Source organism: Camelus dromedarius, chromosome 3, assembly GCF_036321535.1.
Source record: "Camelus dromedarius isolate mCamDro1 chromosome 3, mCamDro1.pat, whole genome shotgun sequence".
NCBI lineage: Eukaryota > Metazoa > Chordata > Mammalia > Artiodactyla > Camelidae > Camelus > Camelus dromedarius.
The window spans coordinates 71583684-71655772 of record NC_087438.1 but is presented as its reverse complement, the minus strand read 5'-3'; the positions used below and the strand labels follow the sequence as shown (position 1 = coordinate 71655772).

Here is a 72089-nt window from a genome sequence, read left to right as displayed (position 1 = left end):
AAAGAAAAGTTGAACTCATAGACACAGAGTAGAATGGTGGTTGCCAGGGAGTGGTGGGTGATGGAAAGAGGGAGAGATTGGTAAAAGGGTTCAAACCGCAGCTGTAAGTTGAGTAAGGTCTGAGGATCTAATGTATGTCATGGAGACTATGGTTGCTGTCACTGTGTTGTAGAATTGAAATTAGCTGAGACAATAATGAGGACTTAAATGTTCTCACCAAAAAAAAAAAAAAAGGAACAAGTAAGTGAGGTGATGGATGTTCTTTAACCAGATACATATATCAAGTCATCATGTTGTACAATTTAGATATATTAGATTTTTCAATTATACCTCAGTAGAGCTGAATAAAAAAGAAATTTTGCACAAACAGGTATGAAGTGGTGGAGCTGGGTTTCAAACCCAGGCAGCTTGGATCCAGAATCTACGCTTTAAACCACTAATCCTTACTGACAGAAGCTGTTCTCTGAAATTACATCTTAATGGCTTTACAACATATTATGCTTATAGAAGAATGTAAGGGCATTAATTAAATTCCAGGCTGCCGCAGAAACATATAGCTTAGGGACATCCCTTCTTTTGTGGGTTCCAAGCAATGAAAAGATTGTTTGAGCTGCAACTGTTTATAAATACCATGTCATGTGGAACTTTCGGGAGTCAGCTCCCAATATGCTAACGTAAGCTACTATAAATGAGCAATTTAACAAACCTCAATGGAGCAAACTTCATGAGCACCTCACAGACATCTAGCTCTTCATGAGAGCAAAAAGAACAGCGAATTCTTGAAATACTTGATGACTACAAGGCAGGTTTTTTTTTTCTTTTACCCTCTCTGACATAGGGTCCTCCCAAAAGGGATGTGAGTATATCCTTTTCTTAATGCATGAATCTATTTAAAATATATATCACTGATAATTTTGAACATTTAAAGTTATGCAACACGTATTAGGAAAAAAGCAATCAATATTTGAATTGTCCAATAGATAAAGTGTAACAAAGGGAAGGGAGTCACACGGGTATTCCAAGAAGAGAAAAACAGGGAAGCCTGTTGCACAGTGAAGCTAGAGATATTTGAAAAGTTGATTTTTAATTGTATATAATTAGTTGATTGTTAGTTGTCACGGAATTCCAAATGATCAGACTCTGGGGAAAATAATTATGTTATGAAAAGGTTTGGCTATTATAAACTAAATTTCATAACTGTGTTATTTTTTTCTTGCCTCTCTTTTATTTTGGTCATGTTGCCAATTGACGTAAAGTTATTTTATCCTAATAGTAAAATAGATGCTTGAGTAAAGACATGCCAAATGTGTATTTTAGAATGTTCTAACAGGTAGAGAAATAACTCTATAATTCTTTGTTTCATTGTTTTAAATCTTTTTTTTATTATTATTCATACATTTTACAAGTTTAAAGTACTGCCCTTTTATAGTTTCCCTAGTTTAAATTTCCAGACGTTAATGGAAATACTAAAACAAAATATGATGATAAAAATAGTTCTTAAATAATTCCCAAGAGAGCTCCTAAGACTGACTTTATCTATTCCTTGCAGGCACAGCCTTAACATATCATAAGATGTGAACTCTATTTAGCTGACACTTTGGTGGTGTAAGTGTTTTTCACAAGTAATCAGCACCTGAATAATCAAAGGTGTGTACCATCCATCAGCTTTAATGAAGCATTAAAATACTTTAATGGAACTGAGGGTAATTAGAAAGTCTCTTATGCTGTTCATCTACTAACAAGAACATTTTCAGGATTAATAATAGTGGAGTGAATTTTCCAACAAGGAATGGGCCCTTACTTTACTTCAGCAATCTCATTTGTAAAACTAGAATTGTTTTATGTGTTTCAAGGGAATGTTGGGTGTAATTAATGATTAAACTGTGGTAAGGTATTAATAGTTCCTTAGCTGACATTATAAATCTGTTGTTCTTCCTTAAGGATCAGTCATAACAGAGAAAAGGAAAAATACAGGTTTCCAAAGATTCAAAATTGCACGTGAAAGAATATAGAGTGCCTCAGAGAGGATACTCTACCCTACATATATTTGGCATTTGTCTAATAATGCCCTGAAGACAATGGAATAGGATAAAATCAACTGTGAATTAACAGATTATGTAAAATAATTTAATAAAATTAAGTTGTATGATTGACATTCAACATTATTTTTGTAACTACATGAAAATCAACCATTTCTCCAACAAAGAATATTAACTCAACTGAAAAGCAGAATTAGTAAATGAGCTTATTGTTCATCCAGATGTAGTGACAGTATCTCAGCAACTGATTTTCTACTGAATATCTATTCTTTCTTTCTTACTTACAGAACCTCTATTATATTTTGGGTGACAACATACTTATATAAAAAACTAAATTTCCCAACCTGATGTATCCCCAATGAGATGATAGAAATATGTGAAAAATTATTCTAATAGGACTGTGCCCGTGTGCCCTTCTAGCCTGTGTCCCACCTGAGGTTTAGAACCGGTCCTCTGGTGGTCATTCTCCACACTGAGTGGACCTCTGTGTTCCAGGATGGTGGAGCAGAGAGACAGAGGGGGTCTAGGTCTCAAAATAAGCATGGACTTTCTTACAAGCCCTGGACTTAAAGCTGAGTCACCTCAACTGATTTTATGTGAGAGAAATAAATGTCTGTCTTGTTTAAGCAGTTTTAATATTTCTACTGAATATAAATTATGAAATAATATGACTTAAGAAAGTTAAATACATCAAACAGCAGTTTTACAAAAGGAAAGGTAAGTATTTAAATGATGAAATAAGTAAATGAATTTAATAATATATTAAAAAATAAAGATTAAAAAACAACAAAAAAATATAATCTTCAAATCAACATAACACATTGGAAAAAAAAATTTAAGTGCGTATCCTGGATACGGAATCCTGGGTTTTAAACGCAGCTTCACCACTTACTAGCTGTTCAAACTTGGGCAACTTATTTTACCCTCTGCTTCAGTTTCTTCAGTTGTAAAATGAGGATAAACACTGCTAATTTTAATAGCATTGTTGTGGAAGTTAAATTAGATACAAATAAAACACTTAGAAAACTCGCTGGCCCTTAGTAAGCATCCAATGGTAAGCTTTATTTATATAATGAAGTTGAATTGCAAAATTATGTTGTCATGTCTTTATTTTAATTTTTCATTTTAACTCAAAACATTTTCTTGACTTTGTTTGCTTTAGTATTTTATGTTGGGATATTATAATTTTTTTTAATTATTTTTATTCTTGGTTTAAAAATACTAGGCAGGAAACATGTTAAAATAGAAGTCTTCTCCAAAGCAAAGAATAGTTCATTTTCCCTATACAGTTGATCACAAATGATATTTTAAATATGTTTAAATGTATGTTCTTATTGAAATAGTAGCTTGAGTCTTTCTGTTCTTGGTGCATTTGCATTCTTGGGTAGGCATCTAGAAGAAGTGTATGACGGGGAGTCTCAGGGGAAGGTAGGAGCAGGTCTGCACGGGCCTGTAAAGGAAACTCACCAAAGAACTTTGAGGAAATAGGTGATAATTAAGAGCGGATGTGACCCAACTCAACATGTTGCAGGGGAAGTGGCAAGACCTACAGCAGGAGGGGAACATGGAGCCTGTGGCACTGGCCTGTAGATGTGGAGAACGGCACATTCAAGGGACATGCAAGCAGTTAGAAACTGAAGTCTGGGATCTAATGTAGAAGACATTTGGGATTTAATGCCATTGGAATTGGTGAAAGAGAATAGAAAAATGAGAGGATCTAGTCTCCCTAGTGGAGCCCCAAACCGTTCCATATCTAATGATCAAGTTTATGGAATGCTGCTTAAACAATCAATCACGAGAGAAAGTATGTTGTAAAGGAAGCTCAGAAAAGAGAACATTTTAAGAACAATGGAATGGCCAGTGGGGTCAAACTCTCTCTTCTCTTTCTCACTTGCTTCCTCCCCTTCTTCCTCCCCCTCCCTGCCCTCCCGCTCCCCTTTCTTCTCCTCCTTCTCTCTCTCCCCATCCCTCCCTCTCTCTCTCCCCTCCTCCCTCCCTCCCTCCCTCACTCATTAAACTAGTAGGAGTGAAGGTTCTGGTGGATTTGGTAATGTGAGGTCTTTGTGACCTTGGGAAGAACAATTTCATCAATGTCTGGACAGGAAGCTGGGTTAGACTGGTGGAGCGATTTGAAGAGCAAATGGGAGATAAGGTGGTGGATCCACAAAATGCAGACAGTACTTTTGAACAGCTTGCTGTGGAGCGGATGGCAGAGGATGATGGGCAACAACGCAATGTAGTTTACAAATATTAGAGTTAACAGGACATGTTATGCTGATCTGAATGAAAGGAGAGAAAAACTTGAATGAAAAACAGAGGATAAGATAGATGAGGGATAATGGAGTCATAAATTTCCTCACCCTGTACTTTGATGGCTAGAGAGTGCAGCTTCTTTGTCTCTAACTGATCTGATTTTTTTTAAGGTCCTATTGTCCTATGTAGCTGATACACTTTTTTTCCAATTAAAATGTTTTCCCTTTCTTTAAGTTTAAGCAATGTCTTTTCAATTTAAAACTTCTGTCAATTTAAGACTCAAAGTTCTGTCAAAGTTGGTTTAAGCTCCTTTGAATGGCTTAGCATGTCAGTATGTGGCTTAGTGTATTAGTATATATCAGCATTAGTATATTTTGTACTTTTTTCCCCCCACCAGATGCTATCTGAGTAAGAGGAAGAGGGGCAGGCTTACTGTGTTTTCAAGAAGAGGTGAGAGAGGGAACCACTGAGATGTGACTGGTCTTATCACTAGACCAGTTGTCCTGAACGACTTGTCTGGCCTCAGTGTCCCCATCTGTGTCATTTGCTTTTTCCTATTAGCACACAGGTTCATCAGCCAACTTGATATTGGTGTCCATTCACTGCAACACACAGGATACTCATAGTATCCTGAATGAGACATGGAGTCAAAATAGTGCCTTTATCACTTTTCTACCTCTTTCCCACCACTTGTGCTTTTTTATTTCTTCCATATACCCTGGACGTGAAACCAATCCTTTATTTCAAGTTCTCCTAAACTCATATCTTTTCCAAATTAAGCCCAAGGAAGAAAGCCATTAGCTTAAAGCCTTCAGCTCCTCCATATGTGCCCCAGTATATCTAAAGTACTTTTCCCACCTGTCATTATCAGTCTTGCTAATGTCCTCTCTTTTACTTTTTTTCTTCATGCATTCCTTCAGGGAGACAAGGAACAGAATTAAGGATTTTAGTATGCTTTATGTTATATGTACCTACCTTATGTTTGTACAGTTCATGACCCAGATCAGAGAAGGTTTACTTGCTGTTGCCACCCCAGGGACTAGAAGAACTAAACATTTCTTTTTGTAGCCACGTACTCCTTTACTGCTGTTAGGAGTAAACGTGACTGAATACTAACCAAAGGCGTGGGTGTGGAAAACTGCTGGAGCCTTTTACTCAGACAGAAGTGGTTGATGTTATCACCTTCCTTTACTCAGCTTTTTTCATGCTTGGAATGTGGGAAGAAAAAAAAAATGATCACCATGGGGGGAAAGACAGTGAATCATGGATACAAAAATTCCATAATATTTTTGAATTTATTTATGTGAAGAACTCATGCCAACCCTTTCCTACCCACAAACTATATCCACAAACTATTTAGTATCAGAGGGAAAAAAGCCCAAATTTGTACTATTTGGAGTAATTCCGTACTTGTACCCCAAAGTAGTTCTGACTGATGCCCTTCTACCTTTCTGTCTGTGTAAAATTTCTCTCCTCATTCTCACCTGTCCTTAAGACCTCTAGTTTAATATCCTTCCTCAGAGCAGCTGATTAAGTCTCAGTACTATTTCTTAATAACACAATGCTGTGGATTTTGGTGCTAATTCACACAAAAATGGAAATGATAAATAGATTAGTGAACTAGATCTGCTTTATTTGTGTTTGAATTTTTTACTTTAATAATTTTTTTCATCCAAATACTATAAAGTAAGCCATTTTAATCAACAAATATATCAACCTTAACACAATTGTTACCTACCATTGATAGCCATTCATCAAGTTGGGTGTTTGGCAGAGTGATTCTGGCAGGCAGGGCTCAGTATGGCCTGTGAAAGGAGTGAGAGGATGGCAGGCTTAGGGACACTTTGAATCATTGGTAATTTCATTTGATCTATGTATTACGTAGTCATGTTCAGTGTCAAGTTGAGTGAATGAATGTCTCTGTCCCTAGGATGCTAACACCACTTCATGAAGGGCTGCCAAACTGGCTACCTCGTTTTATCACAATAACTCAAGGAGTTTTATAAAAATATGTATTTCTTATCATTGCCAGATAGACTAATTCAGCAGGTCTTCAGTGGGGGTTTAGAATATATATGCTCCTCCTCTCTCTCCCGGCTCTTCTTTCCTCCTCTCCTGCCCTCCCTCTGTTCTGATGGGTAGGCGGGTCTGTAAATTCTTCTCTGAATTACCTCCTAGGTAATGAACCTGGATGTCATTTCAGTATGCTTTACAAAATTGGCTTCAGTTAAAATTGTGATCCATACAGTCCTAAGTGAATTTCTCTAGTGTTAACTGAAAACAAATCTAAGGAAACCGATATTTAAGTAAAAATTAAGTTTGTGCAGATGTGCATTCCACCCATAGGATTTTCAGACGTTGGGAGGACAAGGTCTGCAGCCCACAGTGGCTGTCTCTGTGAACTGTCAAGAGTATAAATACGTCTTAGTTTAGCAGATTATTCTTTTGGGTACATTGTTCAGTAAACAAGCATTTCTTAAGCAGTGCTGTATTATATGCAAAGCATTGTGAATATTTCTCTACTTGAGCTTCTGGAGATTCTTCTTCAACGAGGATGAAAGACTGATTCTGCTTCAGAGATCTGATTCTCAGCTCAGCTGATCTACGCGCGGGATGCTTTGTTCAGGAAAGGCACCTCTCAGGATACTCTGAAGTGCATCTTCAACAACAGGGCTCTAAACAATGCATCTATGCTGTCTTTTAAAGACTGTGGCCCAACTCTGACCCCTGCATTAAATCAGAATTCCTCATGAGGTGCTGCTCTCACTGCAGACCACTTGTGAAGCTGTGAGGTACTCAGCATTTCGGATCAGCATTCTGACCCGAATGTATGCAATATTTTTTTTAACCTATTATTTTTCAACCATGTTGATCAGCTCTGTAAAGAAAGTAAAAGCAAGAAGAAAAATTCCCTTATCGTATTATATTTATATCTTTATAGTGAGGATAGATGGTAATGAAATAAGCATTTATTTACTTTTTGAGATAATTGAAGAAATTCTATGAAGATAATAGATTTGGATTCTCAAGAATTCTGAATTTTTGAGAACATGATAAATAAGCTGATCTCTGGGAAGTCATGTGACAATGTGGGCAATGAGGGCATTTTGCCCGCTCTGGAGTATCCCCAGTTGCAGAAAAAGCAGTTCAGAAAATCTCTCTCTAAGGCCTTCTGGTCACATTCTCACATCATTGGCTTCAAACCATGTTTTACTTCTGGAAGTTCCTATTAAAGTGTATGAGGCCTTCTTCATGACTGCTCACCATCTAAGGCTCTTCTACCTTAATCATTTTGGAAACTCATTCTAGTTGTTAGCGACTTGTTTTTCGTTTTGTTTTGTTTATTTGAAAAGTTCTCAATATCATGCTTTACTTTGGTAACAAAGGGATTTTTCTCAGAGGGGAAACAATTACATAACATTTGGGTGGGATGGATCCCTCTCCACAAGTCAGAGATACGGGAAGGAGACCTGGGCCCTGAATACAATACTCGAGGTAATTGGTTCATTTGGTGATTGGCTCAGTGTTGGGCCCATGATCCAACACATTCCCACCATGACTTGCCATGAAGACTTTTTTCTGGAGTTTAAGAATAGGCTTTTTCTAGCAGGTTCAAAGCTGGAAGCATAGGGGTCAGGATGTGTGTTTCCTGCCACAGGGAATCTCACTGTCTAATCAAAAAAGAAAGAAGATTCCTGTGGATTCCTATTTAGATCAGTAAACAAATTCCCTTTTAAAATGTTACATAAGCTGATTTGATACGTTTCTATCATCTGCACAAAAAAGCAATCTTAATACACTTATTTTTTCAAAGCCAAATCACATAAAATGAACCAATTGATTTTTTTATAAATGTATTTCCCATATTGAAGATTTCAGACACTATATCATTTGACAGAATAATATTACATAGAAAATACTTTTTTTCATTTTATTTCACATCCCCTCTTGCCCTAGTTTAGTAAGGCTATCGAGCAGAGAGTGCTAAAAACTTACTTCACAATAATACTGGGTTTGGGTTACAGTTCACCTAATAAATATGGCAAGTCTTGGATTCTAACCTGTGAATCAAAGTTTATATAAATAAAATATGCATACTTTTCTATTAAATTATTATTTTGTATGTGTTTATATTTAAGCTTCTATGAAATTTCTCTCTATATTTCAAGAAAACATTCAGTTGTTTATTCTTGTTTTGCCAGTTCACTGTGTGCTCCATCATTTAAATAATTCACTAAAATGTTGAATCAGACTTTCCCAAAACTTATTCATCTTTGTTTCTTATCTCTGAGCTGGTTTTCTATCCATGAAAAGTCAGTCACCTTCAATTTCACAGTTCCTATAAGTTTTTCTGTACCTTTAGGTATAAAAACTTCTTCAAGGCATTTTAAAAGTTTAAAGAGGTTGTATTCTCTATTTTCCTCATTATCCAAGAATATTTATCCTGCAAAGAATGCCAATAGATGCGTCAGGCACAATTTTCTCTTGATGGGAGCCATGCTGTTATTATCGACTGAGGCATTTGAAATTCTTGCTGAGGTTTCTGCAATTATTTGAAAAAGCGTATGTATTCCTGTACCATAAGTTTCATAATATATTTAATAATTTGATAGCAACATTTCAACATAACTGAGTTCCTTTGGAATCTTAAAAGTTTTTGCATTTGGAAACGTTAATTTGAAGAGTCTGTAGGCTTAACCAGACTTTAGGAGGTACCCTTGGTACTGAAAGTTAACAGTGCCTACCATGAGGCTTCATAGGCTACAGTAAAGCCTTAGACTTTTACCCAGAGGGAAAAGGGGGGACCTGTGAGAAAGGGTAATAAGGTTTCATGTAACTTTTTTAAAGGATCACTTTGACTACCATGTTGTGAAAGTATCACTGGAGAGGCAAGTATGTAGTAGTTAAGAGACGATGGTGCCCAGAACAGTATGGTAACGGTGCAGATGGTAAGGAAAGGTCAGATTCTGGTTATATTTTGAAATTTGAGCCAACAGGATTTCATGATGGAAGGTATATAGACTCAGCAAAAGTAGATTTCTCCTGTTGTTGTCAGTGTGTATGTTTGTTTAGCTGATTGATGATTGATTGATTGATTGGTTGGTTGGTTGGTTGATTGATTTGGTGATAATCCAGTAGGTATTTTTATGATGTGGAAAGTGAGGGAAGAATTGCTAGGAGTTCCTGAGTACGTAAGAGGGATGCACTATGACATGTAATAAGAAGCCTGGTTTTCCATAGTAGCGTGGATAGTCCTCTCTGTGTATAGAAGTTAAACTGGAGTTAACTTATTTTGCAGCTCCTATTTCTCAATTCTTGAACTTCCAATTCTCCAAACTAATTTATAACCCTCCAAAGATACAAAGCAGAGGTAAATGTATTACTCAATAATAGGAGAAAATAATTGACACAAGCAAAGACATGAAGAATACTATGAAAAAATTTTTCATTGTGTAAATATAAGCTCAAAATTCCTTTTTAATAAAAGCAAACCAACCCAGTTTTAGCACCTTGCTTATGCAAAACATTGCGCTATATGCTGTGAATAAGGTATGGTCTTTGCTTCCAAGAACCTGTATTATTTGAGAGAAAATTATATATACTTGTGGGACATCAAATATTAATAAAATATCCATATAACCATTTATGGAAATAAAGGAGATATTGATATAAGAAATAAATTACTAATAAATCACAATAATAAATCATAATGATAAATTTTTAGATAAATCACAAGTGCTGTCGGAGCTGTCAGGAAGACGTCATTTTATACAATAAAAGTGAGAGAACTGTTGGATCTTCTGCTAATGTGTCCCAGTCAGGATATTGAGACAGTAAGATAGAAAACAGGCCTGCAGATAATCCCTGGACATATAAACTTACGCAGTTACTAAATGAAGTTACCAAAAGGAGCTAATGAAAAATTTTCTTCTCTATACCAGATGGACGTGGCAGTTTTGACTTGCAAATTTGTGTTGCTGCTCAGTTTTGGTCACTGTTAAGTCACTTTTGCTAAGTAACAAAATAGCTAAGTCTTTAATATTGACGTGTAAAAAGAAAGAACAGTGTTAGCATTTTAAAGGTTTTTAACTTTGTGGAGGATTATTTTACTACTATTGAAAAAAATTTACCCCATATAAAAAAGATGCAAACTCACAGTACTTTCTTAAGGATGCTATAACAAGTGACCACAAACTTGCTAGCTTAAAACAGCAAATTTATTTTCTGATATTTCTGGAGACCAGAAGTTCAAAGTTAAGGTGTTGACATGGTCAGGGAGAATTCACTCCACAACTCTCTCCTAGCTTCTGGTGAATGCTGGCAGTTCTCAGCATTCCTTGGCTTGTAGCCACATCACTCCAATCTCTACCTCTGTCTCCACATCACCTTCCCTCCTCTGTGTACAAGGGTTCAAATTTTGCCACAATCTTGCTACAACGCTTGCTGTCTCCTTTGTGTTTTTAATAACAGCCATCCTAACTGGTATGACTGTGATTTTGGTTTGCGTTTCCCTCGTGATTAGTGATGTGAGCATCTTTCCGTATACTAGTTGGCCATTTGTAGGTCTACTTAAAGAAATGTTTATTCAAATCCTTAGCCCATATTTAAACCAAGGTTATTATTATTACTTTACTTTTGAGTTGTAGGAGTTCCTTATATATTTTGTAAATGACCACCTTATCAGATACATGGTTTGCAAATATTTTGTTTCATTCTGTAGATTACCTTTTCACTGTTTTCATTGTTTCCTTTGCAGTGTAGAAGCTTTTTAGTTTTATGTAGTCTCACTTGTCCATTTTTGCTTTTGTTGCCTGTGCTTTGGGTGTCATATCCATGAAATCATTGCCAAGACCAATGCCATGGAGCTTTTCCCCTACTTTTTCTTCAGAAATTGTACAGTTTCAGGTCTTACGGTCTATAACTTTAAGTCTTCTGGACTTTAATTCATTTGAGTTGATTTTGGCATATGGTGAAAGATAAGGGTCCAGTTTCATTTTTTCTCATATGGATCTCCAAATTTCCCAGCACAGTTTGTTAAAGAGTCTATCCTTCCCCCATTGTGTATGCTTGGTACCCTTATCAAAGATCAGTTGACCATATATGTGTGGAGTTATTTCCGTGTTTTCTACTCTATTCCATTTGTCTATATATCTATCTTTATGCCAATACTATACCATTTTAGTTACTACAGCTTTCTAATATATTTTGAAATCTGGAAGTGAGATACCTCAAGCTTAGTTCTTTTTTTCAAGATTGGTTTATCTAGAGATCTTTTCTGGTTCCATAAGAAATTTACAATTCTTTTTTCTGCTTTCATAAAAAATACAGTTGGGATTTTGATAGAGATTGCATTGAATCTGCCAGACCACTTTTGGGTAGTATGGACATTTTAACGATATTATGTCTTCCAGTCTATGAACACAGAATATCCTCCCATTTGTGTTTTCTTTAATTTATTTCACCAGTGTTTTATAGTTTTCTTTGTACAAGTCCTTCACTCTCTTAGTTCATTCCTCAGTATTTTATTTTTTGATTCTATCATAAGTAAGATCGTTGTCCTAATTTCCTTTATAATAGTTTGTTGTTAATATATATATTTGTATATAATATATATAGTATATTATATGTAGTAAATATGTTATATATAATATAGTGTGTATATTGAATATATATTATATGCATATTGTATACATATGTAATATATATATATATCAGTGCATATGTACTAGTGTGTGTGTGCCCTCCCAAGAGACTAGTGTATGCTGGGCCCCATTAGCTCTATGAGACAGGTAAAATAGAACCTGGTACTTCCGGTAGTACTCAGACAAATGCATGAGATATGTAGTCCAACACCTTTGCTGTTCAGAGAGAAGCTGGGAGCTGAGGGTTCCCTTCCAATCACTTGTGACTGTGCCAGGGTGTGGATTTTGGTGAGCGGGAGTCCCCACTTTTCCTGCCCTTCCTGACGTCGCTGGCTTCACACTCTCCTGGAGTACAGGAACCTCTTGGGTAGTTTCTGCCTGTCTCACAAAGGGACTTCATCTGTGTGCTGCTTTTGAATTGGTGTGTCGGTGGGTGTGTGGGAGGGGAGAGTCTAGGGCTTCCTGTTCCAGAGTGCTGGTTATTATCACTCTTCTGCAAATTTAAGTAACGTGGTCAGGGCACATCCCACCACGGTGACCTTTGAGTAGACACCTGAATTTGCATGTTCAAGTATGCAAATAAAATAGCATTCTCTTCAAGATATAATGCCAGGAATTACATATTCAGTGTACGTGGGAAAACATGCGGTTTTCTCCCCAAACACCATTTTTAGCTACATTCAATTTTTATAAATATGTTAGTTTCCTACAATTGATAAATGCAGTTAGGGAATGTATATTTCATTGATATTATTGTGATTTCATTTAACTACAGCAGCTCTTTGCTCTTGAGATAATGATCACTTAATATATAGAACCATTCTTAAGACTTTTCATGCCATAAGCTACTTTAGGGATTTAAGTGCCCTCTTAAAACCTGTAAACTACAATTCAGTGAAAGACTCTGGTGCCAAGCAAAAACCACTTTAACTTCAGTGATGGACTCTCATGAACTTTCTTTCCCCAACTACAGTTGCAAGAATGGAAAGATTATAAAGTTAAAATTAGTCAGTGCTGGAATGGACTTTTTAACTCTTTTATATTCTTTCAAATAATGTTTTTCAAACACCTGGGGCACTTCATGCTCAAAAGTCACAATGGTTCAATAAATACAAAGGCAAATACTAATTCACACACAAAAAAAAAAGGAAGAAAAAAGTTGTATTTTAGATGTGGTGCAAACATTGCCCAACACATTTATGTTCTGTGTTACATGGTTTTATTTCCATCAACATCTACAAACATTTTTATGTAGATCTGTTTTTAGATAAAGATAAAACAGTTCCCTCTAAGGAGAAGGAAAGGAAATTAGAAAGTGAAAGAAGACAGAAAACCTTCAGTTACAGTGTTCTGCTCCATATAGAGAGCAATGTCTTTAATTACCAATCAGTGTTTTTGAATTAAATCTTATCAAGTGAAACCAAATCTAAACTACATCTCATCGGAAATTAGTACACTCTTAACGAGAAGTGCAATTTAATAATTACAATTCAACCAATCGTGGAAGTTAATTGCAAAAAAAAAAAAGCTATCTAATTGAGATCCTAAGAACTTAAAATAGCATATAGTGTAATACTGAGGGCCTTAAGTGCTGATACTCACGGTAAAATTTTTAATAGATTAGGTCCAATGGTGTGATGAAATGTAATACTTGCATGCAACTTTAACATAATACTTGCATATAATAATTTTTTGCTCACCAAAAAATATACATCTATCTTTTTCTCTGTTTTTATACATTAATTGTTAATCTGGTACATGACCAAGATTTATATAGATTTTATTGAAATATCATTAAGTTCTTAATGATATAGTGAAAAATTTAGTCCCTCTGCATGTTAACCTTGCATTAATCTATTACTCGAGAGACCATTAATGTCATTTTATTGGCAAATAAACTTATCCCTGCTTTCAGAAGTAAAAGTAGATTCTACAGTGCCTAACAAGAAAGAACATAAAAATCAAAATATATCTTGTAAACTTTACCATGTTGTTCAGCAACCAACAGAATATCAGTTTAGAGAAATTACCCATTAAATACTTGCTGATTGGTTGATTCTGCATGTTCAGAGAGCCTGAGGGATGTAGAAAAGAAATTTAAACTACTGTAACTTGAATCAAATCAATAAAAGTCTGGTAATGTTATGATTGTATCTTTCACAGTCGCTTTCTATGATATTAAAATAATTATTCTATGTAGATCTAGATACAAAATATAGATACCTAAATACATGTATCACATTATTCTAGTGTTAAAATATTCGATTATTGTAAATATTTATAAGGTCAGAAGAAGTACAAATATAGATCTGTCAAGTTTTAGTTTCCAGATCCTTGAGAATGCTATAGCTAGATTTCTCAATAATTGAATCTTAAATCTGCCTCCTCCTTTCCCTTGGCTTTACTTTCTCCAGTATGTCTTCATCTTAAAAAGCATAATGGTCAGTGTCATATATGAAGATACAAATACCATCTAGAGATAGGTACACCTTGCTAGGTACTTGAGAACAAGAAAATAAAGCATCTCTCTTTTTTGGTACTCAGAAACTGCATGACAGAAAGTATCACCTTGTTTATTTGGCAAATCAGAAAACAAAGTACAATACAACATGGATACCAAAAGGTTATTATTTTTAACCATTTTAAATAGAACTATTTCAATATAAACATTTGAACTGTCTTAAAGTAAATACACTGAATGTAATTTAACTTTAAAGATTTACTCACTTGAGTCAACATAGTGTCTGTGAATATTGTTGGTGTTGCTGTATTTTAACAGGATAATATACCTAAAATTAGGAAGGTGTGTGTTTTTGTTCTGAAACATTCATTGTAAAGTTCTGCTCCATAGTCCTGAAGCTTTCAAGGAAGCATCATACAATTCACCACTTAGGAAGGTGTTGAAATAAACAGTGACTTTTAATCAAGGTATCGCAGAATCGGTATGGTACTGTTTATACAGTGCCTCTCTAATGTTAATGCACGTATAAATCAGCCGGGATCTCGTTAAATGTTGTTAAGTGTTTCCAGTTCAGGAAATTTGAGCTATGGACTGGGGTTCTGCATTTCACACAAACTCAAAGTTGATGTTCATGTCACTGGTACAAGGACCACACTGTATGTAGCAAGATTTTACCAAAACAATGTATACTCATTGGAGTAATTCAAACATGTGATACTTGGAGAATTATGTATAATATGGCTACTATTGAAAAGAAAGGAGTCTGTCCGTGGACTATGCCTCAAATAACATAACAAAATTATTGTAAATATGATCCATTATTTCTGCTCCAGACAAAATGATAAGAATAGCCTTCTACCCTTTTGAAGTGGCCTGCTGGTTGTGACCTTCTGTCTGTTACAAACTGTCACCCCTTAAATGAATGTTGCAAATCTGTTCAGGTTTTTCTAAAAAAATTATCTCACCAGCCACTATCTCAGTATGAGTACTACTTAAAGGCTAGTTAATATAATTACAGTGAAAGTACATAGGGAATATAAAACACTTTAGCTCTTACTGTTATAAACTTCTGCTTTGATTAATTGGGACCTGTACTATCCCCTGATTTTAGCAAGGTCCCAAGAATACCTGTTCAATGAACACCCCAGACTGTCATGCTCTGACATCTTCTCTCAACTTTAAGCAGTATTTCTTTTTGTACTGTCTCTTCTAATTTTTCAGCTGCCAAGTCTTACAACTGTCAATTTGCCTGCTTCTTACAAAATTACCTCCTCCTAATTTGCTGTTTTTGTTGTGCCTTAAGAAACCAAATGAACAGTCTCATTAGATTCATGTCTAAAATAAGAGAAAAAAAAAAGGGGGGGCCGTGAATAAAGGAGGAACTTTAGGGTGTTTTATGGATAATATGTAAGGGCTTTGAGTTATTTCATTTCCTACTTCCTTTCTAGTTCATGAGGGACTTTATTTCTTATCTCTGGGTTTCTGTCTAAGCTCCAGATATTTAATGATAGATAAGTGGTATCTAGAAAAATTGTCTTACTGGTTTTAAAGCGATAATAATTAGCATAACTTGGCAAGAAATCCAACTTAATTAAAATAACAGGAGTGTAGTTTATTCCTGGATCTAATGATTGATAGTTTAGAGATGAAAGAAACTCAGTCTTCCTTCTTTCCTCAACATACAAACCTTTACAAGCGATTTCTTTCTATAGTTATGAAAAACTGAAAGAGTTCTGAAGTCTTGAGATAAAAAGCAACTGGAGAGTCCAGAGCTCATCTGTATTTTAATTTTTGCATTTGGATCAAATAGCCTTTCACCGAATTGTGGTTAGTCTATTCACAAAGATCTGTATCTATAGTCATGTCAATATAAATGAAGCCAAAACATAATGAAAAGTAAATTTCCATCAATTTGTTTTACTGTTTGGCTACAATCCAGAAGCTCTATTTCCATTGTTGTTATAGCATTCTTATTCCAGACAAATTAAATCAATCTCATCTCATGCTCATGTTAACAGTTCACCCACAGTATATAAATTCAAAGTGTAATTCGCTCGATATAAGGATAATGGTGGACATGTAATCGAAAATAAAATATTCTTGTAGACTGCTGATTTGGGCATGCTTCTCCAGCACCGTCCAGAATTCTCCCCCTCTGTCACTGATAAAAAGAATTCCCATTGGCTTGGCGGACCCAGCGCTTGTGGGAAAGATTTTGAAAGTCTTGGCAGGCTGATGGGCCAAGGCCTCAGCACACTTACATAATCCAGATGTTCCCACGAGTAATTCTGGGCTCTAAGTGTCCTGACAGTACTTGCGTGGTTCATGTTAAGTTTTTCTTATCTGCTTAGCCTTTTATTTTGTGGGTTTTTTTTCTTTTCGCTTTCTTGATTCTTTTCTCCCTTTCCACCTGCCTGCTCTCCAACTATGCCATACGTTATGCTCGGCACTGGTGGTGGTGTGAGATTTGTCCTTTTACGTGTCCTCAAAAAATACAGAATCTGAAGTCAAAAGTCCTTCGAGAAATACCCTCAGAAACTTCTTTACTACCTGATTCATGTCTAGTTTTTCTCAGCATATTATATATTTAAGATTCTACTCATTGTCTTGAACCTATTTTTAACCTTCCCCTCTCTCTTTTTCTCTCTCCCTCTGTCTCTCTCTCTGTCTCTCTGTCTCACTGGTGATGGACTGCAGCCTTTGTTTGTCTTTCTTCGTTGAGCATACGGATTACAATGCCACCTGTCCCACAGAGCTGTTCTGAGGATTAAATGGGAAAAACATATGAAGTGCTTTGATCATTACCTGGCATGTAATAAGAGCTCACTACATTTAGCTAAATAATTAACCGTACTAACATCATTATAATTAGTACACCTAAATTTTCTCTGCAATTAAAAATCATAGGAACACTGGCCATTAAAGAGAGCACACATGAGAAATCATTGAGCCTGGTGAGAGGCTTATACCTGATAGACACTGCGGTAAGTAAACACAAAGAGGTTTAGTCCCCTTTTAACTCCCTTTTGAGTATTTGGATTATGTTTAGGAAATAGATCATTTGAGTCAAGTTGTCTTTGACATTGCTCTAACAGGAGCTAATCTTCCTTTTCCCCAAAGAGAGATCAAACAACAGAATGAGTCTCGCCTGCACAAGACTATCCAGCTCTATTTTAATTACAATTTTATGGTTACCTTCTATTAATAAAAAGTCATACTGATTTTCCATTTACAGTAGAATATTATAGTTTCCATTTATGGAAGAATATTATAGGCATGCACATAATTCAAATTAGTTAAATTATTAAGGAAATAAGATAAATAATTTGTGGATGTCTCATCAATTATAAGGATAGCACATGAATAAACTTAAGTTTGGGAAACACCAATATAGTCCAACATCTTTATTTTACGCAAGGAAATCTGAGTCCTTGAAAGATGTGGTTTATGCGAGATTAGGATCCAATCTTAATTACTTAAAAACTTACTGATGTGCATCAACATCATACAGGTTTCATTATAGAGAATAATGTTCCATGGGTTCTCATTCTAACTCTATTAGGCAATTTGAGTTTTTGTAGAGCAGGAATTCTTATCATTATATAGGACTCATGTGCCTGCTTTCCAAAAAGGACTCAATAACATTTAACCTGATCTCAAAAAGGAAGAAAGGAAAAAAATGGCTAACAAAATAAAAATTTTTAAAGAGATGAATTCTTAAATCTAGATTACTTTTAAGCTAAGATACAGAAATGCCATGTTCATAAACACACTGGACTATGTAATTGATTATCACTGATGGGGCTACTACATTTGAAATTTGTTCTATGGAGCATACAGGGTAGACTTCAAAATATTAAAGAAAAAGGGTTTTCTGTTCATATAAATTATTTAGAGAAATGATACGCATCTCAAACATCACTAGCTAAAATACCATAGAAACTGAAACCTGAAATTTTTGCTCACATTAAAAAAAAATCTAATTCAATATTAAATTGCCTGGTAAATTATAGACTAGAAGTTAAAGGTCAATCTGATAACTGATGATTTGGTGTTATGAAGGAAAATAATTTCTTTAGAAAGGAAGAACTAAATCTTTTCAACCCTAGCAGTTTTCAAGCAGTTTTACAGCTGTTTAAAATAAAATTAAAGGAAAATGAGAAAGTGTTGCAAAACTAATTTTCTGAACTGGTGAAAAATTATAAAAGTTCCCATATTTTTTCAAGATTAAGGTAGAGAATTAGTTAATCAGCATTGCTATAAGAATATCCACATGTTGTGTAACTTTGAAATATGTCTATATGAGTGCATGATATATGAATTGGTTTATAATGATATCTTTATTGACTGCTTACTTGGCAGTCACTGGGATTAACAGTTTGAAATAATTATTACAATATTTTACAATATTCTAATAGAGGAGGAAACCAAGGTATAGACTTACTAAAGCCCAGTCCAAATTTGAAGCCAGGTCTGGCTCCAAAGCCATGAATCTCAACTGTACTCTTATTTTTGCTGACTTACATTTATATTCATGCTTTACATCATGTTTTTATCCTAAAACTAAAATTTCTTACATCTTTGAGTTTTCTGGACTGCAGTTGATTTTTTTGGCTTTAACTCAGAACTTAAACTACTTTGGTATGTTTTAAAGTAACATTTTATTCTTTGTAATTAGAAAAGTAGATGCAAAATGCATTTGTCTTTTTATGATCTATTATCATAGATTTAAAGTTAGTTATTAATACTATGTTGCTTTTTTTTTTTCTGTCCTTGAATTGTTTTGAGTTTGTATTTTAAGTAGTTTTAGGGAGGAGTCCTTGTTCAGCACATTCAGGGGAGAAAGATCAAGATGGCAGGAGGTTATCAGAACAGCTTTTGTGCAGAATGGTTAGTGAAACTGAGTTTGTCTGAAATAAAACAAAAATGGGAAGATGATAAAAGTAAAGGAGCATGACTACTGTCTTTATAAACACTATTGTCTATAATACTCAGAAAGAATCTTCACATAAATGAACTCAATCCTCAAAACAACTACAGGAATTATAAAAGGACAGGTATTGTTACTTTAGTGTTATAATTGAAACAACTAAGTTCAAAAGAGTTCAGGTCCTTCAGCAATATGACACAATTAGCAACATGGCAAGTTTTACATTTGAACTGAGATTTTCTGACTCCAAATTCTACATGTGTATGTGTGCATGTGTGCAAAATATCACAGGTGTCCTGGTTAAAATATATGAGATTGTGGGTAAAAATAAGGAGGGTCTTTCTAATAATGATGACTATTTCCTAAAGATAAAATGTATTTTCCTAGAAAAAAAAGTCTTTTGTAATTGTAGCTGTTTAATTACATTTGATAACCCCTTGGAAGGGCTATCTTAAAAAGAGAATAAGATAGTGAACGAATGTAATGTTCAATGATGAGTGACTGTGATACTTGGTGACTAGAAACTTCTGCTCAGTTATGGAACTCAATAATTATTTGAGATTTCATCATATTTCCTGGTTTTGATTATGAAATGTTTAAAATATACACAAAAGGATAGAAAGGAGTGAAACAAATAACCACTTATCCAACACCCAAGTTAATAAGTTACCATTTTATTCAGATCATTTTAAAAGATAGGACTGAAGAGCCTCAATTAAAATTCCCCTTGACCCCACCCCTCCCTTTCACCTTTCCTTCCCAGAATGTTACCATAATCTATGATCCATTTTATTACATATATATATATATATGAAATAAATATATATGAAATGGAATCATATATATACAAAATTATATACATGAATTTATATATACATATACATATATGTGTGTGTGTGTATATATAATTATCAACATGGGTTGTCAAAAACTGTGTTGAGTCTGAAATACCACTCAACTTGCATGCTAAAAAGTTAGCCTGCCACATTTCACGGATCCTAGTAGAAAAAGGATGTTATTATTTGCAGCAATAACCGTAGACAGAATAATAGCCTTTTCATGCATTGTTTCCCCAGATCCTAGTTATCAAGGGTAATTCAGAGAAGGACAAGGTCCCCTGCACTTGCGGGGAATACTATTCCAGGAGAGGAAACTTGAGCTTAGGGATCCCAAATCTTTTACAATGGACAGTAGACATGTCTGCCTTTCACTCCACTGGGAGACTGTGCTGCTATCTTTGAAGGATGTTCCCTATAAAGGAAATCCTTGAAAGGATAGTCCAGTATAGTTTGGGATGATTTATGTAACAGCATTAGTTTTGCTCTATTTTATATCATATTGTGCATGGGAAGAAAATAATTTAAGATCAGAGACATAGACTTGGCCACCACTTTTGAATTATTCTTTTCATGTAAGAAATTTTTAATTCTATTTGATTCAAATTATTACATGTACCTTAGTTCCTGAACCTCATAAATTCATATATATACACATCAGCAGTATATTTCTGCAAGAGTTCTTTAATGTTACAGCAAGTATAGTGACTTAAATATGTGGTAGTTAATCCCTTTGACAGGATTTTAAATTCGCTAAGGGACAGGATGAATTATTACCTCTAAAAGAAAGTACTATAATAACTGCAATAAATGAAAATTTTATTATTATGCCATTCTCCTAAGTCTATTCAAACAGTTATTTAGTATGCCAAAAAGTACAATTATGATTACCCAGTTTTATCCTAAATTGGCATTGGGCTGTGCAGTATGAGCCAAAAGAAAAAAGAAAGAAAAAAAAATTTGTAAACAATATTTAATGTGTTACTGCAGAAATGAAATAAAATGTGATGTGTATATTTTCTTCCTTATTGCCTGGGAAGTTTGTTCCCCATAAGATATTAATGATTTCACAAATAAGAAAACACAATCAGTTTGGGAACTTACCTTGATACAATCAAAGCTGGACAAGTGTCACAGTACCTTCTGGTCTGGGAATACTCAAGATGCTGAAATTGGAAATCATGGATAAAACCACCTCCGGGAGAAGCCCCGTCTGTTCTTTTCATCTTATTTAGGAAAGTAAAGATAAATATCATCTTACAGGAAAAGAGCACACAAGTATAACTCTGAACAGCCAGAAGAGAAATAACCAGACATCTTCACATTACTAGATGATCAGAGAACGTTCTGTGATAAAATCAAATTTTATCTAAATTCAAGGAACTATTCAGAAGGAATATTTCCTTTCCGTATGATTTTAATACTAACAAGATCACATTGTACAATTTCACGTACATCATAATGATTTCTTATAGCTGTTTAAACTTTTAGTAATATATTTACATATGGTTCAAGACTGGTGTTTAGTAAAATTACTGGACATGTAATCATTAGAAAGTCTTCATCTATAGAGTTAGTATTTTGGCTCTTTGAAAATGGTAATGCACAGTTATATTTTTTTGATTCAAATTATAATTGGTTAAAGAAATTCATTAAATCTCTATTAGGGGTGGCATGATGCTAATAAGCATGATACTTCTGTTGTCTCTTTTGTTTGGATTAACAGCCTAGTAACTGTACACTACTTTCTCTTATTTACAGACCATTTCAATTATAAACACATATCCATCTTCTCTCACAGCTTCATTATCTAAGATATAATCATGTTTTGCTTAGTCCAGCTTATTAGTCTGTTTTCTAGACCAAAGGACATTTCTGAACTGATTTCCTCATATAAAATATAAAGAAATAGACTACATTATTTCTAAGCTTCTTCTATTTTTTGATTCTCTAATGGTGTGAAATAAACAATTTTTGAGCAGAAGAGTAGAGTGGAAAAGCCAGGGGTTTGGCTCCACCATTTATCTCTGTGACCTTGATCAAATGGCCTCATGTCTCTCAGCCTCAGTGTCCTCAATTACAGACAATGAATAAGGATATTGTGAGGAAAGTTAAATGTGATTATGTATATATAGTATTTAGCTTACTTTCTGGCATGTGTAGTGAAGCTCAATAAAGTGGTAGCTGTTTTAATTAGTGTCAGTAGTAGATTTCTGATAATTATATGTGAGAGACAAGTAGGCAAGGGCAAGCTTTTCTGGGATATTTGGACAAAATTCTTAGGGAAATGTGCAGGTCTTAACAGAATTAAGAAAGGGAGTGACAAGTTCCTATTTGCATTTTATAGTTGTCACTGGGATAATATTAAGGAGGCCAAATGAAAAGGCTACATTGAAAACATTTCCTGTCATTAACTATTTTGAAAAGTATCCCAGATTCTATAATTTGGCTTATAGTGACCCATCTTTGATTAAAATTTGACCAGGTCAGTTTTAACCAGTTGTCATATCCCACCTTTCTCGACTGTATTACTTTATAAGTAGGTACAAGGTCCAGCTCAGAGCAGCCAAAAAAAGGAGACTGTATTCTCGGCCTTTTTCTATTTAATAAGTGTTTTTTCTCTTTCTTACTGGAATTTACTGTAGAAGGTTATAGCTTCAGAAACTCCTGACAGCCATCTTGTGGCAACAAAAAGAAAAAAAAAAGGCCAAGAATGGAATCAACACCACCCAAAATGATGAAAGCCTGGACTAATGAAGTAGCGGTGGATATAACTTTATGTTTTGTCATAAAGATTAGAGAAGACAATAGTACGGACTTACTAGTATTTGGTTCATTTGGAGAAGATGGTTCAGAAGGAAAGAGTAGATAACGGTCCCTAGGTTTCTCACTTATGCAGCTATATGGATGGTGGTGCCATTTGCTGAGACAGGGAACACTGAAGGAGCATAGGATAAGGAATAGTCAGGTAGGTAGGTAGGCAGGTAGGTGGATTCATTTTAGAATCCTCTCTCAGTCAAGTTTCAATTCAGGAGATAGGAAACAAAAACCACTCCCAGTGGTTCAAATGGAAAGGAAATTAATTCAGAGTTAGATGCTTACCAAATCATGGAAAGGTCTGCAGATGTTGAGAGTCAAGGTAGATCATGTTCTGTTGATTACAAGGTCATTTCCCCGTAGTTCAGATCTAGAGATCAGGAAGTTGCAACCTGGACTTTGACTCTCCACATTAGGGTCTCTCACATCCATGCAACTTCTCACCACGTACTGTGGTGTCCACTGTTACACTCACTCACTTCTTTCTCACCTGGATTGTCAGAAAGCATGACAGAAGGCAGGTAATCTTCACCTCATCCATATCCACCAAATATTAAATCAGGACATCTCATCTGCAAGATCAAAATCAAATCTAGAAATTTATTTGCAAAAAATGTACAATCTCTGTGATAGAGGAAGGCAGATGCTATGTGACAAGAGATCATCTCTAGTTAAAGTGCTGTTGGTCTTTAGAGGCAAATGACTATAAACAATTGGATATATAGGTCTAAAACTTGCATATACATGTTTCAGAATGTATGCAGTTTGTAAGATGGATCAGAAAGGATGAACCATTGTTCTGAACTGTTAGATACCTACCTAACCCCTTCAGACCAGGTACTTTAGGCTGAAAATCAAAGAAAAGAGCATCTCCCTGGATACAAAATCCTGTGTTTGCTTCCCACAAGGGGACTGAGTTGTCATTAGGGGAGCTGGAAGTCTTAATCCATGGTCCGTGTTGTGAGATCCCGTATGGCGTTCAGGCAATCAACAGATTGTAACAGAGCATGTCTGGGCAGGCATATGTACTTTTTCTTCTGAGGAGAGAATAACTTTAATCAGAATATTTAACACAGTAAAAGGTAAGAACCATCATTTGGAATTTCTTTTAACCCGATACAAGAGGTACTGCTAATAAACCTCAAATTGGGTCAGAAGAGGGCTCTTCAGGTCATTGACTGTCAGAAAGCTCAGTCTCTGCAGGAGAACTGTGGAGCACGTTTACTTCGTCAGTGAGGAGAGCAACGGGGAGGTCAGGACTTTTGTTGCAACAGAAGTTCTATCAACAGGAAATTGGATCAGCCTCGGAAGATTGGATCTGAGGAGGGACTCATACTAATTGAGCTTTTTCTGGGGAGCAGGAATGACAAGGGGGATATTATGAGACATTGAAATCTCAGGCCTCTATGCTACTTCCATAAAAGTCGATTCTGTTTGACTGTTTCTTGATTCAAATACCAACTTTGTCAGTGAGAGTAGAGTCTTGATTACCTCATGTTTCCCCCCAAGCAGTAGGAGTTTGGTACCTGCAGAAAGGTAACCTCACCCTCAGTTCTTGTGTTCTCTCTGGCACAAGGTCTAGGAGTTAACACAGCACAAACTACTTGGTGAAGTTTCTTTATCTTGGCATCAAAAATTGAAGAACATTTTTGGGATCCAAATTATTTGATAAAAAAATACAGGTTCCAAGCTATGTAAAGCTGTATAAATACGTTGGAATGAAGTTCACTTTTTAAAATGGGTGAGTAAGAGGGAGAAGCACAGAGAGAGTAGAATGAGCTAAGGCAGAGAGATGAGAAAGAGCTTGCGAAAGAAAAGAGAACAAAGAAAGACAACGTTCAGTAAAAACGCACAGTTTATGATTTACAATAATAATGATACTAGCAGAAAGGCTTCCCAACAGAAAGACGTAGGGAAACCCATGTCGTGTTCTTTTTGAGGTCAGTCGCCCTGTCTCTTCCCCAAAATGCTATTGAGAAGCACTCATCCTGAAATGTAATCACTGTAAAACATGGTAGACTGTGGGAAATCATGACATGTTGTAAAAGAATATTTGAAAATTTTGAAAAGAAGTAACGTTAAATACTAAAAAGTGATGAAGGCCACAAAATGGAGCGCTCTGTGAAACATTTCTCCAGAATTAGAAAAGCGGAAAACAAACATGCTGTCATGGTGTCCTTAACACATGCGACTGTTTACCACACTGATAGACAGAAGTCTTCCGTCTGTCCTGGCACGCGGACTCCTTCAGGGAAGGGTGACTGCGGAAGCGACCACGCCTTCTTGAAATGCATTCTGGAGTCTTTCAGCTCACAGATTCACCGAGTTAAAATAATTTTTGATTTTTACGATTTTTAAGTGGCTTTCCTACCTGGGGTGATAATATGGTGACCAACTAATAATAGATGTGTTCTGACCTGCTTAACAGTAATATTTCGTGTGTGAAGTAATTAATTAGTTTTCTGTCATAAAGAAAATCACATGTAAGTGTTGGTTGCAAAAACCAGGTTTCCCAGAGTTTCATGAGCTCAGTAGAAGCTCAGTATGAGAGGCGAGGGCCTTGTATATGTGGAAAACATACTAAAGTACAGGAATTAGTTAATTCCAGTGTATACGCTAGAGCTACTGAGTGACCATAAACATTTAGTTTTCAAGAAAATAAATGTGTCTTATTGGGACTTTAATGAAATAAATATATCATTTCCTTTTTACTGAAAATAGCACAGATTAAGACCATAATGCTTTAAATTAATGGGAAAGTGTCGTATTTAAACAGCAAAGAAAAATAATCAGTATCTGCAAACTTACTGTGTGTTGATCTGCTTTAAATGACTCTCTCAAATAGTTCGGTTTACAAACCTCACCTAACAAAAGTACAAACCTGATGTAAATATCTACAGGTTAATTGAACGATTGTAGTCATTCCTTGAGCTAGTTATTTGAATTTGAATTTGTCATGCGTGATGTATTATTTTCGCTTACTTTAGGGTAATGAGTCTACTTGGCAGGGATCAGAATGACCGATGACTGGCACTGTAAAGATTTTCCTAACAGAGTGGTCGTACAGGAACACGACTGAGAAGTAAACAGTTGGGGTGGAAATAAGTAAGCCTTCAGCTGAGAATATGCATTATGCAAGACCAATTCCATGAGCTGACTATAAACAGACACCAATATCAGGTTTCTAATGCTTTCTGGCTTAGGGTTCATTTTCTGCCAAGAAATGAAAGTCATTCGGAATTGTCCCCAGAAATTAATCTTCTGCTATGTGTTAAATCATATGTATGAACTAGGCACAGGAAGCTGATGCAATAGTTTGTACCTTGAAGTCAGAAAATTTACCAATGTGCAAGCTTTTTATAGTCGGTTTAACAGAGAGCAGACCTTTGGCTCCACACGAGATATACATTAATAGCCTATCCTGAACATTCTGCATTCTTTACCTGCCTTTCATTCCCTGTTCACAGTCATCATTTTCTTCATCTTACCGTTCCTGTCGCCAATATCCGCGCTACAGGTTGGGTCTCCAGGAAAGCCATCTTCACAATCATCGGTGTGGTGATCTAATCCTCTTGTTTCGAGGGCTCACAAAACTGGATCAATACTCCATTTCTTTCTGACATGGGCACACAGGCCTGCTGCCGCTCTGCTCTGGAGAGGGGAAATGCTAGGCGGCGTCATCATTTTTCCTTTTCAAGGGAACACCACTCCAAGTTTAGCAGAGATTCTTTGTATTTCTGTCTTTATAGTCTTAGCTCTAGTTTTCTTTGGGGCTCAGGAGTGTTGAGGAAAGCAACACTCTAGGTGTCATCTTAGCTGCTGGTCTTAAGATTTATTTTACTTCAATTTCCACAGAGTGCTCTCCTCCTGTTGTGACTCCACAATCTGCAGAAATGTTCACTGTGTCGGTGTCTCATCGCTCATCTTTCCGTTAGATGTATCTGTAACTCTCTCTGCACTCCTGCAGCACGTCCCTCGTCACTGCCCATGTACACGGGTAAATGCAATCAGTGCTTTAGCACCAGAGGAGGTGGTGTGGGGTGAGGGTTTATGAGCTGGAGAATCTACTAGAGAGAAATAATTTATTCTGCAAAGTTTCTCCCTTCCCTATTAAGAATAACTATTGGATAAATTCCTGATTTTATAAAAGTTTATTTTCATTTTTCATCAAATGACTGTCAAGTGGAAAGAATTATAATATTGTGAGATGGAAAGAGATTGGCTTACAGATCATGTCACATTCACATTCCGGGAGAGCAGGAACTGAGTCTACTCACTACTTGTCATAGCCAGGGCATATCAAAGGTTAGTAACGGCTTCTCCATTTACAGGCTGCATACAGGCCAAATACAGTCGCCTCACTTCATTTCATAAAGAAGGAATATAGTAAACAGAAAATCAGTAAGCTTACATGTTAAAGCTCTAGTCAACAATGACCTACAATTTTAAAAGCTCTCATTATCTAAAAATAGCTCATACCTTTTTAACTGGCAATAAAATGATTACGTGCCCCCAAAGTGGGTTGACTCTAAAGGCTTTACATGCATTCAGCTCTCTAACCTCCTCATAAGTACAGGACAGGTAGGCTCATACTCGCTCTGCCTTCCTCACCCCGCAAGATGAGAGATCACAAGTGAAACTAGAAAAAAATCACTAAATAATCTCTAGACCTCCTGAAACATGACTGCCAAGCATGTGAAAGAGAAACAACCAAGTAGAAAACTCATGAACAGTCTGTTTTTCTTTTTTAAATTCCTTCATCTATTAAAATTCGCCCTAAAGCCAGACCTACTGCTTTTACAAGCTCATGTTTTTTCTCTGGCTCCAAAGATCAGCAAAGCCAGTGACAAAGAAAGAATATGTATACATATCTATACTATATATAGTATGTATTGTATACTGTATACACACACACACACACACACACACACACGAAAGAGTGATGGGGCAGAGAGAGAGAAAGGTGAAGAGAAAGAGAACAAGCTATCAGGAAGTAGTTCTACATAAATAATAGACTGAAATAATCACTGTAAAAGAATAATCATATAGTTAGAGTAAAAGCATTTATGAGATTTTTATGCCACCATACAATTAAATATTTTAATTATATTCTCTCTGTTACAGGCTATTCATCCCCACAATAGCCAAACCTGTGAAGTTGATAGCATTATCCCCATTTCATATATAAGGGCATTTAAGCTTAGACAGCTTACATATCCTGTCCAAAATCACCCTTTGAGTTAGGGGCCAGGTCAGAATTTCAATCCGTGATTGACTCTGAAGCACTTCTTTTCATTACACAATCCTGTCTCTTATTCCACCTGGGAGGTTTCATCATCTGAAGTATGTTTAAGAGCGTTTACTAATGGTTTACTAAGACATACTTGAAACATAATGAAAGTATAGTCTTATTTTTAAATAATGTTTATGTTTTACCTTTTTAAAAGTAAGACATGAGGGTTGTAGGTTTAAAAGATAATAATAAAAATGATAAGCACTTTACCTGGACTTGGTGACGGAGAACCGACCCAGTGTATCTACTGCAGTTATTTCTTCATCACTTTTCACTGATTCCGCAGGATTTCAAATCCCACGTACAAGTGAAATTTGGTGTGCAGGGCCTTTGTCAAAATGTTGGTGGTTTAGCTGTTCACTCTACTGAACTGGGTCTGAATTATCCTCTCCTCTTACGACCTGGCTTTCTGTGAGCAAGTAGCAAAATTATTCCCAAAGAATAAAAATGGTTTGCAATTTTTATCTATCAGAAATGATTTCTGAGAAGCCAGAAACTCTCGAGTGTGCTGATCCCAGACCTCACCCTGTCTCTTCACTATCTCTAGCAGATTTTGTGTCCAAGCATGTTAGATCCCTTACCATCCACTGCCTTCTATTGCAGGTCTTCTTGTATCACTGAGAGTTAGACTCTTTTGACTGCAAATGGCATGAAAAATGCTAAGAAGAGTGAAAGTAAAATTAAATAACATTGACGAGTCAGATTTTTTTCCTTTTTGTGTATTTGTACTAGATGTGGGCAGATAGGAGACCGAGACATTTTTTTAATTAATTGCTAGGGTCCCTACTCTCTGATAGCCTGTGTGAACATCTTTTCCTATCTTCCTTCTAAATGGCTGTGTAGATCTCAATAAATGTTAGCCAACCGTTACACTAATGATACATAGTAATGTGAGATAATTTATCAGACTTGGCAAAATTAGAAATAATTATTCACAGATGTTGACAAAGTATTGGTTATTGTGTTCATGGTGTCTACGACCACATTTTTCCTGATGGAAGATGGGAAAGCTTTAGAAGGCATAACTAACTTTCACCACAATTAGAAGAGCTTTCAAGGTATTTATTTTTATAAATCCTTTCCTCATACACTATTACTTCTTCATCAAAACAAAGAATCTATATTTATAGTTAAATTTGTCTATATATAAAATGCAGTATCAACTGAGTTGCTAAATATTTAAATAAATATATCAATTATGTACCTCAGGGCTTTTGTAAGGATTGTAATTTATAAACGTAATTAATAAAGAAGTTACTAAGACTCCACTGAATTTACAAAATGTACTATAGGGCATTGACTCAACCTATTCAGAGTAGAACTATAAATAATTCAAACTGCTACACTTGTCAGAGTAAATGAGCAAAATCTATTTTGATGTAATGATCTTGTTTACTCACTAATTTGATGGAGCTACTATTTTCCCATAGATTTTCCATCAAGGAAAATGAAGGTATTTCTATATAGTTTAGGCATATGTAAAACATACATTATAGGTTATATTTATGCTACATAATGGGAAGGATGTCTCAGGAAACTGCATCTCTTCTGTAGATAAGCCACGTAACACTGAGCTAATTAATGGTCACTGGGCATGGCGAGCAGGGGTTATTCCAGTTTGATAATATAAAGTATTTAAGAGTGTAGTCTAAAACATTATGTTTAATTTTTAAACCTAATTTATTTTTGTCCTCATTAAAATATTTATGCCCCAAATTATGAAAAAAGCAAATTTGTTGAATCAGTGACATTTTTACTCAATAAAATGATTATTTTTTTTTCCCAAATAGTTACTAACATAGTATATGGTATTCTATTACCATCCTCTTTCAGGGTAAAATCTCATGCTCTTGGGAAACACGATGGTAAAACCTTCCTGTGCGGATTATCTCTAGGCTAAGAATCTTTAATAGCCTGCTCACTAGTGTGCTGGGATGAAAATGTTAAGGTGCCGTCTTGACATTGTCCATTTTCTTACCCATCGTGTGTGGAAAAGCTGCTTTCAGTATCAGTAGAAAAGCCAGAAAAGAAATTATGGACTCATCACATATGTTATACAGCAGAGTGAACTGCATGTATTCAAATTCTTCCAGCCATAGAAAGCTTTTTGAAGCTTCCTTCTCTCTCCAATCAGGTATTTTGCTGCTTGACATTGCTGATTTTTACAGCCCCATATAAATTACTTCATTTACTAACATCTGAGGATATAAAACACCTTGGAAATCTGCTTCCAGTTTTCATAAGGGTGAGGCTCTTTTATATGCCAGACACACTGGCACACATGAGCACACACAGGCAAATACTCATGATTTTTAAATATAGTTGTGATTAGTTCAATGATAAAATCAACCAATAGAAAAACTCAAAAAATTAACTTCTGGGACAAGAAGGGAGGGAGGAAAGAGAATGTAGTATATATATAACATCATCAGCTTCACACAGGGAAATTCATTTGACACCATCTGTAAGTTTACACCTTACAGCAGTGTCTGGGGCACAGTAAGTGCGACCAGGTGAAAAGTGGGGAATACTAAAGATTACCCTTTGGTCTTGGATCTGAGGTGCACACTGAACAGGAATAGATTCTGTGTTCACCATTTCTGCAGTTTCTGTAAACTCTGTAAATTTCCTTTGGGTCGAAGATGATTATATCCATATTAAAATATAATTATCACGGAATGTGTTTATAAACATGTTGATAGATTATGTCAACACACTGATTCCCAAATATTAGTAATTTTTACAAATAACCCAAGAAAAAGTAATCATCTCAGATCCAACTACACACAGGTGTATGTAAAGTTTCTGAACAGTTTAATTGTTGTGTTTATTGTTGCTCCATGACTTGAGTAAAATTTTTGGTTCTCTGGCTTAAAAAGTTACATCGCGAAATAATCATGTTCTCTTGGATTTGGTAATGATAGGCATCTGTGTGAGAAGTTAAGATCATAGCAAAATTATATAAAAGATACACATTACTGAAAGGAAGCAAAGTGATATGAGGTTGAAGAACTATTTCTATTCAATATTTCATATTATCTCAAAATATATAATTATGTATGAGCTTAATGTTATTTCCGAGTACACACTATAAATACTGTGTACCAACATCATGTATAATTGAAAAGTGTATGTCTTTGTGTCCATAAATTGAGGAATTATCAGGTAGAAATTATCTATTATTTAATGACCTTGAGTCATGCACTGCCATCAAAAATAGCTGCAAAAACGTATACATTGTTTTATATTGCATGGACCAAAATTAAACCCGCATTGTACTACCCAGTTTAATTTCCTAATGTTACTTTGAAAAGTTTTCTTTATGTTTAATTTTGTAGACAGATTTTTTTTCAAATTATTTGATGAGGAGACACAGTATGATTCTATCTTACTTTCTCCTTTTAACTGCTCCTTCCATTACCTCACTCATATGTTTCTTTTTTCCAATCCTTGTTCCTCTTTTCACAAGTTTCTCTTGTGGAAAAGAGTGGAAAATAAAAGATCCACACACACATCCACACATATACATATATACATATGCATATACATATATAGAGAGAGAGGAAGTTAATAGTGTTGCCATTGAAGCAAATGAAGATCAGGAATTAATTGAAAACGTTTGATAACAATGTTAATCTTCTAATCCTGAAAAAGCCTAATCTGTGACACATGTACATAGAGCTATTCGTATAAAAGTAGAAACTAAATTGACTGTGACGTGGTAGAAATGGTCGGTGTGTTTTTTTAGCCAAGTCTTTTTCATAGATAAACATGGTTGAAACTAAATTAACCATGAAAATTGTTACGTTTGGTAGAGGCACATGGTGCTGAATAGCTCAGCAACATCAGAATTCCGATGTATTCCTACATGAATATTTTTATAAAGTAGGTTTTGATTAATGTATATTTATATCCATGATATAAATATATTATTGTAGTTAATCAGTGCATATGCCCCAAATTTTAGTATATACTGAAAGTTACTCTAATGATACTAATTGAGAAAAATAAGTATCAGGAAAAATATCAAGGGAAAAGTTCTCTTTTTGATTAACATTTACCATATATATATATATGCATATGTACTTGTGCATGTGTGTGAATATTAATGTTTCAGTATAAAATAAAATTTTAATGCTATCGGTTAAGGTTCACCTAGTCAGTCCATGGCTTGCCATCTTATGGAGTATATGAAATCATAAAAACTCATATGGGGAATTGAAAATATTTGTTATGAGACCAGGCCTTTTTTATGTGAATAAATTATGAGATACTACAAATTAAGCTTAGAATGAATAGAACTATTGGAAAATAATAAGGCTAGTTTAAGTAAAACATTGTTCCGTGAGCATTTACCAATTAAAAATTACAGGTTTTGTTTAAAATTAATTTTCAATATATAAAGTTGTTTTAGATGGTAATCTGAATGTATTTAGCTGTTTATTTAGAGAAGCTAGTAATTAAGTCGTTAGAGTGTTTAACAAATATGTTTTGTAGGGCACCGTCAGAGATTGCCCTTCTGACTTTCTTATATTTGAGTAGGGCCATGTGGGGAATTCTGGACCAAGAGCTGTAGGTAGTAAGTTCTTTACGTTACTTGTAAGCCTACGGTTGAACTGCAGGTGTAAGACACTCCAGAGTGCTTTATTTTTCTCTCTGGCATGAACATGGAAAATATTTGAAATGTAAGCTGCCCCATCCGTTTGGTTTCCTGAGCAAATATAATCATCAGAGACTTCACCAATGACTTTTGATGGACACATAAGTTGTGTAAGAAATAAACATTGTCATTCTAAGACAGTAAAATTTCGGGCTTGGATATTGATGCGCCCTAATCTAGCCTGTCCTGACTGAAACACTTTAAAAATCACCTTCTACTGTAGATTTTGATGCCACTGAGAATGAACACAGTGAGGCAAGTGGAGCAATGGTTAGTGTTCTACTTAGGAGGGAATAGCTGGATTTGAGAAAGATGATTAGACATAAAATTAGAAGGAAATTTCCTACTCTTTTCTTCTTGTATTATTGCAATTACTCTGTAGGATCTCCAGGTTTACTAAGAAATTCAACTGTCTCTCTCCTTTGCAGCTCAGGTTTAGCAGTAGGAAAAGTGGTCGTAGAGGTGGACTCTTTAACATCCACATGCGTGATCTGATCCTGGACTAATTGAGAGTCAACAACCAAAAGCCATTTGGTTACCATAATGAGATGTAAAATTCAAGGGGCAGTCACTGGGGCTTCATCTACAGGGACTTGTAAAGATAATTACTAAATTATACCCCTAGGGGTAAGCTATACAGATAGCCAATGAGGGTATCTATTAACATCAATAGCCAGAAACTATAAGAATGAAAAAAACAGGAGATTGAAGGCAGTTACCACATGTCCCAAAGAGGAAGGACTCGGCAATTCTGTAGCAAGACTCTATCATAATCATTCACACAGTTGTTTTTGTTATTGGTGGTGGTATTCTGTTTGTTTGGTTGGTTTTTAATGAGCTTATACCCACTTACTTAAGTTCCTGAATATTGTAGAAGGCATTATAAGGACTATTGGCCCTAGATTCTGAGTTGACATTAGTACCTGGATATGCAAAGCATCATCTTCATGCCCCTGCAAGGGCCAGGTGTTCCTAAACTAAATATACTTAGAGTGAATAATGAACAGTCAAAATAACAAATAGATACCTTTCCAAAACCTTCCCCAAATGTACCAACCCTTGTGTATGTATTATACATCTTGGTTGCTAGAGCTACTTACTATTTTGCCAGTTGAGCAAGCTAGGACCCCCTAGTGTCATCCTTAACACCCCACTAACTCTTACTCTCAATCAATCATTCACATCCTTTGATTTTACTGGATTTATGTGCCTTGAACTGATCAAACTTTTATTGTTTCTTGTACAGCCTCCTTCCAGTCTCAGGTTTCCAAAATATATTCCAAAGACATGATGAATCAATTTATCAAAAATACAAATTTAGACACATCTCTTTCCTGCCAAAAATCTTTCAGTGGCTCCAATAGCACTTAGGACAAATTCCAAACTCCTTACTTTTGCAAGGGCATTCATAGACTAGCCCCCACCTAACTTTCAAACTTCATCTCTCAACACCCTCCTAAAATCTCCAACTCCAGTCTGAAAACCCATGCTCCCACCATGTTAGACTGCTTGAGTTCCTCATCTTCCTCCTGGAAGCTTTCCATGACCCTGACAGCTAGATTAAGTGCACTCATCTGTGCCCTCATATCATCCAAGGCTTATCCTATCTGAGCAGTCATTATGTTTAAACGTAAGTATATTTATTTTTCTCTCCCATTAAAGTATTTTATTTATCTAGTACCTAGTATTTTCCCAGATACACATATGTTAGATATCCAGCAGATGGTTTTTAAATGAAATGTTATTTCAAAACATTCTAAAATCCTTGAAATAAAAGAGAAAGTTAACTTTTGGAGATTTATTACCTTACAATACCTCAAATGGAGGATGTATCACATGCAAATAAATCAGCATTTGTAATTTAAATGTAACTTAACTGTAAACATGGAATTAATAGAAATAATGATCTCACTTAAACCAGTAAGTGATTTTTCTTGCATCTTCACTACAGACTGTGGAAATAAATGTTTAAGACATAGCATCTGAATGAAGTCCAGTAGTACAGTCGTTGACCAAAAATAGTTACTGTTTTTGTTTGTTTTCTGTTGGGTTACCAGGCTTATGCAAAGTCTTCATAGTACATATCCGCAGTATATTATAGTTTGAGTTATCTTTGCCAACCCATATGAAATCCACAAGATTTGAGAACTGAGAGGGCACATCTGTGCCACAAAATGCTCTGCTACTTAACGTGAGAGTAGTCATTCCAGGCTCAGAACTGTGTGTGCAGTGAACACTCCTGTCTTAGACACTTAGGAACCTCCTCTTTGGAGTGTAATACACTTAGCCTCTGCCCTGTGCCCTTCAGGTAGAGCAGCCTTTCTGGTTCTCCTATCAAGGATATGAGTTTCTTCTTCTGAGAGGGTTGGGTGGTTATTCACGCAATTCCATCCTGTCTCACATCTAGGTGATGCTGCTTGCTAGGACTTTTCATCTCATGAGTGTGGAGGAGGGAGGAGAGAAAGAGACCTTGGCCAGTTTATCGAGGAAGAGAATCATTTTTAAAAATCATGGCTTTCATTATAGCACTCCTCTTAGAATCTCTCCTAAGTGTTAAAAAGTGGAATGTTTGCTGGGTGGAGAGGAAGTAACATCCACCGCCCTTAGTAAGCATAACTGGCAGTTAGGGAGTCAGAGCTAGATATGATTTCCACTTCTTCACTCCGTAGCTGTGAGATTGAATCTGAGTTCGCTGGTTCTCTTAAGCTTCAGTTTCCTCATACGTAAAATTAGTATAATGATACCTACTCACCAGCTTTTTTTTCACTTAGAAATTATATATGATGATGTATATAATGCACTTAATTTAGTGTCTGATGCAGTAAAAGGCAAAGAATGCGACATCCATTCTGATGAATAACCTTTCCTCTCTGCTAGGCACCCTGAAAAACTGGGCTGTAGCCAACATAGGTTGTACTCCAGGACACCCTTCTATTAACATACCGGCTAGCTGTCATCCGTTTGTGGATAACTTTGTAACAACAAAGGCCATCCTATGCCCTGGGCCCCGCTGCTGCTCTCTGCTGTGATCTAGGGTGCTTTATTGGTGTTTGTGTTGCTAGTGTCACTGCTGCTGCTCATAAAAAACAGATTTAGCTAGTGTAGTCTTTGGTGTCATAGATAGAGGGTGATCCCCTCTTTAAATTGTGTCTGTGTGGGTGAGGGCAGGGAATTAATTTGAATGCAGCATTGGACATAAGGACCGAAAAGAGTCTCAGAAAAACAAAATACTTGAGACATCTTGGAGAAGAGACTTGGAACGCATGTCTCTTTTTGCAAAAGTATTATTAGCAACACAGAGAAGGAATAGTTTTTTAAAAATGCCTGATATCACTAACAGTGATGCAGCGATGTGTACTTAGTCAGTGTGATCAGTAAATGAGCAAAAGTATCAGATTGAGAACCCAAAGTAATTTCCCTCTATTTTTTATTCCAAATAGTGTAATCTATATGATCATATTAATCCTATATTTTCAATAATTCACTTCATTTTGATTGTTTATATATGTAGTGGCACTTAGCAGTTTTAACTTAGGTCATTTGGGAAGGTAATGGTAGAACCACTATTATTTCATTGTCTTCTCCACAAAACAATCAAACATTTTTTAACCTTTCTTTCCTAAATTGCCTGTTCAAGTTTAGTTTATGCTTGGTTTGTATAAAGAATGACTGTCCTTACCCTGGAGGGGCACAGGAAGCCTAGGAAGTGTCTGGCTAGACGCCTGTCCAGGCATTTCACTAACTTCTCCTACACTGAAGGAGATCCAGAGCCTTACTGTAAGGAGGGAGGAGTGACCATTAGGATTTGCGGGTTGGTCATTCGTTGGTTCTGCCTTAACCTTTACTCTAGGATTGCTCCAGTGAGAAAAAGAAAGAAGAAAACACAAAACTGTACCACTATCACTGCTCTGAAATCTTTCAAAGTTCAGAAAGATGGCCTTCTAAAGATCGATGGCGTTTGCACTTATGAGTGGTTCATTTGGAGAAACAGATCAAAGTTGGCTGCTGTTAGTTCCAATATGACATAAACCTTTGCTAATGCCCAAAAGGCTTGGGAAGAAGCATGAAGTGCACACCAACAACATAATTCCTGTTAGATGCTCATAGAACACCCAGAGTCTCCGGTTAAAGCATTTTTTACTTTTCCCGTAGAGTCCATAAGGGAATCACCTTGAATATGCATTATTAATTTTTCCCTCTGAGATTTTTTTTTTAACTAAAGTATAATCAGTTTACAGTGTTGTATCCATTTCTGGTGTACAGCATAATGTTTGACAGACATATACATATGTATTCCTTTTCATATTCTTTTTCATTATGGGTGTATCACAAGATACTGCATGTGGATGCCTGCGCTATCCAGTAGAAATGTAATCTATTTTATATATACCTGAGATCTCTGAAGCTCTTGTGTTCTCCAGAAAACACTCTGTTTCTAGCCCTCTTCCCTCATCCAGGGCCTGCAGTACTGACAACATCCATCTCTAGGCCTCTATGATCTATCAGATGAGACTTGAGGAATCCAGAATCTTCAAACACCTACAAGCAAATATTTGAATTTTCCTAGCTAATACTAATACATTTTCAGAGCCTAACTTTAATTATTTTAACAGAATATCTTTCTCTTTACATGTCTTATGAAAAAGGCTTCATTTATAGTAAGTGAACAGATAGGGGAAAAAAAGATGGAAAAGAAAATCTTGTATTGCCTACATATATATGTTCTCTTTGTGACCCTCAAAGTTAATTATTTCTCTCTAAATGCATTTGCAAAACCAATTTATTTGAGAAACCTTGATAAAAGACCTTACAAATGATATGTTCTGGTGACCGACTCTAAACTTTTTACCCCTAACTCACAGTATTGATAATTTTGATGGATAAAGATGTGCTAGATAGAGGTCAAATTTAGGTGGCTTCAAGCCTATAAAAAGAAGCCTAATTTCATTTTTGAGTAGATGGAATGGCCTGAGTGGCCTTAAAAGTCATTGTAGTTTTATATGAGGCTTGGCAAATTCCCAGTCCTCTGATAGGGACTCATGCATAGGCATTGAGTACAAAGGCCCTGCGCAGGTCGAGATGATCTCAGTATTTATGTTTTGGCACCAACAGTCCATGAAAAATAGATGACTTATGTTAGCAGGTCCTTCATATTTTTAAGAAGTCATTTCACTTCAGTCGTATTTCAGATTAAGAGCTATTAAGATCTTTAGTATACTTGAGATGCTGGCGTTCAAGTTAATTTCTACATCATTAATTCATTATGTCTGCCTCCTTTGTTTTCAGTTACTATATATGTGGATATAGATATTTATTAGGAAGATAAAAACATTTTCCCTAGAAATTATTCTCTGAGCAGGGCCACTCACTCCTCTTTCTTGATTAGAGTTGGTTATACCTGGAAGCTTTTACAAAGATTCTCAAGTCTATCAGAGGTCCAGATACCAAAACCAAATTTTTTTTTCTTATTTTTTTGCTTGCTTATTTTGATTTCATGTAGTCAAATCCAAGTTGTAAAGCTAAGCCTCTCCACATGCGCTGTCTATTCTGCTCTTCAGTTGATTTTTCCTCTCCTCGGTCACACTGTACCTACCTTTTCAAACTAAATTGATTTCATTAACACCCCCTGCAAACATAAATTGCTACTCTCTCCCGAATTAGACAGAGCCACATAAAACCTACAAATATGAGGTAGTTGGTTGACTATTCTGAGGCTTTCCCAGTCATTCACACTACTGCCATGTCCATTCAGTGAGGAACTACTAAAACTGAAGCACTTGCTAAGAATTTAGAGGACAGAAAACACACGTGCACACACAAATATGAATGGCTAGTTCCTTCTCCTCAAGAAGCTTGCAAGTGAGTAGGATGTATGAGATAAAGATGAAAGATACAAAGAATGATGTGAACAGGTTTTTTGGGGGATTGGTGGGGTTTTTTTTAAGTGATTATAGAAAATCTACAAAACCTCTGCTATATTCAGTGTTGTATTCAAACCAACAGTGTTGGTATCCCTTGGTAACTTATTAGAAACAAAACGTCTCAGGGTGTACCCCAAACCTAGTTAATCAAAATTGGCATTTTAACAATATCAGTAGTGAAATCCTATGAACATTTAAGTTTGAGTCTATCGGTGCTAGAGCTGTCAGGTTCTCAGAGGAGATCAAGAGCTTATTTGTGGAAATGAAAGGACTGGAGCTTGATTTTAAATACAGAAATAAAGAGGGCAGGAGCATAATATCAAAGTCACGTCAACTGTACCAAAAAAAGCACTGTTGAGGCTGTTGATCACTTGGCTTGGATGGGCTATGAGTCGGCCATATGGAGTGACACACGAATGATGAGCTTTTCCTTAGTATTAGATCAAGCCAGAAAATGGCACATACGACTGCAGAAAGCTGTGGGTATTGTAAGTGTCTCACTCTGTCTTCCTTTTTCTTTTTTTCCCCAGGAAGTTGGTCGCAAGAAAAGTGATACACAAATTTGAAAGTCTGTAGTTAGAAACAGCGACTGTCTTAGCCCGTTGAGGCAACACAAGCACCACAGACTGGGTAGCTGTAAACAACGGAAATTTACGTCCCACCTTGCTGGAGGCTGGGAAGTCCCAGGTCAGGGCTCTGACATGGTCACGTTTTAGTGAGAGTCCTCTCCCTGGCTCATAGCCAGGGCCTTTTTGTCCTCCATCCTCTCTGGGGTCTCTTTTATAAAAACTCTGGTCTCATTCATGAGGGCGCCACCCTCATAATCTCGTCACCTCCCAGTACTATAAACTTAGGGAGTTAGAGTTTCAACATAACAATTTTGGGGACACACGAATATTCAGGCTATAGCAGATACATTCACAAATATTAACCAGATTTATCCTCTGCTTGTGGTCCTAATAGTTCTATCTCAGACTGGTTATTATGAAAATCATGGATTTTGTATGTGAGAAATGGTGGCCACTGAGTTTCTTTTCATCTGCCATTATTGAGATTGGAGAATTTTATTCTTCTTCTCTAGTATTACATACGATGAATCTGGGTTTTTGTCAGAAGCTTCCTTTTTGGCTACTGTACCAGAGAAAATGTTTCTGTGGGAAATGAAAAGTCTTCAATTAACATAGAAAAGAACACCGTAGCTGGTAAACTGCATGAGTTGATGGAGCAGTGAGAATATGCTCATACCATTAATTTTGTATAAAAAATTTGTATTTCTAATAAGCCACACATATTATGATTTCCATATTTATATGCCAGTATAATTCTCAAATATATGTGCATATATATGTATATATTTTAGAGGAACAAAGACCAGCTTTTGAACTAAAAAGGTTTTATTTTCAAAGTTGAAAAACTCTACATATATCTTGAATGGGCACTGATCCAGATCTTAGCTGAGGAAGAGGTTATGTCACTGGTATAAAGCAGTCACCAAGAGACATGCACATTTTGTGTTTTGGTTTTTTTTTGAATAATTTCTTTTATTATATAAGTTTTCAGGTGTATGTACATGTCCTTTTAAGTCTAATAATTAGTCTAACAATTTGGATAAGTGATAATAAATACATTTAGCAAGGTGTATTTTATTCATCTCTTTGATCTGAATTTTGATCTAAATACATGTCTAGAAGTAAAGTTAACAATCATATTTCATGGATCCAAATCCTCCCTAGGAAATAGCACAACACAGGGATGCTACTGGAAAAGCTGCTATCTCAATCACTCAATACTGAATTCAGTCCAAAAGATATGCTAAGCACATAAATGATCTAAGCACTGGACTAAGTAATTAAGATATCAGAATTAATAATACAGTGGCTCTGTCCTCAAGAAACTATGACAGGAAACAAGTATATTCAAGTATTTGTTACACAAATCCAGCTACTACGAATACTTTGATTGAAATTGTTAACTTCCTGAGAGAAAACAGGAAATTGTCCACAGAGGTGATGTTTAATGAGTATCTTGAAGATTTGGTGGGATATCAAAAGTCAGAAAAGTGTTGTTGAACCTAAGTTCATGTGCCTGGCATACAGTGAGGCCAAACGCTGGGGTCTGGAGCAGAGAAAACTTTATGCAAGGGCCAAGCAAGGAGAATAGACAACTCATGCTCAAAAGACCTGAACTTCCCAATGGTTTTCAGGGAAGAGTTTTTAAAGGCAAAATCTGAGGTGTGTGTTGCAGGCTGTGTGACTTTCTGCAGACTGCGTGGTAGTGTGCTAAGATGGTGGTGTTCCAGGAAGTGTATTCTTGGCCTGAAGTTACCATCCTCTACCTGGGTGGGGGGCTTAGTTCTTGTAGAAGAACTCAAAGATGCAGTGTTGTATAGCCCTCAGGGAGGAACTAGGATTCTGCCTTACTGCTGCACTATTGTCTCCTGACTACTATTCATTTGTTTCTGTGTTCCCTCGCTTCCTAGTTAGTAACTGTTTCAATCTGCCCTTCGGAACTCAGGGAAGGTCTAGGAGGCTGAAGACTTCTTCCTATGAACAAAAAATGAGGGGACCCGGAAAGGCTTTTGTATCAAGAAGGGCCCCATAGGGTCTTGTCTGGTTTCAAGAGAGGGGAAATGACTTTTCAGTTCTGTTCATTAACTTGACCATAGCCCAAGAGCTATAAGCAATCATAGCGCATGCAAGAAATGGCAAAATTCTGATGTTGCCGGTGGGAATGGTGTATTAAGAGGAGTGATGGGGGAAAAAAGAGGAGAAAAAGAAAGGTGCTAAAAATGGGTGAATGTGGTTAAACAAATGTGGTACTGTGATTTATAATAAGAAATATATGTTTCATCGTCTTAACCTGTGGGGTTTACTCTAACTCCAGCTGTTAGTGTCTGAATTGAGTTAAATTGTAGGACACCTAGTGGATGTCTGCCAAAAACTGGAGATTGCTTGGTGTGGAAACCCCACATATCTGGTGTCAGAAGTATTGGGTGTGGAAGTTATAGAAAGCAGAATAGGAAATAGAGGTTTTCCTTACAAGGAGAAAAGCCCTACAAATAAGGAACTATGTTAGCTGCTTTTGTGATAATTGAGGCAAGATATCTTAAAGAACTACTTTATTCAGAGAGGTCCAATAGAGAATGGAGGAGTGAAACTGGAGACAGTGAGTTTAAGCACTTTTTTTTTCAAAAAGTATAGCTGTCAAGAGAAAGAGAAAAACAGAGTGGTAGCTAGAGGTTAAAATGAGTCTAAAGTGATTTATTTTGATTTGAATGTTTTGAGAAATAAAGATATGTTTGTTCACTGATAGGAGGATGCAATAAAAAGAGAAATATTGACAATGTCCTTGAGTGTGTGATAAAGAATGAGGAACTTGGTAGTACATTCTTGATAGAAGGATACACATCATAGGAAATGGGCCCAGCTGGATACTGTTGGGTAGATCAAAATAGGGAGAGCTGGTGGAAATGGAAATCCTCTTATAATTGCTTCAGTTTTCTCTGTCAATTACAATAAAATAGTACCAACTTATAATAAGAATAGGGAAGGAGATTGTAGCTTTTAGTGATGAACAGGAAGTATAAAATCCTATTTCGTATTTCATAGAAAAGACAATGGACTAAGTATCAAAGCATCCTCTTTTGGTGAATAATTTGATTTAAAGTGAGACTAGTAATATGATTGTGCATTATTTTTTAGCAAAGTATAGCTGACTGAAACAAGAATGTCATTAGATGTAACTAGGTAGTGTGGCTTTAACAGATACTGCCAAAAGATAGAGAATTAAAGGAGTAAAGATTATATGCAGTTGAAAGTTCAGAAAGATTGAAAACCAAATAAAGTTAGCTAAAAGGGAATAAAGTTCATAGGGAGGGGGATGAGAGGTGAGCAAAAAGTGTTTGCATTACTGGATTTAAACTACTGAATTAGAGATTTGCTATAGACGGAGTAATAGAGTGTGATTTGGGAAAGTATTGACACGAGAATGGACTGGCTGAGGTAAGATTGAGGGAAGGTTCTTTGGATGAAATTAAATCATGTGACTGAAAGGATATTTGAAGTATAATTTACATGGATATCAAAAATGGTAACAGGAGTATTGTTGGAGAGCGGGAGAGTGACTCAGCAAATAAAATATTCAAGAAGGAGAAGGAGAGCCTAGGTGGGTTGTAGATGGCTAAGGGAGTGGTCGCAGAAAGTTAGAATGCTTATGACTGAGACTGAAGCTAAAGAAAGATGATGAAGGAAATACTCACAGAAGGGTTTACAGATTAAGGAGTCTTCTATTATGGACCTTGAATTTAACCTAGCACAATGGAAGGTAAAAAATGGAGAGATGTGGCAGATGGGGGTCGGAAAGAGGAATATGTATGGGAACATATGCATGAAGACTACAGTCCAGTGAGTAAAGTATGGCCTTTGATCCTGGGTTTCCTGTTGTACAGGGAAATGACAGAGTAAGTCCTGAGGTCCCAAGACTGCAGATGTTGACAGATGACACAGCTGGAGAAGTCTTGTTAAAACTGAAGCTGAATTCTGGAGCCCCCACCTATTATTGATGATTAAAGTTTAGATTCCAATAGGATTCGGATATTTTTTCTTCTAAAATCAGTCCGAAAAGAGACAATAATTTTAGCATCAAAAGCATTTTTTAAGTTTAAGAATATATAGAAAAAATATCTCCACGACCTGAAAGTAGACAAAGATTATTTAAACAGGCACAAATCATAAAATGAAAAACTGAACACATGTGCCTACCTTACTCTTCAAAATTCAATATTTCAACAAATAAAATGACAATTTGTGGCTGGGAAAAGACATTTGTAATACAACCTGCAATGATTTCACATTTACCATATGCTCAGAATTGCCTCAAAAGTATAAGGAAATTATAAAAGATCCTGCAGAAAATATGAAATAGATAATACTATTAAGAAGGTATCTGAGAAAAAAAATGTTCATCCTCTTTGGAAAACAAAAATAAAACCACAAGCAGTGAGAGACCATCTTATAGCTAAAGTCCTCAGTTTGAGTAAATATAAAGTTTCACAATACTAAATGTTACGAGGATCTGAGCCAAGTGTAAATCTTATGGTGAAAATAAAACTGGCACAATCATTTTCAAAATGTAGCTGCAATATCTAGTAAAGTTAAAGGTCCTGGTTCTGGTGACTGAAATTCTCACCTAGATTTATCATTTTGAGAAACTTTGACTCACACACAGGAAGAGAAGCAGAGATTGCTCATAGTGGCATTGTTTATGAGAGGAAGGGTTCTTGGAGTTTTCCCAAACTGGTTTGTTTCCAGAGGGCCCTTGGACATCAGTATTCCAAAATCTCTTCTCAAAAATGGTTTGCTTACTTTTCCTGGTATAAAAAAGAAAAACACCTTTCTCAGTCTGATCTTATTCAGGCCATCCAACAATCCCGGTCTGCGTTGTCTAAGGTATTCAGTGTGTCAGCAGTCACCTGTCCTCCTCAGCTGTTAATCCCACAGCCTTTCCAACCTCAAAGACACTCCCGCTTCCCTGTGTCCCCTCTTCTTATCATTCTGCTCCTCCAAACATGTCCTTGTCTCCACCATCACTGTGTCCTGACCCTCTTTGTATTTACACACCCCTCCCCAAACCTCATCTTGTTTTTCCTACTCCCCAGTTTTCTAAAATTACTCAACACCTTGGTGGTGCTCCCCTAGTATTCAGACCCAGGGGAAGAGAAGTTAAATGACTTGAGTCAACTTCTCCTCAACTAGTCACTTCTAAGCCTTGGTCTGTATCTGACGTACATGTTATAATAGGAGACTCCCCTGACTTACACACACACAAAAAAGGATTTTCTACAAAATTAAGAGTTGGGACATCATCTCCATCAAAATAGCTCATATAAATTTCATAATACAAACACACGGAGCATTTATTTCCCTGAACTCTGAATAGGTCCCAGTGAGACATATTTTATTTATGCTAATTAATGCCTATTGCATCTGCCTGTTAACTGGCAGGAATTATTATCTAGCTAATCTAACTAGCCCTTACCAAATCTTTCACCAGACTATCTTCTTTTCTCACTTGAAATACTCAATGACCTCCGATTTAAACTTTCTAGATGTTAGGTGATACAAAAGGCTATAACGGGATGTTACAGCTACAAACTTAGGTGTAAAATTACAGCACTAAAAGGAGTCTATGACCTTCCTTTCTCACAGTGTACCCATCCAAAAAGATTTAGAATAAGAGGCTAAGAAATTTGGAATAAACCCAGAAGATTTGACTGTCATAGCAGATGGGGAACCTTTGTGCCTCTTGCAGTTGCCATATGGACCCCACAGAAAGTTCACTGGAACTTCTGCAATTTATATACTCTGCTCTGGGAAATAATCAGAATCTGGACAGTCTTACCAAAAAAATCAACATCATCACCAAAGAACCACAGGAACTCCAGAGGAGGGTCCACTGCAATCATAAGGCATTGGCCATGATTCTGGTTTCCCAAGGATACACCTGTGCAGCAGTCACAGTGACTACTGTGTATGTGTTCCCAGAAAACTCTGTCATCTATGCCATAACTGAAAATGTTTAGACCACAAACCAGGAAATTTGTTGCATCACCATTGCTGTCCTCACTCTACCATCTAAGGACGCTTTGGGTCCAATGTTCTGAATCTTCTTAATTGATTTCTTTCAATCTTCCAATCATACTCATATTTTAATACTCATTAATTTTCATACACATTCTTTTGTATGTGTGTATGGGTGTTGTACAATGTGCTCCTTACCCCATGGCTTCTGATATTATGTGGTATTTGTCTTCCTCCATTTGACTTATTTCAGTTTGCAGAATGCCTTTCATTTTCATCCTGGACCATGTTGTCACAAATAACAGGATTTACTTCTTTTTTAAGGCTGAATAATGTTCTATAGAGTGTGTGTGAATGTATGTCTGTCTGTGTGTGATTATTTTTATTCTTCCGTTTGTTGATGGAAACCTAGGTTGTTTCTATACTATAGCTATTGTGAATAATGCTGCGGTGAACACGGGAGTGCAGATATGTCTTCAAGATAATGATTTCATTTCTTTTGGATATATACTCAGAAGTAGAATTGCTGGATTGTATGATCGTTCAATTTTTAATTTTTGATGAACCTCCACAGTGTTTTCCATAGTGGCTGTACCAGTTTATATTCCCATCAAAAGTGTACAGAGATTCCTTTTTCTCCACATTCTCACCAGCATTTTTGTCTCTTGTCTTTCTAATCATAGACATTCTAACAGCTGTGAGGTGATAGCTCATTGTGGTTTTGAATTGCATTTCCCTGATGATTAATGATATTGAACACCTTTTCAAGTACCTATTGATCATTTCTGTTTTCTTTGGAAAAAAAAATCTATTTAGGTCCTTTTGCCAATTTTTTGTTAAGGCTGTTTGTTTCTTCAGCTGTTGAGTTACATGAGTTCCACATATATTTTGGGTATTATCCCCTTGTCTGCTTTGAGGTTTGTAAATAGTGTCTCTCATTCCATAGATCATCTTTCCATTCTATTGATGGTTTCCTTTACTCTGTAGGAGATCTTTAGTTTGGATAAATCCTTTATTATTTATAATAATCCTCCTTTATTTTTGCTTTTGTTGCCTTTGTTTTAGCATCAAATCCAAAATATCATCATCAAGGCCAAAGTCAAGGAACTTACCCACTATGTTTTATTTTTTTTCTAGGAATTTTATGGTTTCAGGTGTTATATTTAAGTCCTTAATCCATTTCAATTTAATTTTTGTGGATGGTGTAAGATAGAGCCCAACTTTATTCATTTGGATGTTGCTTTCCAGTTAAAATCAGGAAGTGTGATACCTCCAGCATTACTCTTTCTCAAAATTGTTTTGGCTATTTGAGGTCTTTTGTGGTTCCATACAATTTTTAGGATTTTTTTTCCTATTTCTCTGAAAAATGCCATTGGGATTTTGATACAGATTGCATTAAATTTGTAGATTTTGGAGGGGTAATATGGACATTTTAACAATATTTTTTCCAGTCAACGAACATGAAATGCCTTTCTATTTATTTATGTCCTCCTTAATTTTTTTCATTAATGATTCATAGTTTTCAGTGCACAGATGTTTCACCTTCTCAGAGTTATACCTAAGAATTTTATTATTTTTGATACTATTGTAAATGGGAATATCTTCCTAATTTATTTTTTGGATAGTTTGCTGTTAATGTACAGAAACAACACTGTTTATTTTATATATTGCAACTTTACTGAAATTGTTGATTAGTTCTAACAGTTTTTTGGTGGAGACTTAAGGGTTTTCTATATATAATACTATGTTATCTGCAGAGACATTTTACTTCTTCCTCTCTAATTTATATGCCCTTTATTCATTTTTCCTTTCTAATTGCTCTAAGAATTCCAGTACTATGTTGAATGAAAGTGATGAGGGTGGACATCCTTGTCTTTTTCCTGATATTAGAGTAAAAGCTGTTAGCACTTTACCATTGACTATGATACTATCTGTGGGTTTGTCATAGATGGTGTTTATTATGTTGAGGTACATTCCCTGTATACCAGTTTTTGGAGAATTGTTATCGTAAAAGGATGTTATGTTGAATTGTGTGGAATGCTTCTGCACCAACTGAAACAACTGGGTGATTTGTATTATTCATTTTCGTAACGTGGTCTGTCACATTTATAATTTGTGATGTGGAATCATAATGCATCCCAGGAGTAAGTCCCACTTGACCCAGGTGTATGTATGGTCCTTTAATGTACTGTTGAATTCAATTTGCTAATATTTTGTTAAGGATTTTTTAAAAAACCTGTATCTATTAGGGATATTAACCTGTCATTTCTTATAGTGTCCTTGTCTGGCTTTGAAATCAGGGTACTGCTGGTCTCCTGAAATGAGTCTGGAAATGTTCTTCCCTCTTCTGATTTTCTGGAACAGTTTGAGAAGGTTTGGTATTAACTCTTTAAATGTTTGGTGGAATTCACCAGTGAAGCCATTTGGTCTTAGACTTTTCTTTGTTGGGAAGTTTTTGATTCCTGTATCAGTTTTCTTACTAGTAATTATTCTGTTCAGATTTTATATTTCTTCATGATTCAGTCTTTGTTGATTGTGTGTTTCTAGGAATTGATCCATTTCTTCTTTGTTGATGTGTAAGTGTTCATAGTAGTCCCTCATGAACGTCTGTGTGGTATCAGTTGTAATATCTCCTCTTTCATCTGTAATTTTATATTTGAGTCTTCATCGTTTTTCCTTGTAAGTTTGGGCAACAGTATGTCAATTATTTATCTTTTAGGAAAAACAACTTAGTTTCATTGATCTTTTCAATTTTTTTAAGTCTCTATTTCTGCACTAACATTTGTTATTTATTTCCTTCTGCAAACTTTGGGCTTAATTTGCTCTTCTTTTTCTAGTGCTTTAAGGACTACAGTTAGGATGTTTACTTGAGATTTTTCTTGTTCTTATTGTAGGCATTTATCACTATAAACTCTCCTCTTAGAACTGCTTTTGTTGCACACCATAAGTTTTGGTATGTTGTGTTTCCATTTTCATTTCTCTCAAGATAGTTTTTTGATTTCCCTTTTGGATTTTTCTCTGACTCAGTGGTTGTTCGGGAGGGTGTTTACTCTTCACATATTTTTTAATATTCCAGTTTTTTTCTTGTAATGGATTTCTTGTTTCATACCATTGTGTTTGGAAAACATGCTTAATATGATATCAATCTTTTAAAAATTTATGAAGACTTCGGGGAAAGACTAGGAAATGAGAGATTTTGCTTATTCCCTCTATGCTGAGCCCTGGTGGGATAGTTGGTTCAAGAACTGCTTCTTTGGTGCCTTCTTAGGCAGCACATCTGCCAAAAACTGGGATGATACAGAAGAGATCAGCATGGCCCCTGAACAAGGACGACATGCAAATTTGTGAAGTGTTTCATAATTTAAACTTGAACAGTGCTATATGTCAATCACATCTCAATAAAACTCAACAAAAAAAATTTTAAAAAAAGAATTGCTTCTTTGTTACTATAGTTCTCTAGGATTGGGACTCATGAACAGAAGTCCCTTTGGCTCCGGAGCCAGACATTTAGGAAACTCTTCCTTGGTAGCAGCTGTAAAAGCTGGGATGCAGATGTTTATACAAGCTTCTACCAGGAATTTTCTGGTGATGTGAAGCAGGCTGGAGGGAGAAGGCAGGAGTGGTGTCTGTCAGCATTCCTGGTCTCTGGGTAGAATCACAGTCAGTCCGTAGGGCCTGCCATTTTGATGTGGATAGTTTCCCATTTGTCTGATGTGTAGGAGTTGCTCAGCTATTCTCTGGAGAGAATTGCTCCATGTGTAGCTGTATATTCGGTGTGTTCATGTCAGGAGGGGAATCTTAGATGCCTCATATTGCTATCTCTGTAGATTCCTCCTTTCTTCTATTCTTAGGCATAGTTCTTGTGAAATCTCTTAGATGTTCCATGATCTCTAAGATGGCCCTACAACATGATCAGCATATGATAAAACTAGTCTTTCAAGACCAAGAAGAAATTAAGGCCAGTCCACCCCTGGAAACTATAAATCTCAATTTCATAGTGACTCTTATTCCATTTCTAATAATATTTAGACAGACTTTGCCCATCTTAAACAACATAGGGGCTGACCAATTGTGCACAGTTGCTTATTACTTACTCACTGATGTGGTTTGGCCAGAATTTAATTAGGCATCTCCCTTCCCTGTAGTCCTGTGAACTTTAGCTTACTCCCAATTTTAAGCAACTACAAAGAGGCAGAATATACTCATTCCGACAACCAGCTGGCCACAGCAAGAAACATTTCCTGTTAAATCAGCTCAGTCATCCTCTCTGCTCTTCCCCACCTGCTTGAGTGATTTCCCCTCAAAGTTCTTGCTGACCCTGCTTACTACTCCCTAAAAAAGAAAAGCTGTTTTCTGTTTGATTTTGAGATGCTTGCAGATTTCAAGGTCTAAGTGTTCTTCCTTTTGTGATAGTCTTTTCAAATAGTTTTCCTTTAGCTATGTTCAGATTTGTTTCTACTTAACAGCCTATTTAGAATAGTATGCAGAACAAAACCAAAACTGTTATGATTGTATTGTCTGTTTCATATCCACTGGTTATAAATCCTGCACATAAACATTTTTTAATGTAAAATCCCATGGGAATGATAACCACCTAATTAAGAATGATGGCTACTTTGTGAAGTTAGTGGATTATGTCCATAGGAACTATGCAGAGAGCCTTAACAGTTTGGTAACATTTCATTCAATTCTTAATCTGGATTTGGGGCACATAAATGTAAATTTAATATTTTTTTCTCTGTATCTAAAATTCTTCCGTTTTTTTAAAGGCTTAGATAGTGAAGAATGGAACAAATGAGCACTAATAGAAACGATAAAGGAGAAAAGGCAGGGCTGATTTTGGCATTTAACAATTTTATATATGTGTTCTAATGGCAAGAGTTAAAAATAAAATGAAAACTGAGATGCTGATTTCCAAACTATTTTCAATCAAAAGCTTGGGGTACTGTGAGTTACCTCTTAGCATGGTGTTTATAAGTATAGGATTTGGTGTCAGACAGTTCTAGAATTAAATTTGCTGTTGACACCTTCTATTTCTGTCACCTTGAGAAGCTGACACAACCTTGTGAGCCTATGATCCCTCATCTGTGAGATGTGGTATAAGCACTACCTCTTGGGGCTATTATGCGGTAAAACAGAGATAACTAGGTGCTTCAAATGTTAAAGGTTATTCTTTAAATAAAAGATTATGACAAAAAATCATAATAATCTATCTCCCACATGAGTTCTGCAGCTGGACTCAAGACCATAACAGAGCCTGAGATTCCAGATTTGAAGAAATTCAATCTCCTGAATTTGAAGGGAGGGAAAAAAGGATTTAAGAGATCTTCTTTGAAGTTAAGAGACTCACATTACAGTTCCGGCCCTGACACTAATAAGGGATGTTATCTCGGATTCTGAAAAATACATCATTGAGCATGTATTAGTACTGTGCCCCAGCAAAGTGATACAGGCTGAGGATAGGCGGTCATGCATGATAAATGCACTCCCTTCTGGAGCTGACATGTACTCATGTATAAAATGAGTGGCTTAAATTAAATGATGTCTATGTTTTATGAAAGCGCCAACACTTCCTAAATAACAAATGCTTTGCCAGAACGATCTTGATTTTTTTTTTTTTTTTTGACTAACTCTGAACTACCATAAAGAAAGAAGAGTCAACTCTGTGCACCTAAGGCCTAAGTTTGCACTCGGGCCTGAGGCAAGGAGTTTTGCTCACGTATCTTGATTATGTTAAAGGAGGAAAATAAACAGCTGGGGCAAAGGTTGGGCTGGGGACGTGGAGGAAGCTGAAGAACACTGTGCAGTAGCATCTCGAGACTGTCAGTGTTGACCTTAAAATACATTCCAAATGGGTCTACTTCTTAGCATTTGTACTTCTATCGTCCTTGTCCCAATTTCTCTTCTTTTTTGCCTGTATTGCTATGAAGGCTTATTGATTTTATTGATTAATCTCTAAGCTACCTTTTTATCTCACCTCCCTATGGTACATTATAAAAAAGTACAGCCAGAATAACGTATTTTTTAAATAGCTGTATCATGTGATTCCCTACTTAAAATCTTGGAATGGCTTCCCAGTGCAGTTACAATGAGAAACAACCCCATCCTGGCCTGCTCTGCCTTGTATGATGTGCCCTTTTCCCATGCATCTGACTTCTGGGCCTGTCTCTCTCCCCTCATTTCACTGGTACCTCAGCAGCACAATACTGTTTCTGTTTCCATTCCTTGACCCCACTGATTTCGTTCCTGCTTTTGGATCTAGGAACAGGCTCATTGTGTCATTTAAAAATTAAAAAAAAAATTATTATAAGCTCTTTTAGCAGAAATTTAGTTGTTTATCTCCTTTTAATGGTTTGGGTCTCAGCTTAAACTGTGCTTTCCTTATGCTGCAATGTAAAGTAGCTTCTTGGTTATGAATTCAAAACCTATTCATAGTACACTTCAGTTATTAAGTTGTATGAGATACTTAGATATTCTGGAAATTAAGCCTTTGTCAGTCCCATCATTTGCAAATATTTTCTGCCATTCTAGAGGTTGTCACTTTGTTTTGCTTATGGTTTCCTTTGCTGTGCAAAAGCTTCTGAGTTTAATTAGGTGCCATTTGTTTATTTTTGCCCTTATTTCCATTGCCTGGGTAGACTGCTCTAGTCTCCTAGGCAATGGAAATATTGCTAAGATTTATGTCAGAGAATGTTTTACCTATGTTTTCTTCTAGGAGAGTTATCATGTCTTGTCTTATATTTAAGTCTTTAAGCCATTTTGAGGTTTTTTTTGTGTATGCTGTGAGGGAGTGTTCTAACTTCATTGATTTACATGTGGCTGTCTAGTTTTGCCAACACCACTTGCTGAAGAGACTGTCTTTTCTCCATTGTATATTCTTGCCTCCTTTGTTGAAGATTAACTGACCATAGGTGTATGGGTTTATTTCTAGGCTCTCTATTCTGTTCCATTGATCTATATGTCTGTTTGTATGCCAATACCATGCTATTTTGATTACTGTAGCTCTGTAATATTGTCTGAAGTCTGGGAGGGCTATTCCTCCAGCTTTGTTGTTTTTCTTCAATATTGCTTTGGTAGTTATGGGTCTTTTGTGATTCCATATAAACCTTAGGATCATTTGTTCCAGTTCTGTAAAAAAATGTCCTGGGTAATTTGATAGGGATCACATTAAATCTGTAGATTGCATTGGGCAGCATGGCCATTTTAATGATATTGATTCTTCCAATCCAAGAGCATGGGATATCTTTCCATTTCTTTAAGTCACCTTTTAATTTCCTTAATCAATATTTTGTAGTTCTCCATGTATGAGTCTTCCACCTCCTTGGTCAGATACATTCCTAAGTATTTTATTGTTTTGGATGCAATTTTAAAAAGGATTGTTTCTTTACTTTCTTTTCCTGTTGATTCATTGTTAGTGTAAAGAAATGCAACTTATTTTTGTGTGTTAATCTTGTATCCTGCTACCTTGCCAAATTTTTTTTATTAGCTCTAGTAATTTTTGGTGGGTCTTTTAGGGTTGTCTATATATAGTATAATGTCATCTGCATATAGTGACAATTTTACCTCTTCTTTTCCAATTTGGATCCCTTTTATTTGTTTTTATTGCCTGATTGCTGTGGCTAGGGCTTCCAAGACTAAGTTGAATAGATGTGGTGAGAGTGGGCAACCTTGTCTTGTCCCAGATTTTAGTGGGAAGGCTTTCAGTTTTTCACCGTTGAGTACTATGCTGGCTGTAGGTTTGTCATAAATAGCTTTTATTATGTTGAGATTTGTTCCCTCTACACACTATAGGCAGGTACATCAGTCAGAGTTCTCCAGAGAAACAGAAACAGTAGAATATATGCAGACATAGACATAAATGAGGTATAGACATAGATGTAAGTGCAGGCATATTTATTATAGGAATTGGCTCACAAAATTATAGAGGCCAAGAAATCCTGCGATCTGCCACCTGCAAGCTGGAGAACCAGGAAAGCCAGTCTGCATAAGAAGGCCTGAGAACCAGGGCAGCTAGTAGCATAACTCCCAGACCAAGACTAAAGGTTTGAGAACTACGGCCACTGGTATAAGTCTCAGAGACCAAAATCCCAAGAATCAGGAGCTCCAATGTTTGACAGAAGGAGAAGATAGATGTCCAGGCTTAGGAAAAGAAAGACAGTCTGCCCTTCCTCTATATTTTTGTTCTATCTGGGCCCTCAGTGGTTGGATGGTGCCCACCCATGCTGGTGAGGGCAGATATTCTTTACTCACTCTACTGATTCAGATGTGAATCTCTTTTGAAACCACCAGCTCTCTGGGCATCCCTTCACCCAGTCAGGTTAACAAACAAAACTAACCATCACAGTAGCTAGTGAAGTTTTCTTATTGTTTATCTTGCTTATTTGTTTATCATTTGTTGCCTGCTCCACACACATATAATGTATACTGAAAAAGTAAATTCTTTGACATCAGGGTCTCATTGGATTTATTTACTGCTGTATCCCAACTGTCTAGTACCATCTCTCATAAATAGCAAGTGTTCTCTAAATACTGACAGATGAAATGTATAAGAGATTGAGGGAAGATGGAGAGATGGGAATGTAACATCTCCTTATTCATATGTTCTCACATTTCCATGTCTTCAGGAAAGAGACTGAAGTATATGTGTGTATATAAATGTAATACAGTATTGTAACCCAGTGTCAATGGAATAGTATCCATTTTTTATAATTTGAAATATGCTCTTTAATTTTATGGACAAAAGCAAAAAAGAGTCCATGCCTAAAAGTAAAATGCTATAATCTGTAATATTAACAGATGAGGTCTGGTACAAATTAAAAACATAAATGACACACAGATTTTTAAAGATCACTGTTAAAAAGTAAGGAAGAAAACACCTAATTGAACTTCTAAAAAGTTCAAATGAACTACTTCAAAAATAATACAGTAGAGAGAATATTTTAAAGTATTTCCATCACTATAATTTAATACCATTAATCAATTAAGAAAATCTTCCTTTACACACAAATAATAATAATATCTTTGTAAAATTTTCCAATGCACTCAAATATATATTTATGAATTCAGGACCATAAGGCATGCCTGAAGTACTTTTTGACAAAATAATTTTTAAAAACCCACCTCAATCATCTGTTGTGCAAGTGAAGTTTTACCATATGAAAAATGCACACACATACACACATGAAGTGAATTTGTAAAATTTTATTTTTTATAATATGAAATTTAATACTTCCTCATTTATATGGAAACTTTTCATAGATTTTTTTTAGATATTGGAGATAATTTATTATGAAACAAGGATTATTTCTTCATGAATGTGTATTAGGAAAGACGATAAGTATAAATAGTATTTCTCCACATGTGTACTCATAAATCTTAATTATATATATTTAACCATGTGTCATGATATTTTAGGAGAAAAATGAACTATAAAACTGAAAATCAAACTACAGGATAAATTAAGAAACTTATAAAGCCATATTGTCATTAACAAAGTTTACCTTCTTCCCAACCCAAAGCAAACCGAACTAAATTTAGTAGTATAATATGATGCTGTTTTCAGTTTATTTATGTTTTATGGTAGATATTTCCAATAAACCATATGGTTATGCAATATTTGTTTCTTAGGCAATGTCTGTTGTGCAAAAATAGTTTATTCTTTTGAATTTACTCATTATTCTAATCAAACAGTATGTCAATTCAGTAAACAGATAAATCATCCAGGATTGACTTACAGAAGTATTGGAAAGGGACTCAAAATCACTGTGTAGTACTTTATGAGGAGCTGTGTTCAAATACTTATAGAAATGTGAATGGTAGATATTTGGCTGAGTTAACAGATGATTTCAGTAAAAATTAGTGAACTACATGTTTTTAAAACTTAGTACTGAACTTCCGTTTTGAATGGTCAAAATGGAAATCTTGAATTTAAATTGGTCAAAGAATTTTCACATAATAAAACAGATTTATTGGGTATATAACATCTTGCTCATTTTATTCAAGGAGTTCTATTTAAGAAATAAACATGTTTTCATGATTTAGAGTGTAGAAAACTAGGAAAAAAGAAAAATATATCTAATGACTGCATTTTATTAAAAACAATATGTCCCCAGTATCTGTTATAAAACAAATCTATTTACAATACAAATCTGTTTTCTGGTATTTGGAAGTCTAATAAAAAATTCAAGATTATTTTTCCCTCAAAGCAGAATTCAGTTCTATTTGTTTCTAGAAAAAAAAAATTCAAGTCCTTTCCTTAGAGTTTTTATTTTATTTAGAGGTACTTTTTCTCCCATCTCTCCTTTTTTTTCTTCTAAGTTTTTCTTTTCTTATGGATACAATTGAATACAGACTCATTATTTTTGGTACAATTAAAACTACAGTGGTCCAAAGATTTTTATAGAATAAGACTATAGATGTTTGACAATAGGCTCATGACTCATTCCTTTCATTGGCCAATTCCTCAGTGTTTTAAACAGACATCTATTAGTTGAAATCCCCTGATACTGCACAAAAACATAATACTGAATGAGCATAAATTGCAAACTTCACTTGACTTTACAGTTTAATAGATATAAAAGAAGTATAACTGTAGCCACAGAGCTAGATAATTACCTTGCTCAATTGTTTTGTCTGCCAGAAAGCAATCGTTTTGATGACTGATAATGGGGCAGGTTCTGGTACATAAAAAGTATGTACTCATGCTCACATGTAGGTTGATTGGTAAAGACAGAATAGCCAAGAGAACTGTGAATGCATAGACTATAAGCTGGAGAAAAAGGCCAATTAATGAATGGAACTGATTAGGTGTTGGAGGAGTCATTTCAACTCTTTTTAATCAATTTACATGCTATTAATATTCTGTTATTTTCATGTACTATATGCCCTATTATATCTTAGGAAGGATCTCAATGTTTCCACATTCATGATATTACAAATACTTCAACTTGGAGATGAAAATTTGGGACAGATGGCCATTCAATCAGTATGCAAAATAAGAAAATTTCAATGTAATAAGAGCAAGAGTACTTGCCAATAACTCATACTCTAGCTTTCCCTGAGTTGACTGAATACAAAGAATAATAAAATGTTAACTGCATTATAATACCAATTACACTAATTAAAACAAAATAGCAACATTAACAAAAAATAACAAAAGCAACAAGGGAACTTACCCTGAATCTAATATTAAGAGTGCTGATAAATGTGATTTTAAAAAGGTTGTAAAATGTGAAGATACTTAGAGTGATGATGTGTGAAATGGGAGCTTGGGGGCGATGCTATTCTTATTTCCTTTTAGAAACCTGAATGACTTCATATCTTCAGGGCTGGAAAAACTCCATAATTCAGGCCAAGGAGATTTCAGTAATGCCAAGTCAGTAGACAGTGTTTCCAAGGGCAACCCATTGTTTCTTACATCCAGAGGGCATAAAATATGGATTAACTTACATGCCACTAAATAATATCAGATGGTCCTCCTGAGTAGAATATTGAAACCACTTTCCATATGTGTAAATTACTCTTTTCATGAATAATATTTTCTAAATATTGACATTAATGTTTTTATTGAAGTACAGTCAATTACAATGTGTCAATTTCTGGTGTAAGACTCAGTGTCCCACTCATGCATACACAAATACTCGTTTTCTTATTTTTTTCATTAAAGGTTATTATAAGATATTGAACATAGTTCACTGTGCTAAACAGAAGAAACTTCTAAAAAAATTTATTTTTATATATAGTGGCTAATATTTGTAAGTCTCAAAGTTCCAAATTTATCCCGTCCCACCCTCTTTCCAGTAACCAAGAGTGTTTACTATGTCTGCAAGTACATTAACTTTTTAATTCCTCCCGAGGTGACATCAACATAAAAGCAGTATGAAACACAGGAAAAGTATAATGGGCCAAAAGAGTTAAAAATAATGCTTAGACACTTATTCCAACCATAGATATCAAACCAATGAACAGAATTAAAGATAAGTGCCTAGAATATACCTCAAAACATGTTAAATATAATTACTTTATTATAAAGTTAGTGGGAAGTATATTCATAATTTTGTTTTAACTCTACCAAAGTGTTAAGAAGTTTAAAGTAGTGTAGTATATAAATTAATTAAATAATGAAATATAAATTAAAGAAGAAAAGAAAAACTATCTGTATATACTATAAAATTGACTATGGTTTTATTCTCATATTAGTGGGAAGAAATGATTATTTGCAAGTAGAACAGTAAGTTAATTAAATCTCCAGGCCATCTAAGGGCCTTTGAGTAAGAACCATGGAAATGACCATGATATAACATATTTAATGCTCTATAATGTTTGTGGATGATCCTATATCTGTTCTTTCCAGTGTCTTGATGTGAGTGGGTCTTCAAAATATTTTTAAATGATTATTAAACATTGTTTTATTATATACTCACTGCCATACCTCAAAATCAAAACAGGATACTTTCATTATTTCCCATTACCTTCACTAAGAAATACTGCAAGAGATATTTAAGTGTTTAGATAAAGAAATCACAGCAAATGTAGTAGACATTTATTTCCTTCTTTCCTCTTTTTAGCGATACCTCAGTTTTCATTCAGTTGTCCAACCTCATCCACAAGCTCTGTATCTTCAGGATAAGTTGATTCCCTCAGGTATCTAAGAATGGGCCGGATTTATTCTGGAAGTCACCCTTCCACTTTATTACTTGATGCAGGAACATAAGCCAAGCCAATGACTGCTTGGTATACTTCTAGCTGCTATTAGACATCAAAGACAGTGACAGAGCAATTAATCTCACAGTCCTCATATAAAAAGATGTTTGATAGTGTATCTGGAGGGAAAAAAAAATTCCCTGCTTTTCAACTAAAGCTACTTGAAGACAGCATAGGTAAGGAGCCCACCACCACACAGCAAATGGAACATTACAAATAACTGCAGAGGATGGAAAGAACCCACTTATTAAACATGCCTAGAGCCAGCTCTATTTCTAGATTAGTAAGGGGAACCTAAGGAGGTTTTTGTTTCTTAAGTCAGGTCTTCCGTTGCTTGAAACCAATAGTATTCTAAGTGATTTTTCAGTGTTTGTGAATAGAACCCTTTTTATACTTTTTATAAATGACTAATAATGCCTAATCGACTTTCTTATAACGTTTCCCCCTCATAGTAGAGATAATTTGTATAAAATAAACTGTTTGTTGGTTAGAAGACTTGACAGAATGTTGTAGCTGGAACTATTTGCTATAGTGCTAGAAGTATATAGAAATTAACGCTAACAGAGGTCACTTGATGTATGTGTGGAAATAGGGCTATAAGAACAGGTTTGTGGTTATGGCAAGTATTAAAAGTTAATTCCTTGAATTGTTAAATGTTAAAGCTTAAAACAAGGTACTGGTGGTATCATATGATACTACATCAAATAAATTTTTTAAATGGAAATCCACTAATTGTCACTAGACTAATATTTGCCAACCTTCATGTTTCCATCAGAGCACTCTTTGGGAAAGTTGTAAGAGCACCAAATCACTCAGGACAATATACTGCAAAAACACAATTCCAAAACATCAGAGACAACAACAAAGTTCAATATCTTGCTAATGCTACAGGTCCATCATGGGTGGCTGTGGCTCTGCTCAATATTTTCTTGATATTGATCACAAGGTGATTTAGCAGCCTACCACAGAAATCGTAGTGTTTTAGCAGAAGTAAAAGAAATCTGGATAGCCAAGCATGACACTTAAAAGATTGTTAAGAAGTGACAGTTCACTTTTGCCCACATTTCATTTTCAAAAGAAAGTCACACGACCACTCCAGAGATAAGCAGGATGAGAATGTCAAATCCTATCAATATCAAATCTTTCTATAAAAAGGGGGAAGGGGGCATAAATCACATGACCAAGCCTAAAATCAAAGGATCACAGGTGTATGATCCTCCTATAGGAATAATCAAATATATATAATCAAACACACAGTCTACCACAACCACACCCCCGTCCCTTTTCTTATCCTGCTTGTAACCCTTAGCCTTGCCACCTCTATCAGCCTTAGGGAGGTGGAATAAATCTGATGCTCATCGCCTCCTCTTGAACCACAACGTGCGGTCCAGATACCGTAGATCACCCACCATCCTGTGGATCCTGACTTTCTCACATAGCTCTGTGAGTTCTGCATGTTCCCTTTTCTGACACTATTTTTCAACTCCAGAAACCGTTCCTCTGATTCCTTTAGAACTCACATTCTTTTCAAACACATTTCCTGATATCTTGAAACAATTTTCTAAGTGATTCTATGTCTTGTCCCACTTGGAACCTGGCTTTCTCTTGAGGATATTGCTTTCCCTGCTGCCCTTTGAAGCTAGTTAGTGTTTTCCCTCCCATATCCATCTTACCATTGATGTTTCGGATACGGTACCTTTCCTCCTTGTTCTAGATTTCTGTATCCAGACCATTTGACTCACTCTTGTGAACACCTTCCTACACCAGTGTTGAAGTGCATACCATTGGTTTCTGTGTTTCAGTCATTTCCTACTCCCAGGTGATCTACCTGATAGTTTGAAGATTTTAGTTCTTTCTTTACTGTCAGTAAAGTACTCCAGTTATATTTTGTTTAAATATTCATTCACATGGTATTTCCCATACTCTGTTATCTCAGTTACTCAATCAGACATTAATTTACATGCTATTGTGAAGGGATTTTGCGGATGTAATTAAAGTCTCAGGTCAGCTGAAATTAAGTAAGGGAATTATCCTAGGTGGGCCTGACTTAATTAGGTGAGCCCTTAGAATGGTCTGGGCTCTTCCTAATGAAAGAGATTTGAAATGTGAAAAGGATTTGATATGAGGGATATTCTTCATTGCTGGCTTTTAAAGATGAAGAGGGCACATGGCAAGCAATGAAATATAGTCTCTATGAGCTGAGAGCAGCCCCCAAATGACAGCCAAAAAGAATATAGGGACCCCATTCCTACAACCACACAGGAATACATTTTGCCAACATGGATGAGTGTGTAAGCAGATTCTTCCCTAAAGCTTGTCCAGAACCTAGATATCTGTCCTGTGATACCCTGAGCAGAGAACCTAGTCATGCCATGTCTGACTTTCTCACTTACAGAATTGTGAACGAATAAATCGATCTTGTAAGCTACAAAGTTTATGGTCATTTGTTACATAACAGTGGAATACTAATATACTAGTAATTCAGTGTCTGCGTATAACTCAGACTCAAACCAGGCTTTCCCAAGAGCCTACACGTTCCCCTGTGACCTGCTCCCTCAACCCTAAATCATTTGTACTTAATCACCTCACTGCTTTCCTCCTTTACCATGTGCTCTCCAGCCCATGCTGACTTCTTGACAGTCCTTGAAATTCTATGAACATGCAAGCAAGTTTTGAAACCAGGCCTTCTTATTTGTTCTTCTCACTTCCTGAAGTGTTCTTTCTGAAATAACTTCATGGTTTACTCCTTCATCAGCATTAGATCTTTTCTCAAATGTTACCTCTCAGTGAGACCTTTAGTAGTCTTTTATGTGAAGTTACAACTCCTTTCCCACCTGCAACACTCTGTATTCCCCTTCACTGCTCTATTTTTTATATAATAGTTATAACCTACAGTTGACCCTTGAACAACATGGATTTGAACTGTGCCAATCACTTATACATGTTTCTTTTTGTTTTGTTTTTCATTGAAGTATACTGATTTACAATGTTGTGTTCGTTTCAGGTCTATAGTAAAGCAATTCAGATTTTCAGATTCTTTTCCATTATAGATTATTATAAGATACTGAATATAGTTCCCTGTGCCATATGGTAGGTTCTTGTTGTTTATCTATTTTATATACAGTAATGTATACGTTACTCCCAAGCTCCTAATTTATCCCTCCCCCGATTTTTTTCCCCTTTGGTAACCCTAAGTTTGTTTTCTATGTCTGTGAGTCTATCTCAGTTTTGTAAATAAATTCATTTGCATCATTTTAGATTCCACATATAAGTGACATCATAGGATATTTGTCTTTCTCTGCCTGACTTACTTCACTTAGTATGATAGTCTCTAAGCCTATCCATGTTGCTGTAAATGGCATTATTTCATTTTTTATGGCCTCAATGTATAAGGCGAATATTAACAAACATGAAAGGAGAAATCGACAGTAGCACAATAATAGTAGGGGCCTCTAATACCCCACTTACATCAATGGACAGGTCATCCAGGCAGAAAATCAATAAAACACAGGCCTTAAATAACACAATAGACCAGATGGACCTAACTGATATTTTTAGAGCATTCCATCTGAAAGCAGTAGAGTGCACATTGTTTTCAAGTACATGTGGGACATTCTCCAGGACAGATCACATGCTAGGCCACAAAGCAAGCCTTGATCAAGTTAAGGAAATGAAAATCATATCAGGCATCTCTTCTGACTACAACAATATGAAACTAGAAATCAACAACAAGGAAAAAAAACTGCAAAAAAGACAAACACATGGAGGCTAAACAATATGCTACTGAACAGTCAATGAATCATGAAGAAATCAAAAAGGAAATTAAAAAAAAACACCTAGAGACAAATTAAACTGAAAGCACAACAATCCCTAACCTATGGGACACAGCAAAAGCAGTTCTAAGTGGGAAGTTTACAGTGATACACGCTCACCTCAGGAAACAAGAAAAACCTCATATAAACAACCTAACCTTACACCTACAGCAGCTAGAGAAAGAAGAACGAACAAAATCCATAGTTAGTAGAAGGAAAGAGATAATAAAGATCAGAGCAGAGATAAATGAAATAGAGACTAACCCCCACCCCCCCAAAACAGAAAAGATTAATGAAACTAAAAGCTGGTTCTTTGAAAAGATAAACAAAATTGATAAACCTTTAGCCACACTCATCAAGATAAAAAGGGAGAGGGCCTAAATTTATAAAATGAGAAATGAAAAAGAAGATACAAATGGCACCACAGAAATACAAAGAACCATAGGAGACTACTATGAACCACTATATGCCAATAAAATGGACAACGTCGAAGAAAGGTACAAGTTCTTAGAAAGATGCAGTCTCCCAAAACTGAACCAGGAAGAAATAGAAAATATATATTTAATATTTTTAAAATAAATAACTACTACAGCACTACATGATCTGAGTTTGTTTGAATTGAAGGAAAAGGAACTGCAGATGTGGAGGCCAGACTGAAAGTTATATAAGGACTTTTGACTGCATGGAGGGTCAGCATTCCTAACTCCTGTGTTGTTCAAGGTTCAACTGTATACTATGGTATGGTGATAGTTCTTTCACTTAGTTTAGTTTCTGTCTTTAGGCACTATAAAAGTAATTTTCTTGCTTCATCAGCGAAGATTTTTTTCCTTTGTTAAATGATGCGTCTCTAATTCCTATAAAAGTATCTAGCAAATAAAAAGCATTCAATGCATATTTACACTAAAAATGAAAAAAAAAATTCGTTCTCTTTTTCTATTGTGAATCTTGGTGATCTTGGAGATAGTAGAAGGCTAAAGAGAGGTTGAGGCTGTGATAACCAGACTGGGGTTCCACCTATTAGCATTTCAATGCCAAATTTCAGACCCGTTCTACGTTTGGGGTAAAGAATTTCTTAATGAACCTTCAATAAAAGAGCTTATAAATAAGGTTTCATGATTATTGCTAATAAATACTAGAAGGAATAAAGACAAGTAAGTTTCAGAATTATGCATATAAATTCTATTTCTATGAATACCATCATAATGAGTTTTTCCATTATACTTAAAATATTTCAGCTCTGATCACTCAACAACATAGGTTGAACAATTCCAAAGCACTGACATTCAAATACAGTATGAAACCTGAAATTCATTGCAACCAGAGTTGATCTGTGACACAAATTCTATTTCTTCTGAATGTGCTTTAGCACCTACCTACTTAACTTTCTGGTAGATTAAAAAAATACATGGAACCATTGGATGCATAGAACATTTTCAGTTGTTTCTCTCTTCTGCCAACTTCTTATGCTCAAATTTATAGTAGTTTGATATCTCTATATATCTATATATCTATATGCACATATATGTGTGTATTTTCCTTAAGGATAATGAACTATTGCATAATACTGCTCCTGTCAGGCTTTCCTCAACATTACCACTTCAAGGAATCTTTAAGAAAGATGCCAAATCCTGAAACAAAAACACTCTCTCTCTCTCTCTCTATATATATATATATATACACACACAATTTTGGCATGTGACAAGAATAAACAGGAACTTGTTTATCTTTGATTCATATAATGAGTATAGGGCCATGTGATTTTATTACTATGATTATTGAGATACTATTCACAGCTACTCAAAATATTCATTAAAATGACCTTCTACTTAATTTGTCTTTAATGAATGCTCACATGCTTGTCTTCCCTGTAAAACTGGCTAAATTGGTATATATTGCTCCTTTAAATTGTCCAGGCTTTTAAAAGCTCCTTAGGTATGACGAATCAACATTAATCTGTACTTGATTCTTTACGTATATCTGTGATTCCTTTTTTTCATGCCCTGTCTCAAAAGTGTTTTTCTTCAACTTGTAATACATGCCATGGGAAGACACCTGGAAATGAAGATACGTATTTTGAACTTTTATGTGGATCAGCCACAATTCTGTTAGTCTCCACAATTTCGTCTTGCTGGTAGAATGAAGAACTGATATGCCAGAAGGTACTACACATAAACCTGTTGTAGTTAGCTGAAAATGCATTCTTTGAAGGCACACTGAGATTCAGTTGGCTACAGTGTAATAGAGGAAAAAAGGAAGATTCATTCACACATAAAAAAGCAGTGACTTGAAAACCAAAACAGCTCTGATTCTCTTTCTGGTTTTCCTGCGACTTCTTCATTCTCTCTATTAACTCTGGAACCGTGCTTTAACATCTCAGTGAAATCAGGAGATTAGACTGTCAGAGATTTTAAACTGGCAAACTCTGTTTTGGTTTTGTTTAGTACAAAATTAAGTGTTGTCCTTAAAATAGTCTGGATATATAGATTTTTTTTTGTGAAAAAAAAAATCCGCAGGTGGAGAGAGTCTCAGTTTCTATTCCTGCCACACATGATGACTGTGTTTGCTCTCGGAGGGCCACCCTCTCCAGGTGCCACAGTTCTGGTTCTCCTGAGAGAAGTACAGGGGCCACCTCACTCATCTTGTTACGTCCTAGCCTCTATATATCTGTGTTTGCAACACATAGACAAAATGATCTCTTTAGTCCCTTTCTGATGTAATAGTTATGATGTTATGATTTTTATTTTGTTTTGTTCTGGTAATCCTGCAGTGACCTCCTACTTTAGCAAATCACAGCTGACATATATCATTCCACAGGCTGACACCTTCGTAGTCGCTCCTAGGTACCTCCTTAAACAGAAGGAAATGTGTTCAGAGGGTTTGAATACATTTTATTGGGACTTGGTAATGAACATGTTCTTAATTAATGGATCGACACAAGTGCCAGTGGGGCCAAAGCGTGAAGGGGAAAGTAATATTTATCCCAAACAGTATCTGAATGTAGAAAACAAGTTGACAGGAACATTTGACCAGCAAGGGCAGGAGGCCTTCTGCTGTGATGAAGGTTTCAGCTCTTCAGCTGAGTGCCTCAAGCTAGCCTGATGTCTGGCAGGAATACTAAGTCATAGGGTTAAACTGTTATGTGTTGCTTGATTGAAAATTTTGTGTAATGTTAGCTTTTCAAATAATAATAAAAATTGTAATTTGGCCTCTGAGATTTATGCAAAATTACTGGCACTTTCCTTTTAGTTTGTGAAGAGGTAGGGGTTAAGGTTATCTAATTCAATATTTGATATGTTTTTAGGGTTATGTTAATGAGGAAATCACAGAGATGAGAAAAATAGTAACTAGAATAGTACTTCGTTATTTTGAAATAGCCTTTCTCCCTTCAATTAATGCATATATTCAACTTGTGAGGCAGAAAAAGTGGTAATCCCCTTTCAAAGGAAGAAGCCATGGCACAAAGTGTTACTTTGGTTACAAATATAAACTTTTTTCCCAAATGCTTAAAAGTATATTACTAATGGTGTCCACCATCCATTGTCCACACAGCTTCCAGACTATTTTAAACGCTTAATTCAGATTATATCACTTCCCTGAACAAAATTTTATTCTCAACGCATTTAGAATAAAATCTAAAGCTCCGCATCATGAGGTAAAAGCCTGTTGGTGTTGCTCAGCAGGGAAAGCTGTGATGGTGATTCCATTGCCCTTTTGACAGAACGGTTCTGCATTGTGAGGGGTGGTCGCTTGCACTCCAGAGAGGTTAGCATCTCAAGCCCCTGGGCACTAAATGCCCGCAGACCTTCACCCCCATAAATTTTCAATGTCACTGAAGTAGGTGGTACTGCACACCCTCGTTATAAACTCCTGGGGTGGGGGAGACTAACCCCTGTCAGTCTCCCTGACTGCATCTCCTGTACTCTTTGCCTTGCTTTCTGACTTCAGGTTTTTTGTTTTTTCATTCCTCAAATACACCAAAGTGTTTTGTAGGATGAGGGTCTGCATTGCTTTGGACATGGCAAGCTCATTTTTAACCTCTCAGCCTAAGCTAAAATTCCATTTTTTCAGAGTAGTCTTCGCTGATCATCCTTTCTAAGCTTACTCAGCTCACCCGTGGGCCTTTCTGTAACATCACTTTATTTCTTCTACTGTTTTTAACACAATCAAAAGCTCATGTCTATTTATTTGTTGACATGCTCCCTGCATTAGCTCAAGCACAGCATCCGAGCAAGAACCTTTTTCTTTTCATATTGTATCCCCTGGAATGCAGTGAGTTCTTTCACTCCTCCTCTTCCTTTTCTCTCTTTCCTTTTCTCTCTCTCCACATACACACACACACAGACACAAACACACAACTCTTTATTTTTAATTTTTTCAAATTTATATTTGAAACAAAAACCAGTGTCATCAGTGCAGAAGAATTTCCTGATCACTCTACCTCCATTTTAAATGGTGTATGCAAATAGTTTATAAAGAAACAGGTGCTTAAAATTTAAATGCAGGTGAGATTTATAGTATACTAGAGCAGCGACTTGGGTATTAGTTGTGAAGATACCTGGCTCCCTTTTGTGTAAATAAGGCTCACTCAAGTCTGGTGAGACTAGTGAGGGCATACTATTAGACAAAATACAGTTTTCATGCACTTTCTTTGAATAATTGTGGCTACAATGGCAGAGGCCAGCACACTTACTTCCATGCCAGGCCTCTACGTGACAGGGATGCAGATTAAATCCTTCTACGCTAACACATTCAGTTTGTCCCACTGTGATGACCTTGCTCCCTCCCACAGGAATTTAGAAATTTCAAGAAGTAACTTCTCAGCCATGTGACGATTGTACATATTAAGGATGAACTATATGTTGGTGCCTTAAAAATATAGTGATACAAGTAACTGTGAGTGACTGCTTGGGGGGATCTTGTGAAGGTATAGACATGAGCTTAACCAGCTCACAGTTTTCTCTAGTTCTGGCAGTTTATTCTCCTGCTTTCTTGCTAACCTTTGAGGTAGGCTGAAAATCCTTAAGATCTTTAAGAGCTTTTGGTCCATAAATTATTTCTGCTTTTCTAACGTAGAGCCTAGAGGAGAAGCAGAAAATAGTTTCCCCAAAACCTCATTACCACTAATGTAAATTTTAGATTTTTAACAGCAACATTTATCTCAGTTATTAAGAATTATGTTCTTAAAATGGTTGTATTTTCATGTAGTTTCACCAACCCATGATTCTCTATTTTAACACACCTTGCCCTTGGTTAACATTTTAAAATTTTGACAGGGCTGTGCAGTTCATAAAGCATTTCCAAATATATTGCCTCATTTCACTCTCACAACTCTAAGTGCTGCCATTCTTAAGTGCATTTTCCCCAGAATTCTTTTAGGGCAGGATCAGAATCAGAGCAGAAGCTACTTCTTTGACCTCAAGTTCTTCTTGCTTCAACTCACCATAACAGATGATTCTTTAAATAAAGCTGTATCTAAATATTTAATCCAAGCCTAATATTGCCAAAATCTTTTAGTTTTCATAATAGATGAAATAAAATGGGTAATAAGTAAGGGTAATCATTTGCCTGGGATGTTCCTGTTTTTCCAGAGATCTGACTGGTATATTATTATCTGACCCACCCTCGTTCATTTTCCAGTGTATCCTGGCTTGGACCATACGTTCTCTGGCACCTAATATTAAATAGTGGAAAACCTGCTGAGAATAAAAGAGGGCATTTGTAGAAAACAAATGATATAAGGTGCAGTACAAGTAAGCCAGAGAAGAAATGAAGACCATTTACAGATTTTGTCTGAGAAAGTTCAAGCTAAACCATACTTAGAAAGCCCCCGTTTACACGACTAGTGTACGGCTGGCAGATAATCCATTCAGGTGGTGATCAGAGCGGCACTCTAGGTCAATGTTTGCTCAAGGCTGTATTGCTTGCGATCGACGTATTAGAAAACTTACTCCCTCCAACTCCAATCCTCTTCTCTCAATCTTTTGTTCACAAACAAACCTGCCTGTCAGAAAATTGAAGTCAAAACCATCAGGATGAGGCAAAGGGGATTTTACCACTGCTTGCAACTTGAGTAAGAATTCCAAAGACTGGGCTGGACTCCAGAAATCTGTTGTAGGATAATCACAGAATGGGCTGTCAGATCATCTTTGTTCTCTGCCCCTAAAGCAGAACTGATGGCAGGGCTTTTGCAGTTGCTTTTCGAGGGTATAAAGAAGACATGGGATAGGAAGAGGTAGAGACCATATGGAGATTGCCTTCCATTGTACAAGGAGCCTAGGGGTGCCCATTCTTTATTCAGGGCATTCACACGGCTGCTAAGAATTAAGTGACAGTATTCCAACCATCATACCCGACCCCTGCCTCGGTTCACTGAAGTGACCAAAGGGGGCATATTCCACACTGTCATGTAGTCCTTTGCCAGAAGATGTAAGTGAGCAAATTAAAATGGACAACTTTCAGTGACTTCAGAAGCTAAGGAAATAATGTAAAATAAAATAGTCCACTGACACTGAAGACCTGAGGATGGCAAAAGCCACACTGTGGTTGAAAGAAATGCTTATGAACCAATATCACAGCAGCTTGAGGCTTTATACCTTCTGTCAAATATGCTGTGTATATAAAAGCAAAGCTCAGGGTAAGTCCTGGATAAAATTAGAATGCAGGTGAAACTGTCACTGCTTTGTACTCTGTTTTCCTTCCAGGATCTACTTGTCTCCTCTCTTTCCTTCATATAGTCCCTGCCTTTTTCCTGGGATGAGTTCAGAGCCCTTAACTCATACCCCCCACCATTGACACCGCATCTAATCACCATCAGGACTGTTTCCCAAGAACAGCACACTCTGAATCTACTACATTGGAGAGCAGTGAGGGAACATTCAAGAAAACACAATACCATGTTTTTAGAGCACACTACATTCCTGATTGTTTCATGTCAGTTACATTATTTTTTCTCAAAACAACCATGTTTAAGTATCATTGTTCCCAATTTATAGATTATTTAGATTTATAGCTATTCTCAGAGAGGTTTAATAATTTATAAAGGTCATACAGTATTTGACTCAGCACCATCATTTAAGTTTATCTTTCCTCTTCTCTTCATCAAAACAAGTTTATCATATCTCTAGCCTTTTTTATTTTTATGACTGGTAAGAGATAGATGTAAAATTATAATTTATTTTAAATTAGGAGTATGTTTAACTTAATTTGCTCTACATATTGTAATAGTTAAGTCTTGAAGAAAATAAAATGCCCTTGAAGAAAATAAAATTCAATAAAGTTTATTCATTATATCAAAATAATAGGAGACATTTTTGAAGGTAGGAAGAATTGAGGTTTCCAAAAATCCCTTGATGTTTCAAGTGCATTTTGACTACCTTAAGTGCATTTTGACTGAGTGAAGTTTTTAAAAGATATTGATACATTATGGAATTTATTGTCCAAAAGAATTAAAAGGGGAAAGTTCAGCCTGATTCTAAACTATTTTAAAGACTGAAAATATTCAAGTTAAATTCATTTCTATAAAGTAATAAACTCTCACAAAAAGAACAGGTACTATTAATTCTTTTGTATGTGACAGTGAACTAGCGTACCACAAAGTAATTTTGTTTTGCACCTATTATTTTAAAAGGCAAAACTTCAAAAAGAGTCTTTACCATGAAATGCTTTACACCTTGTCTCAGTGTCTGAGCACTGAGACAAGGACGACTCCCACTGGAGAAGACGTTTTTGCTGTACTTCTTTCTTTAATGCTGTCACGGATGATCAGAGATAATAAAAAAAGTATTTACCACATTATATGCTGTCCATTCTGATAGAACTTTTCTATTTGAAAAGTATTGAACATCTGTGAGTTTAACCACAGTCCAGAAACTGTACTTTTCAAAGCCATCTTTGTTACCTGGTTGGAAAGGGTATATTCCTTGTCGTCGGCTTTTTAGGTAACACTTGCACACAGTCTTTGAATTTCACTCTAAGAATTGATTTTTTCATACCAAACCATTTATATCTCTGAGATAACACTGAGAGAGAAAATATATATATATATATATATATATATATATATATATATATATTTTTTTTTTTTTTTCCCAAAGCAAAGCTAATAAATGTGAAATCCTCTCTCCACACTCAAGATATCAAGGTAAGGAGGATACGTTTGAAAAATTGCTCTAATACATCAGAAAATATAAAAATCAATAAGCTATAAAAGCTAAAAAGCTTCTTCAATTTTGTCCCCTTATTGCTCAGTGTAGGTGGCCAGGTCCCGGAGAACAATCCAAGGTTGCCAGAAAGCCATTATACATCTAGTTGTGTATTTCAGACAATATGTGAAGCTCCGCCAGGAAGGGACAAGTATGTATCTGCCAAAGAACAGGGAGGTCTGAATGGCCCCTGAGCTCCTGTTTGTTTGATTGAGAGCTGGAAAGTGTGCTTGAGAAATCAGGCAGTAGAGACGGCGTTTTTCTGTCACTTTTGTGTGAAAATGAAGCAGGTCCAAACAGCATTTTCCTCTTCCTTTTCTTCCTCTGCTATTTTTCAGGCACAGGACATGTAGAGTGCTTTATGTCAGGGACGTTATTACCAGACTAGGAAGGCAACAAAATGCAGCACCTCCTGCTAAACGAAGCCCGTGCTCCAATCATATAGGGCATGAACATTAATTCTTGCCTGAAAAATTCTATTTTTTTTTTATTTTTTAATTTTGTAACTCTTTAAATTAAAAAAAAATTGTACAATTTTTTAAATGTTCCTTTCCATTTATAGTTATTACTAAATACTGATAGATAATTGCTTATTTTCCCTGTGGTACAATACATATTTGACCCTGTCTTACACCCAAGAGTTTGGACCTCCCACGCACCTGGTAACCCTGATGTTGCCCCTCCCCGCCACTGGGAACCACTAGTTTGTTCTCTAGATCTGTGACTCTACTGCTTTTTTGGTTACATTCACTAGTGTGTTATGTGTTTTAGATTCCACATATATGAGTGAGACATACAGTATTTGTCTTTCTCTGATCTATTTCTCTTAGCATAACACCCTCCAAGTCCATCTCTATTGCTGCAAATGGCAGAACTTTGTTCTTTCTTATGGTTGACAATTTTTAAATGGTACTTTTCCTAGAACATGTATGAGGTATGTAAGTGTCACTAGAAACAGTCAGTGAGGGAGGGACATGGCTAAACAAAGTCGTTTAAGGCCACAGGTCTCTAAATTTGTTTTCATCATGCATCACTATTCCTACAGTATTTTCGAGTAAATATCATCAACGTCTATTTTTAAATAAATGCATATGATATACTAATATATGATGTACGTTTAACATAAATATTAACAAATGTAAACGTAAAGGATTAGATAAAACATGAATACACACAAAAGTTCTGTCACCGTAAATCACCTTGAATACTGCCCAGGATGTTAAAAACACACGTTACAATGTTTTTCAATATTCTGGTTTGCTGCAAGGCTACAGCCTTTTGACACTGAAGTGCTACAAGTCCATCTCCTCCCTGCCTTTTTTTTTTCCTTAAATGGGACTGAAGTACAGTATATAATTAAGTACAGTGTAAGGTCCTTGACATTCAAGAGAAATCATTTTTAGGCTTTTTTTCACAAGATCTTTACAAAATCTTAAATTTTTAAATATAATCCCAGCATTTTGGTAGAATATTGTCAATTAACTCTCAGCATTCATTCCCATCTCTTCCTGGTGTGCTTTCCTGTACTACAGGGGTTGGAAATCTATATTCCCTTAAGTCCTTTTCAGCTCAGGTTCTGAATACAAATGAGGTTTCAATGATTAGGTGGCCTCCACTAGAATCAAAGCAAATAGAAGAGGCGGATGCTGTCGCACTGATTTGGGTTACCTCCTAGCAATGTAACTGTGGGCATGTGAAATGTTTTCCGCAAGTGCCCTCCAGTCATGAGCTTCTCGGGTTATGAGAGACAGTGGCTGTGCACGTGGGGCCACTCCCTGGATAGCTGCTATAGTGGTGTCTTCTTGAACCAAATTGTTCTAGTGGTGGTTTCTTGCTTCCCTGCCTCTCTGACAGTGATGGAATCAGCAGCTTCCTTAGTGGCTCTGTTCTGGGGCTCCTGGAGACTAACATAAAGTTCACTCTTTCTGTCCTTCTAATGTGTA

At 35.9% G+C, this 72089-nt stretch overlaps 1 non-coding gene across 1 annotated transcript; it reads left to right on the top strand.

Annotated features, from left to right (window-relative positions):
• The first annotated feature begins 48687 nt into the window (after positions 1-48687).
• Positions 48688-48795, top strand: LOC116152434 (U6 spliceosomal RNA). Its single transcript, XR_004136065.1, has one exon. It is a non-coding gene; the product is annotated as a U6 spliceosomal RNA (small nuclear RNA).
• The last annotated feature ends 23294 nt before the right edge of the window (positions 48796-72089 follow it).